This window comes from Carassius auratus, chromosome 3 (genome assembly GCF_003368295.1).
Source record: "Carassius auratus strain Wakin chromosome 3, ASM336829v1, whole genome shotgun sequence".
Lineage (NCBI taxonomy): Eukaryota > Metazoa > Chordata > Actinopteri > Cypriniformes > Cyprinidae > Carassius > Carassius auratus.
Window position 1 is genome coordinate 26,015,717 of NC_039245.1, and position 72,089 is coordinate 26,087,805.

General features: G+C 38.2%; 4 protein-coding genes across 6 annotated transcripts in view; 2 read left to right on the forward strand and 2 right to left on the reverse strand.

Moving 5' to 3' along the window:
• Nucleotides 1-9,655: 9,655 nt before the first annotated feature.
• Nucleotides 9,656-15,457, reverse strand: LOC113052636 (forkhead box protein J1-A-like). 2 transcript variants are annotated; one of them, XM_026217017.1, is made up of 3 exons: nucleotides 15,177-15,457; nucleotides 13,659-14,337; nucleotides 9,656-12,005 (listed from the first exon to the last, which is right to left on the reverse strand). In XM_026217017.1, exons 2-3 carry the CDS (start codon nucleotides 14,223-14,225, stop codon nucleotides 11,157-11,159), a joined length of 1,416 nt encoding a protein of 471 aa, XP_026072802.1. In that variant the 5' UTR covers nucleotides 14,226-14,337; nucleotides 15,177-15,457; the 3' UTR covers nucleotides 9,656-11,156. The 2 variants fall into 2 exon arrangements, with proteins under 2 accessions (XP_026072802.1, XP_026072793.1); XM_026217008.1 differs by having other exon boundaries at nucleotides 9,657-12,005; nucleotides 13,659-14,245; nucleotides 15,177-15,450.
• A 4,934-nt stretch (nucleotides 15,458-20,391) lies between these two features.
• Nucleotides 20,392-35,817, forward strand: LOC113052647 (UBA-like domain-containing protein 2). The gene is made up of 3 exons (XM_026217029.1): nucleotides 20,392-20,729; nucleotides 26,542-26,595; nucleotides 32,308-35,817. Exons 1-3 carry the CDS (start codon nucleotides 20,610-20,612, stop codon nucleotides 32,653-32,655), a joined length of 522 nt encoding a protein of 173 aa, XP_026072814.1. The 5' UTR covers nucleotides 20,392-20,609; the 3' UTR covers nucleotides 32,656-35,817.
• Nucleotides 35,818-45,843: 10,026 nt separating this feature from the next.
• On the reverse strand, nucleotides 45,844-52,588 carry LOC113052651 (UNC93-like protein MFSD11). Its single transcript, XM_026217044.1, has 14 exons — nucleotides 52,414-52,588; nucleotides 52,031-52,163; nucleotides 51,899-51,954; nucleotides 50,601-50,708; nucleotides 50,424-50,503; nucleotides 50,240-50,336; nucleotides 50,082-50,140; nucleotides 49,693-49,849; nucleotides 49,535-49,575; nucleotides 49,356-49,421; nucleotides 48,530-48,655; nucleotides 48,271-48,445; nucleotides 48,018-48,153; nucleotides 45,844-47,849 (listed from the first exon to the last, which is right to left on the reverse strand). Exons 2-14 carry the CDS (start codon nucleotides 52,124-52,126, stop codon nucleotides 47,688-47,690), a joined length of 1,359 nt encoding a protein of 452 aa, XP_026072829.1. The 5' UTR covers nucleotides 52,127-52,163; nucleotides 52,414-52,588; the 3' UTR covers nucleotides 45,844-47,687.
• Nucleotides 52,589-57,291: 4,703 nt separating this feature from the next.
• Nucleotides 57,292-72,089, forward strand: part of LOC113052659 (E3 ubiquitin-protein ligase RNF12-B) — a 15,963-nt gene continuing 1,165 nt past the window's right edge. The window contains exons 1-5 of one of the 2 annotated variants that reach the window (XM_026217055.1): nucleotides 57,292-57,692; nucleotides 59,364-59,513; nucleotides 66,204-66,588; nucleotides 68,565-68,682; nucleotides 69,925-70,127. In XM_026217055.1, coding sequence (XP_026072840.1) covers nucleotides 57,360-57,692; nucleotides 59,364-59,513; nucleotides 66,204-66,588; nucleotides 68,565-68,682; nucleotides 69,925-69,958 — 1,020 coding nt within the window. In that variant the 5' untranslated portion in view covers nucleotides 57,292-57,359 and the 3' untranslated portion in view covers nucleotides 69,959-70,127. Of the gene's footprint in view, nucleotides 57,693-59,363; nucleotides 59,514-66,203; nucleotides 66,589-68,564; nucleotides 68,683-69,924; nucleotides 70,128-72,089 lie in introns of those variants that run through there. The other variant, XM_026217063.1, reaches the window with a different exon arrangement.

Sequence of the window (72,089 nt, forward strand, 5' to 3'; positions counted from 1 at the left end):
TGTTTCAGTCCGCACAGCTTTCTTTACTTGAGTACATTCTAACATACCATTTCATGGTCTGTTGTCTCTGAACCATGGTTAAAGCGTACTGCTAAGTAAATATACTGACACACACCTATCATAAACTAATTTCTATAAATGATTGTTGCAATTTAGTATATATTTAATAAGTTGACTTTAAATGTAATATTAAATAACAGTAACAGTCAAGTACTTTACATGTGTTTTAGTCTGTTAAGTCAAAATGAGTGTACTCAAAGCACAGCATAGGGTTATTGTAATAATGTCCACTGTAGCCAAGCATACTGAACCCATCTGCAGCTTTTATTTACAAGACTTGAAGTTTACAAATCACTTGATACCAAACTATGAAATAAACTTGAACATGAACGCAGGCGAAGACTCACCAAGCAGTTGACAAGGCTAGACAAGAGACAATGGGCTATATGAGGCTATATACACACCAAACAATGGGGTCACATGACATAATCCAACCAATAAACACATGACACATAAACTAGACAACCAATGAAAACAGGACACGTTTTCATTGGTTCAAGCAAAGGAACCAATAGCAGGATCCGTGTACTTAAGTGTGATGATAATAAACATAATTTGTATTTTATTTCATTAATGTTACATTATCTGCATGTATGATTAGAGATTTATAGTACACTACAAATGCACATTCAATACATCAAAGCTCAATTCTTTTACTCAAGGTTAGAAATTATGATTGTTTTATTATCATCATTATTTTAATGCTTTTAAATGACATTTAAATTATGAATTTTATCTTCAATGTTTCATGAGTGGTACTGGTAGACAAAAAGAAAAAAAAATGGCACCGGAAATTTCATTTCTGTGCCACTGGCAGCAAACAATAAAATAATAACTCTATTCAAAACTGAATGCTAATTGTGTACATACTAAGGATTGCAGAGTTAATAATAATATTGAGCCATTAAAAAATGTGCATGTCATTTGCATGTTTAATTTATTTATTTAGCGTCCATTTATCATAAAGTCTTAGTTCACTAATCATCATGTACTCACCAAAACTACTTCTACAGAAAACAAAACAACGTTTTCTCTGTGACATTACAACACAAGATACACTAACTTTCAACATATGGACTAAAAAATAAAAACGTTTTATACATTTGTAAATACATTTCCATGCTGAACTACGTTTTTAACATTTGACAGTCATACAATGAGTCAAGAATGGATTGCAAGTGTCTAAATGCTTTTTCTTCTGGTTCAGTCATTTCACTGGACGTGCATTGCACTTGCTTTTGTTCTCACGGCGCACTCCACTTTTTGGCAAAAGTTATATGGTATTTCATGCAGAAAGAAAATACACAGTATTCTTAGGCTACTTAATGTTGCATGAATAGTAGCGTGCTATTCTAAACACGTTCAGTGTTGTTTTGTCGGACACAGTCTGGCCTCTCAAACAAACATCAAACATCACAACCCCGCTCGGTGCCACATAGTGGCAAAGAAATTACACACTTCACCTTTCAAAAACAGTATCGGTGTTGATTAGAAAGGGAAGGGCTGTGGGAAATTACTTCAGAAGTCTGTGTTTCACTTCATCCTCCATCTGTTCCAATCAAGTCATTTAATGGGAGACGCAGCCACCATTGCTGGGGGTGGAAACCGAGAGAGTGTTTAGAAATGCATCGGAGAAAGCCTTGGCCGATCTGATCTACGAGGGGGTCCCAATTTGGATCCAGCAGTGGGGTTTTTGTTTGGTTTTTGTCGCCACGACCGCTCACCTATTGAAGGCAGCGCCTCAGATATGTAAAACAGCATCATTTTAAAGTCCACTGGGAAACAAACAAAGACATAAAGAAATCAAATCAAGAGGAAAAAAAGAGTATCTTCCCTTAGTAGCGTAAAAGGCCCTGGCAGAGCCATGTGAGGGAAATAAAAAAATAAATGCAAAAACAAAAAAGAATAGGGAAAAAGAAATAAATGCAAAAACAGAGAACGGTGAAAGAGTTTGCTATGCTCTTGTTTGCTTAAAGTAGGCTTTTTTTCATTGAATGAAGCCAAGTCCTGCAGTCGGCTTGGTGCGTCTCCCACCCAGCATTCAAAGGCAGGTCTGGACTCGCCAGTTCAGGGTCGAGCCGCGTCCGCCAGCATCACGTACGGTCTTCGCCTGGCTACCGTGGGCCTGCATGGTTTATGTTTGTTTTTTCCTCTTTGCACCTCTCCGCTGTAACTCTCTCTCCCTGTGGCACCAGCTCTCTCTCGAGGCCATGTTGAGATCAGGTGTCAGGTGAGATCTTCTCTACCTGCGTTTGTCTGTGATGAACATTTTAGTGTCTTTCGTTTCATGGTCTCCACAACAGAAGCTTCATCCTCGACACCTATGAGATTGGATAACCTTGAGCCAACAAACCTGTACTTGAACGTGCCATTCACAGCACGGTTGCCATGTGTCTTTCTTTAAAATATAGGCTACACTTATGTGCGACAGGTCTGACTTGTTGCTATTGTTGAGGTAAGGCTAAGCAAGGTTAAGCTGTTATATAATGCAAAATGAATGAGATGTAGTTCTCTCGGAGAAACTGAAAACAGGGTGCCTTTGTGTCTACGGTAGAGAAAATAATAATCTATAAACTCATGTAGCTTTGCAGAGACGTAATGTAGCTAAACAATACATTTTATTGCTCTGGAATCTCTGAATTTTTCATGTAAGGTGCCCCTAGTTAAAAATTATGAGACATAGGTGGTCAATATTCCCTCATGTTACATTTATGGCATACATATTATATATAATGCCATCTGGATACCAGCCTGAGCAATCGAAAGGTTTTTGTAATATAAAGACATTACAGTACAGAGATAGTTCCAGATTCTCTGCATCTTTGGATGATATTATACACTGTAGATGATGATAGCTTCAAACTCTTTGCAATTTTTCTCTGAGAAACTCCTTTCTGATATTGCTCCACTGTTTTTCGCCGCAGCGTTTTTGGGGAATTGGTGATCCTCTGCCCATCTTGACTTCTGATAGACACTGCCACTCTGAGAGCCTCTTTTTATACCCAATCATGTAGGCAATTGACCTAATAAGTTGCAAATTGGTCCTCCAGCTGTTCCTTATATGTACATTTAACTTTTCCATATTCTTATTGCTACCTGTCCCAAATTTTTTGGATGTGTGGCTCTCATGAAATCCAAAATGAGCCAATATTCGGCATGACATTTCAAAATGCCTAACTTTCAACATTTGATATGTTATCTATATTCTATTGTTAATAAAATATACGTTTATGAGATTTGTAAATTATTCCATTCTTTTTTAACTCAATTTGTACAGTGTCCCAACTTTTTTGGAATCGGGATTCTACTTATTAATGCTTTTTTCTGCACGACCATATTTTAGATCCCTTAAACCACCCTGCACCTAAACTAACTTTTAATAAGCAGCGAATAAGGAGTTTTTTTAGGCTAAGTCATAGTTAGATAATAGTGAGAATTGGTCCACAAACTAACGTGTGACCAAAACTTCAATCACACAAGGCTGGACTCCACAAGCGGGAACAGACACAACACTGTAAATTGTTCATTTGAAGCGCACCTCGACTCATTAGCAACGTGATAAACAGCATTATTAGAGAAGATTACAATGAGCAGTGCAAACAGCAGGAAATGGCTTTGTCATGGGGATCTTTTGCAGGCTCACCACCACCCCCAAACACCTACAAAAGAGCATCACAGCCCTGCATAATGAATACAGGGCCTCCCACTGTTTCACTACGTATTGTTTTCCCTATGCTCGCTCACTGTGTGTATTGCTCCCCAAGCTGGTGATGGATGTCAGATTACTCAGCCGCTAGTGTCTCGCTAACAAAGAGACGGTGGATCTGAGAGCACACACACCAGCCACCTACAACCCAGCATGTCATGGCCCACTGCTTCGCCTGACCTCCAGGTCTCTGATATCAGCGCTCATGTGGGAATGATGCAGAGCGCAGCTTGTTGATTTTTGTCAAACAAGTACAAAATCTCCTGTCTTTGCCGTGCAGTATATATCATATAAAACCGAACATACAGTAAACTGGCCAAAACATTACTCATCAGAAACAGCCTCTCACATGCCTCTATTTCCTTGTGCTGTATATTAAATTAAAGTCAGCATAATCGTGTGCATTTCTTCTGTGAAACAGGATGTTTAGTGTTTTTCTTTATTTTATTTTTTTTATCCAATGGGTATTCATTGGACAGTAAATATTAGTCTCTTAGTGGTAAAGTAAATTAAATTGTCATGTCAGCCAAAAAAGACATTGCAATTCATATGCAAAAGCCTCTAAGTGCCATCTGAAATTTTCATCTAAAATTAGGATTTTTATCAGGCTCCTATATTTATGTCCTTTTAATAGCCTGGAAAAGGACCAGCACACTGCAATTAAAGTAAAATGACTCAACCTAATTTTAGATTAAAATTTCAGATGGCACTTAGAGGCTTTTGCATCTGAATTCTTCATATATCATCAGAAACATGTAAATAGAGAGTTAACAGGGCCAACCTATTAAAAACAAGTTTGCATAATTGTGGTAGCACTTTATTTTACAGTCCTGTTCCCCATATACATACTATGTACTTATTATAGTAATTACAATAACTATGTTATAACTATTTACTAACCCTGAGTCTACCCCTAAACCTAACCCTACCCCATGTAGTTACATTGTATTACCAGAACTTTCTTAGATAAATACACTGTAAGTACACTATAAGTACATGTACGTACACGTACTGTAAAATAAAGTGCAACCATTGTATTGAATGTTCCAGCCTGATCTCACAGCAATTCATACATATTTTACGAGGTGGCTAATTCGTATGAATTTATACGACCTCATTCATACAATTTGTACGATTTGTGTTAAATCGTACAAATTTAACGAATTGCACAATTGATTTGAAATTGTACGAATGACCTACACCTAACCCCATCCCTAAACCTACCTGTCACTGTGGTCTAGACAAATCGTATAAAATTATCATACAAATTCGCACTAATTTTTCACCCCTATCAAAATACTTACAAATTGGTCGTGAGATATCGTTGAATGTCCACTTCTAGTTTCGCTCAAATTGTAAAAGTATAAATTTTTTTTTAATTCTAATTTCAGAAAGTTTATAATCTTAATGAAATAAAAGGACACTTAAGTAAATTTAAAGAAAGACACTTTCATGAATGTTTCTAAATACACTCAAATAAACTTTTTAAAAGTGCAGTTTGCAATAATGTAAAAATTAAAAGTTTTACTTTAAAGCACATTTGAAATAATTGTAGTTTTAATAATCATTAAATAGTTCAGCTAATTGCATAATTATTTTTTTATTATAATACCTTTTTTATATATTTGCAATTAAAGGGATAGTTCACCTTTCAGACTTTCTTCTTTCAGACGAATATATATATTCGTTATATTTTCAAAATGTCCTGACTCTTCCAAGCTTTATAATGGCATTGAATGGGGGTTGAGATTTTGAAGCAAAATAAAGTTCATCCATCCATCATAAAAAGTGCTCCACGTGGCTCTGGGGGGTTAAAGGTACAGGTTGTAGGATCTGCCACTAGAGGGCGCACTACCGAAACAATAACAATCACGTGGTTTGATGACGCTAAGAAGGAGCGTGGAATGATGGTATTTGTTGTCTTCTACCCACCCGCTGATGGCCATCAATCAGACGGAAAGATAAATCATGGATATAACGCGAGTTCAACGATTTGCGCGAGTAGATTACATACAAAGTCAATACAAAGACTGTATTTGTCTGAAAGAAGAAAGTCATATACACCTAGGATGGTTTAAGTCATATACACCTTGAGGGTGAGTAAATCATGGGGTAGTTTTTATATTTGTGTAAACTATCCCTTTAAGTGTCTTAAAACATTACATTAAGTTTGCACTTATGTATGTATTCTTTCAAACTATATGAATTCCATATTCAGTACTCTCTTTTTTAAAGTATGCTAAAGTGTTTATTTTTACACAAAGGAACTTTTTGAATTAAAACTAGATATTCTTTATGGTTGTAAGTACATTGCTATATGGTTGCTAAAGGTATTCTGGTGGTTGTTAGGGTGTTGCTTTGTGGAAACCATTTGTCTGATTGATTAGAAATGTAATAGCCCACCTCTTCTCAGCATGCCACATTCATTCACTTTTCAATACCTAGAGCTTTATTTAAATTGTATAATAGTGTTCTATAGGCCCCAATGTACTTCATGCGAAAATCAAAACTGGTGTTACTTCATCCCGGAAAAAATTGGGCCAAAACAAAGTTTGTTAAGAGTTTGAAATATCTTGCTCTTCTCTTCCATGTCAGTTCGTTGCACGTTCAGGTCAGTATCACACATGCGTGGTCAGGGACTGTTTTAATGATGTCCTTACTACCTTTCTTGAACGTTTCAGTTGCATTGCTGTCTATGCAGGTTCCCTTTAACTGATGTTATCCTCCCGCCGTCATTTTTGTTGCATGTTTATTTTGTTATTGAGAAGAAAGCATGTAGCACATATTCCCATTTTCATCTAAATAACATTTTCAAGCACATACTGAACCCTTTATATGAAAAAAAATAACATGTTTCCCTTTTCAGCCCTACTCTGGAAAGTAAGTGCACTTTCACGAAGACATACGGCATCCCCTCAATAAATCTCAGTGGTCGCCAGACCCCTGCCAGCCCTCCCTAATCAAACCCCCACCCCTGGCTGCAGGGACTGTTATGGACCCTTGCCCATTTAGTGCTCGGCCCCCATGACAATAGCACCAGTAGTTGCCCAGGAGACTGGCCTTTCACAGCCCATGTGATAAAAAAGATGTATTCGCTGCTCCTCTCCCCGTCTGCTTCACGCTCCACCCCTGTCTCTTGTGTCTGGATCATCGGTTGAGCACATGAGGGCTGTCCGAGACATCAGCGGCTCTCATCTTGTGCTACACAGAAGCAGAATACCATTGGAGTTGTGCGGGAAACGGCAAAAACCCCGTCCTGAAGCCACAGCTTGCCCGGTGGCTCAGATTCACAACCTCCTCATCCCAAAGTCTGACGTCTGACAAACGGCCTCCCGCTACAGTAACCTCTTTGATATTTGCTCTCTTTTCTGAACGTTTTCTTTCATTGAATAACATTTCCCTGATGTGACGTCAAACAGACTTGAGAATAAAACATCAGAATATGAGAATTGGCTCCACTTCAGTCAGTGTGAATCTGAATCGAATTGGACAAAGAGATTGCGCTACCTATATTAAAGTCATTAAAATAGTTTTGTTGGTATTAATTGATGTTTTGAATGCGATTCAGTGAGGTTAAATTAATATTTTGGCCATTTCATAAAAATCTGAGTTTTTTCAGGTTACCATCTTTCAAAGTAAACAGGTAGGATACTTAACTTTGTTTTAATACAGTTTAACAAAACATAAAAAATTATGTCTATTTATTTAAATAAAAAATCAATAATGACCCCAACTTTGAACTGCATTTTGGATTTTTTTACATTTATATATATATACACACACACCACCATTTAAATGTTTTGGGTCAGTAAAGATTTTTACAATGTTTTTTGTGTCTTATGCTCACCAAGGCTGCATTTATTTGATTAAGAAACAACAACAAAAGAGAAAAAGAAAGGAAGAACAGTAATAATGTGAAATACTATTACAATTTAAAATAACTGTTTTCAATTTGAATATATTTTAAACTGTAATTTATTCCTGTGATCAAAGCTGTTTTTTCAGCATCATTCCTCCAGTCTTCAGTGTCACATGATCCTTCAGAAATCATTCTGATTTGCTGATTTTTAAAAGTTATATAGGATACTTAGAAAGAATAGCATTATTTGGAACAGATTTTCTGGTCAAGTTAATGAATCTGAAAAATCAAATTGTACTGAAAAAATGAAAAATGTATGAATTCTTAATTTCATTACATTTCCTTAAATCAGAATTTTGATTCTTTTAAATCGATTCTCAGCTTAGGTTTGAAATGCACAACCACTATTGCTTGGTTGTATTTTGATAACACTGGCTCTTGCTTAGAAGCCTTTTACACTTTTAGTTTTGAGCATTGTTAGAGTGAAAGACAAAAGCAACAGGTTTAGCATTTCATCAGTGTGCTCTCCTTACCTGTAGCTATCTGCAAGACTGCAGGATAATACCTGGATCTGGTTACAGGGCCTCTCATCTGACCGAGCCAACACATTATAATTACGAGGACACTTTACCCGGAAAGACTATTCCAGTTTGGATTGGTTATCCCAGACCTCTCTTGAGAGGGGTGATAACCCAAAAGATATTAGTCAGTATACAGTATACAATATCCATCCTAAAGGTATTCATTTATTACGTTTGGAACACATCCTTTCTTTCATCAGATTTTGATCCAAACCATGTTGTTGACAGATTTTGTGAGCATCTCCCAACATACAATGAACACTTTTTTCATGTGCTTCCCAGCTTCCCAATACGAATGCCAGGTCCTGTTGATCTATGTTAAAGCACAGTGATATATGAGGGCGTGGGACGTCGTCCCCATCAGACCCCATGGGGGGTACGAGAATCTCACTGAGCACAAACAAAACCCTAACCCCCCCCCCCCAACACACAGAGAGCGACACCCCCAAAATAAGACAAGCAGAGAGATGCTGGTGTAAATCACACACATGCACGTCTTGCTCCCATTGCATAATAAAAGCAAGAGCACAAATGGAGTGGAATCAAGCATGAACTGAGTAAAAGATGTCGCTCTGAGAAAACTATTCAGCTTCAAGGTCTTTTTTTCAGCCCTTTTACTCACTACACACACAACAACATGAGTTATCTGTCTTATATTTTAATCTTAAGTACAATATCTTTAAATAGGCTGAACACTTTGTAGGCATCATTGAATTTTTAACTGTGTTAATGGGGGAAGGGAGATTAGAAGTCAAAATTTTGTAAAACAAAAAAAAGTACAATAATAAAAACAATTAATAAACCTACTAGAATCTTTGGAATAAGTTTTGTTGTTATAAAATCATTTGATTCATATACACTGGCTGCATTACTAAACTTGGGTGCATCTATTCATCACAAACAGGCACACAGGAGCCCCTTTCACACTGCCATTCCGGCAAATACAGGGGTAAAGTGTTCCTGTAATTGTTTCCTGGTCGCTAGATTTGGCACTTTCACACTGCCAGTGATGACCCGGTATATGTGCGTGCTTTCACACACAACCCTTGAAGATCCCGTAACGACACGTGACATCAGCGCGTGACGTGTAATGTACGAGTCGACAAAGCTTGGCACGTTATACTTTAACTGAAGCAAGCAAACGATCTCAGTGTCAGCGCGGAAAGTGAGGAACTAACTGATCTCTGCTTCATTACAGTTTGCACATATGTTTTCGTCGCGAATGTTGATCTTCCTTCAAAACAGCCGGTAAAAGAGTCGCGCGATAACGCGCGTCATCACTTCGATACCGAATTAGATCTGGCTTTTGTTCACACAGCGCTCGTTCCGGATCGATTACCGCAATGTTACTATGTCCCCGACCCGGGTTCGATTCGGTAATCAATTCCGGGACGTGGTTGCTTTCACACAGAAGGCGACCAGGCAATGTTATGGGAATATTGCGGGTCCGACGTGCAGTGTGAAAGGGGCTAGGGAGACGTATATGTTTTCTGACATAAAAATATTTCTGTTTTGCCATTTATTTTGCTAAGCACATGCAAAGGTTAGATATTTCTAAACCCAATTGAATGATACAAGATACATTTTACTGATTAGGGTCCTTTTTTGAGCTCAAATTATGGTTGTCCATTCTGGATAAAGCACTATTATTATTTATTTTAATGACATGTCTTCCTAAGCCATTAACTCATTCTGTTTAACTTTTCTTAGTACTAACAATCTAAATTAAGAGGATGCAAGTAGTCTTGATGTGAAATATCATTTGTATGACGTCAGCATAACACTCATAACACAATATGTGAATGAAAGTGGTTAGATGTGCATGTAGAAATCTATCAGTGCTAGAATCCAGCTGCAAGACAGAAAGTTTGGCACTTTTACCTACCAAATAATCCAACATGGGCAGGAACCCTAAAAAAACAATCCATTCAATTAGTGCAGTTACACTATCAAAATACACAATTTTCATCATATCAGCCACTCGGCGCTAAAAACCTAAGCAATTCAGTTTCAGCAATTCATCCAAAAGTCCTGGTCTTGGGGAGCCAAGGAACAGCACATTATGGACGTATCTTTATCTGGCACATCCAGATCAGGTCTTAGAGCCTCCACCAATTAGCTGATGTTATAAATCAGGTGGGACATCCAAAATGTGTAGCCCTGGGGACTTCATGAGATCAACTGCAATAAGCAGCATTCAACACACTCTTAAAAATAAAGGTTCCAAAAGGGACCTTTTGCAAAGCCAGAAGAACCACTTTTGGTTCCCCAAAGACATTTCAGTGAACAGTTCTTAAAACAAACCACTATTTCTTAGTGTAAGGAATATTTAAATCAACATTTTGTACCATGGAAAGATTCTGTGGACATTAAAGGTTCTTCTATTCTAATTCTAATAAAGAACCTTTATTTTTAAGAGTGTTCACTGAAAGCACATAGTTTTGCCGTTACAAGAAAGGCAGCATGATGTACAATTTCACTTGCACAGTTTGTTTCAAATTTCTGCTTCCAGAATTTGGTTGAATATGATACAATTTGTATAACACGTTTGACTTCATCCACAAGGTGTTTGAACTGTTCATTTCTTAAATTATTCTCGTTCACTTACATTTCCTGGTATGTGATTTTGAATTGTAAACAACAAGCTTGCATCTCAGTTTTTTCTACTTCCAGTGCCATCCGTACATGTTCAGTCTCCGAATCCCAAGTTCCACGCATTTGATAGATGATTTTAAGGACTCGCTAAGGAACTTGATTAGATTAGCTTTAATGCAGGTAGATAACATGTCAAATACAAAAACATAATCATAAAAATCAGTATTAGAAATAGATACACTCTTAAAAATACATCTTCATGTGGGCTTCATGGAATCCAGCATGAAATCTTTGGGGGTAAATGGTCCAAACCCTCTTTGTTCCTAGACTTGTTTGTGTCCAGAGGCCTGAATCTTCAAAGGAGAGACTCGATCTTACTGCTTAAGTCTCCTTCGAGAGAGTCTCCCAGGTCAAAGAGTTGATCGATGCTGACCGTTGAGCTACAGAGGAAGTCGGTACGGTTGCCCTCTTCCACTTCCGACCAGGGACTCTGGAGGAATGCAGTGGCCAGGAAGGTTTCCTCATTAAAGTCTGCTTCGCTGCTCCTCTGGGTTTCCATCAACACATGGCTCTCAATGACACCTCCAGGAGGTTCGAGGGGGCTGATATGGGTGCCTCTAACCATCAAGTCCTCGTCTTGTGGTATAGAGCTCAATGGACCTCCTTCGTTCAAGCTTAACTCTCCATTCAAGGCCGAGTCTAGCAGGGCATCCCAGTCAAAGTTGCCCTTGAGGGAGCTTAAGTCCTCCTGGTCATCCATGGCCAGCAGTGGGGAGCTTGAACATCGTGGAGCTTTGCTCCCACCAGTCCTGTGTGTGTACGGCTGTTTCCTCTTGCTCCCCTTCCCTGAGACCCAACAATTCAACATGGTGGCTTCAGCCAAACGAGGGTCCCAGTTCTGATCGGCTCCCGTGACTTCCTCAAACTCTTTCAGAAGCTGCTGGGACTCGGGACTCACACAGAGGTTTCTGGCCATCCCTGCAGTGGCTGCAGCTTGTCCAGCGTGAGAGCTCATCCTGAGGTGTTTCTGAAGAGCTGGGTTGATCTGCACTGGGGGCATCCTGCGCTTCTTGTAGGCACCGCTGAGGAGGCGTTCTGCGTACTGGGGGTCGATCTTCCAGAACCCACCTTTGCCTGGTTCATCCTTTTGTCTCGGGACTTTTATAAAGCATTTGTTCAGCGACAGGTTGTGGCGGATGGAATTCTGCAATGATGAAGGAGAAAAACTATATTTGTATAACTGTGTATTGGAATTTTCCATTATCATGATGCACTTAAACGCATGGAAGTTATGCATTAAAGACACTGTGAAAAAGCTTGAGTGCAGGTTTTCTCCTTTTCTGTTTAAAACACGAATTTTGGGCAGGACATGTCTTTAGGCTTGTCTGTTTTTAGGCTTTTGATTAATTTAGGCTTTAGTTTTCACACTGTAAGACTAAACAAGAAGGTTCAACTTGTTAGCATCAGTTAATGCATTAGGTATCATAAACAAAGAACAATACTTTCACATCATTTATTATTATTCTAGGTAAACATTCATTTCTACGTATGCTAAAACATGTTTAATATTAGTGCATTAAAGGTGCAGTCACATTTACTGTTACTCATCAAAGTTTAGTCATTTTAAGAAAAATTTGTGCGACTGAGAATTTAAGATTGCGTCTTGTTCAAGTTTTTATGTGTGAATTCGTCACGTTGACTGGTTTGAAAGTGATTTCTGTGTGATCCGTGCTTCATACATTATGCAAATTAAATTTCGCTAACGTGACTGCACCACACAGTGAACAATAGTACGTTCATAAATTAACATCAATAAAATGAATTTATTCTGTTAACAAATGTGTTATTTCATAACACCTAATCCATTAACTAGTGTTAACAAATTGAACTTCACTATAAAGTGTGACCTCATTTGCTACTTGCTATTGCTAGTCAGAATGGGGAGGGGCATTCTCATTCAAAAAAAAAAAAAAAAACATTTGATTGGACAAATTGTTTCATATGCAAGTGAGTTCAAAATGAATCATCAATATTTGTGTACCAATTCCTAGGAGAGGAAGACTGGTTATTTTTAATGTCTATATCACTACTAAATGGTCATTTTGTCAACTTTCAGAAGTATGCAAGACCACAAAGCTAAAATGTCTAATTTTGATTTGATATGGTCTTTAAATGCCTCCACGGTGTATCAACACATCAGGCATGCCAGTCACCACAAGCTAATTACATTTAAATGAAGCACTGACCTCTTGACCCTGGTTAAACATTGTTTTAAGTTAAAATATCTAAATATCTCTGAGCGAATGTCTACATTTTCTTCACAGAAAAGAGGTTATGGCTAAGTGATTAATTAATAATTCACCAAACAATCTAAATCCTTTAAAAATATCCAACTTCGGAGCTCATTCTTCCTCCTTGCCTCACTTTGAAAAGCAGATTAAATTATAAACATGTTTTAAGGAAATCAATGCCCAACTTTTTTTTTACATGACACCATACGATACACTGTTGCTGTTATTCTTTCATCTGAGCACACATCGCTAGTAGAGCAGTTAAGATGGAAAAGCTCTTACTCTGTTTGGTATTCATCCAAAAGCTAAAAATATCAAGCCTCTAAACAACAGGCTTCTGAAAGGTTTCTGTTGGTCTCTCTCCAATACACAATCCACTTCAGCAGGTGCTAAGAGGGCTTTCTCTCACTCCATTCTGCTCAAACAATAGCAAAATACCCTTTGCCAGATATGCAAATGACGGGTCTCAGTGTAAGCCTTCTATTAAGTGCATCTTTAAAGTGCAAATGAATGTAAGGCATTCTGTAACACTAAAACAGTTGTAAAGTTTGACTGCTGCATCTTACCTGCCATGTGGGGTCTGCGTGGCGGAAGTAGCAGAAGTTGTCTGTGATCCATTTATAGATGCATGAGAGAGTGATTTTGGTTTTCTTACTGGCCTGCATGGCCATGCAGATGAGAGTTGCATATGAATACGGTGGCTTGATATGAGGGTTGGTCTTATAATCGACTTCATCCGGACAGTGTCCGTGAGCAACCAGGCTAGGAAGAGCCGACAAGCAAGGCGTCCTGTAGAAAGACGCCGCTGTGGGTTTGCCAGGGGTCAGCGGCATACCGATAGACGCCGGATCTCCTGCTAAAGGAGACGAGGGCGCATCCGAGCCTGCTTGGCTCCCGAAGAAGTGGCTGTGGGGATGGCTGGATTGGGAGGCGCTGGCGTTGAGAATGGAGAACTCCTGCAGCCACTGGAGGCTGGTGAGGCTGTCGTCTAAAGTGTCAGAGCTGCAGCTGCTTCTGCTGCACTCGACTGAGCTCCGGTCCAGCTGCTCGGCCTGAGCGGCAGCCGTGACCACCTCCTCCTCCAGCCCCACCGAGCCCTCCGGCCAGGGGTCCGTGTAACTCACAGACAGCATGGTCCTGTCCCAGACAAATCCTGAGGAGACAGAACGTTTGCTTTCTTTATAGAGTTCATAGAAGTTTCCAGAAGCTTCACAGGTCAGGTTTACAACAGCTCGTAACTGGTGTCTGTGAACACACAATAGAGCAGATCCCAAACCGCTGACATTCCTTAACACGGCAGGTGCATCGGGGTTCAAGGAAGCTCACAAAATACACTTTTTCCTTCAGTATTCAGATGTTTACACTGTCAACTGAGCTGATCTGCAATTATATTAATATATATACATAAAGTGGCTCAGTGGAAGAGCATTGCATTAACAGTGCAAAAGGTTGTGGGTTCGCTCCCCAGGAAACACATGTTAGGTAAAAATGTTTAGCCTTAATGCACTGTATGTTGCTTTGGATAAAATCATGTTAAGTGCATAATTTATCATTATTATTATTGAAATAACAGTCTGACTTAAATAAATCCAGTCAACTTAGATGTTATCAGATATTTTCAGTGTATAGCTTAAGAAAATCTAACTACTATTATAATTATTGTTATAATTATTACTATTATAACGTAAGATCACATGGGTTTCTCTATAGTTCTACAAATTTTTTAAATAATTGTTATTATTTCAATAATTATCAACCATCTTCGCATTACGTAATTTTATCACGTTGGTAACTAGACAAGTAAGTTATATCAGAATCAGAAAGAGCTTTATTGCCAAGTGTGATTGCGCATACAACGAATTTGTTTTAGTGACATAAGCTTCCAGTACACAGAGACAACAACACACAGACATAATAATAATAATAATAATAATAATAATAATAATAATAATAATAATAATAATAATAATATACATACATACATTTAATGTAAGCAACTGATTACTTTTTCATATAAACACATATTTTAAATGATAATAGGCTCGTCGTGTCTAGTCCAAAAAGCAACACTTGGTTCAACTCACCTGTCTTTACTGCGAGGAGGCTTGAGTGACGGGGAAATAACATCCAATAACACACAGAAAAAAACTTTCTCCGATTAAGGCGGAATAACTCCGGAGGTGGTGTCTCGGCGCGTCTCGGTTCACGGTCTCCGGGGCAGCAGGAGCTCGGGGCCGGTTTAATACCTGCTGGACGTCTGTCCGGTCACCCAGCAACGCGACGCCCCCGTGTAAACAGACCCCCGCTCTTCTATTGGTCGGGCGGTTGTTATGGTGACTTGGCTTTTAATCGCGAGCGCGCAGGTTTGTGTTTTACGCGCGTCCACTTCTTCACTGACGGACAAACAGAAAGCGCGAGAGAAACGATATTTCACAAACAAGAGACGAGGAAAAACACTGTATGCTGCTAATGAGGAAATTATATAGTTCCTTGAATAAAACAATCAAACGAAAACAATGCTGAACGCACATTCCAGCAACCTTTATAACGTCACTTTTTTTTCAGTTTGCTTTGAAAAAAAAAAGCATATTTATATAAATTAAAAGTACATTTGTTACGAACGTTACTTGGTCTGACGCATCCGGATGTTGGCATGTTTATTTATTTATGTATTTATTTTCGCTTGAATAAATCAAGGTAATCTGATGTTGTTGAATTAAATAAGGGTCAAATGACAAACATCATTAAAATGCACATTCCAGGCACCTGACTGAACTCAACAAGCAAGCTTTTTCAGGATTTCTGGTGTGATAACCATATTTTTTTGACGATCATATTTTTGTTCAAAATGAAAAATATCTATTACTACACATTAAATGAACAGTTGTTACTTTAAAGAGTTATTTCTACTTAATTGTCTACTTGATCTTGATCCCTTTAAATTATTTAGTTTCCTAATATTGTCAGCTTGATTTGCTCATATTATTATTATTATTATTTATCATATTATTATTTATTTTATTATTATTAAATAATATTTTTACTATGAAAAAGGTTTATTTGATGGTGTTGTATTGAAAGACAAACAAAAATAATAAATGCATATTCCAGTGAACTGTTTGAACTCAACAAGTAGAATTATTAATTTTTCAATGACTTTGTCATTTTTTCCACTTTCAACTGAATGCACAGTTACTTTAAATAATTATTTCTTCTTGGTCAGACCCTTAAAATTACTGAAAAGGATGATGATCTGCTTCTTTCTTTCGTTCAGAGGCTGTTGATTTTTTATTATTATTTTATACTGTTGAGCTGTGGATTGGCGGTTGCTTAAAGAAGGACAGAGCTCAAGAGTGAATGAATAAATGTAAGAGACGCAGAAGCTTTGTACTGCAACAGTTGCTTTTGTATCGTTTCTTTATCAGGAAACCTCTCAGCCACATTAACAGAGCTCTCAAGAGGACAGTCTGTCTTGTATCTCTCCATCCTCCGTATATATTACAGCGATATCATTGACTTGATTGCAAATAAAAACAGACACTATTTCAACTGAACAGAGATGACATCACTGAATTCAATGATGAACTGCCTTTAACTATCATTTTGCATTATTGAGACACTGTTTTCCAAATGAATGTTGTTCAGCTGCTTTGACGCAATGTATTTTGTTTAAAGCACTATATAAATAAAGGTGATTGATTGATTGATTGATATTACCAGCAAAAACCCTATTCCTTCAGAAAGCCCCCCTTTAATATCTGAAGTAATGTGCTTAACCTCTTAACACTTTAAATCTGTCCTGAGAGCCAGTTGTGTTGGAAGTTTATCCCCTTGACAGTTTCATTCTTTGAAACACATCAGTGACTAAAAGGGACTGTATAATGTGTCATTTGAGTGGAAACAAGTTTAGTATGTGTTACATAGTGTTGCTGAATGCAGTCTGACACCTGAACTCTTGTCAAGGAGGCTGCAGACTGTCTCAGTCCCATTAACAAGCATTGTATTGAGAGTAAAGAGAGCAAGTCTTCATTAGTGCCAGTCGTGTGTGAAATCACTCCAAACACATCCTTATTGTGTGACCACGAAATATTTGTTTTCAGTCTGATCATTGTAGACCTTCCTCTTCCAGTGAACTAAAGGTGGCTTTGATATCATTACAGAAATTGTATAAATGTGCATATTTTAACCAAATTCACGTTTTTCTTAAAAAAGGAAAGCAGAGTAACATTTGTTATTCTTTATTGAAAAATTGGTCTCAGTTTTAATAGTCTATATTAGATTAATGTTATCATTATCAATGCCAAATGCTAATATGCCAACACATACTCCTCAATATTAGTTTTATGTAAAAAGTAGACGGTTTCACCTGTAATGAGTTGTTGACCACTAGAGGACGCCATCATACAGCTGCTCACAACTCAGCATGCGCAATCGAGTTCAGTTTTATTTGATTTGATATGTTTATTTCTTCTTTTTTCCCCGTAATATCAAAACTGTTCTGTTTTTGTTTAATTATAGATGCTCTCAATAAAGGTTAAACTAAAATAATAACAAAAATTATAGACTATTGTTTAAAATACACTGGCACAATACACAGTTTCAAATAAATTTGTGAGCACTCGTGTACATGTGAAAATCTAAAACTCACTGATACACCGTCTTGGTCTAAGATGGGCATTGTGACCCGTGCATTTTTAATTGTGACTGAAGTGTTGTTATACTTTTGGGGGCACTTTTGTGGCCTCCGCTCTAAATTGCCATAAATATGAAAGTTTGAGCAAGAGAACAGTTTCACTTTGCTCAATAATTCACATAAACAATAGTAAAACAAATTAGTCAGGAGCAAGTGGGAAAGTCCAGCCTATAAGTTTATGAGCTCAGTTCATGTGTGATATTTACATAAATATACTCTGGTTCAAGTCCAAACAGCATGGTATTACACTCTGTTATGTGTGACTTGTAGTATATAATGTGTATGTTTGGAAACAGTAATAAAGATGTGTTGTGGTTATGATCTCAGGCACCCTCTGTTTCCCAGCCATGCACCATCTTTTATCCAAAATAAAAAAAAGTCGGCCAGTGAAAACATTTGAAATGTGCTTTAGTAAACTAAATAAAGGTAAAAACCTTCTTCTTTAACTGTGTATTATTTCATAATCCTGGCATATCTGCTGAAACTGTTGGATGCGGCACAGCCCTTCCTCGAAAATTTCCCAAAAGCCGCCACTTGCATCATTTCTCGTTGAAGTTTGCAGCTGAAGGTGTGGTTTGTTTCTATTGCTTGGCCATGTCCAGCATGCAGTCTCTCACCGCTAAGACTAATGTCACTGTATCTCATCTCACAACCAGATCACTGAGTTATAACTCAATACACACACAACGCAGAAGAAACACCCGGCTCCATTACATTATAGATAGCCTTCTCCATAACAGGCTTTCTCTGACAGCCGCTCTGAATTATTCAGACTCTCCACACGGAGACGGAGTTTACACCAATCCGATCTTTTTTTTCCTCATCTCCAGAAATATCCGCGTCCACACGAAACCGCATAATGATGTAGTATACATGCCAGACCAGTATGTGGCGCTGTAATTCTGCCACAGAGATACACTAAAAACAGAGAAGAAGACTTGGACTATGCTCTCATAAACCTTGCGCGTGGTACACAAACGAACGTGGGACAATACATTTATTAATCAATGTTGATGTTAGTTAATAAAATGACAATCGTTCAGTGTTTGTCATGTTTTTGTTACTGTTACGTGACATAGAAGTGTCTGACTAGGGGGGAGACGTGGGCTGATGACGTCATCGTTTCAGAAAATATACTGGATTAGCCATCCAGACGAAAACGCAAAGACGGCGTTTTCAAATTTATCCACTTTGGGACCCGGTTTCACCTGATGAAAACGCCGGATCCGTGTGGACGAAACGCCTATCCGATAAAAAATTTGTGCGCACAGACAAAAATTTGACGCACAGAAATGCGTCTCCGTGTGGATGGGGCCTCAGCTGGCTCGGCTGAAACTCCTGAATTAATTTCAAAGCTCTTGCTTGACAAAAGCCCAATTCACACCTGGCTGAAGCCTTGATGCGCCTGGGACAATAACAAAACGAATCAGTCAGTCAAATGGATACACGTGCATGTCCAAATCATTATTATTTTTATTACAGTGCTGGAGGTTTTGGTATATAAAACTGGCTTTCCTTTACTCACAGGAGTGCAGTGAACATTATCCTGTGAAAGAAACAGAAAGTTTTCATCTGGATATAGATTACAGTTGCTCTTTTTGTAATTGTGAAAGTTTGAAGGTCTGTCATGCATTTATTTTTTTTTATCTTTGTTTTGGTCTGAGATGTCACAATTTCTCAGTGTTAAAATGAGCTGCCTCCTAGTCTTAAATTTACCATCTCTTTTACTTCATTCAAACGAGTATGACGTTTCTAAAATACAAATATTATAAATTTGTTTTGTTTTTTATCAGGACAATTTTATATTCATCAAACTAAATTCAACAACAACAACAAAAATATATAAATATTTTGCTCATTTTCAAACAGCATTTAAAGTTTTTTTAGATTTTTTATTAACAATTTAATAATGTACGTTTGTGTGGCCCATTTTTTCTTTCTTTTTTAAATACGATTTTTTTAAATTGTCTTTCAGCTTGTACTTACATAATGTGTAAATGTGAGAAATATTCTAATCTTTTTGTATTCTATTTTCTTTTCATTTAATATGCAATTGTGTGTGTGTGTGTGTGTATATATATATATATATATATATATATATATATATATATATATATATGAGATCTCTAACACGAGCTTGCTCTATTCTTTTTCTATTCTATCTGTTTTCTTTTTGTTTATTATATTATTTAAAAGCCCTTTGCTACATGTACTATGTTAACCTAACTGAGACTTGTTATAGCACATACTTGCTATTTTTGTTGTTTTTGATTGCTTCCACACTGTCCTCATTTGTAAGTCGCTTCGGATAAAAGCGTCTGCTAAATGAATAAATGTAAATATGTCAAGAACTTGCAGTTGAATTTTGTAATTTTGAAAGTTCAATAATAATAAAAAAAATGTTTGTGTGTGCGCGCATCCAGTAAAAGCAATGTAAACCGATTTGTTTTACACCTGACCAATGAAAACGCGACTCTATCAAATCATTCTGACCAATCAGAGAGCTCATGCCGCTTACTTGCGTCCAACCACGCGAGACGCATTGCTTTAAATTACGACACGTGAGCCGATTGGTAATTTGTCGACGGACCAATGGGAGGCCCGTGTGTACTCGTTGTTTTGGCTCCGTCGCCAATCAGAGCGCGTTCTCGGGTTTGTTGTTGGTGATGATGATGAACTGAAAATATTTGTTGTTACTGGAAGGCGAGCGAGGAGAGAGAGCGCGTGAAGGAAGGGCCAGGCAGGGACGCTCGCTTTCGACGGACGCGCAAACATTGTACGGAGATTTCCGTTCCCGGGAGTCGCAGAGGAGCGAACGGTGGCGATGTCGGTGAATATGGAAGAGCTGAGACATCAAGTGATGATCAACCAGTTTGTTTTGACCGCGGGCTGCGCGGCGGATCAGGCGAAGCAGCTTCTGCAGGCGGCGCACTGGCAGTTCGAGGTAACGGCTGATCAATCACCCAGTAATTTAACTGTTACGCCTTTATTAGTTCACCTGTGTGTCGGATCCTGGCGATCCGGGCTTGAGACAGACGTGTGTGCTCTTTCCGTCGTATCGGATGCCTTCCTCACATCATATCATAGTCACGGCGCGTTTGTTTACATGTAAATCGCTTTTCACGTCGACCGTATCCGGTTCAGATGGGCAATGTTTTTATTCTAGCCAGCTGTTAGCCTCTCTCAGGCAGAGCAGCTTTGTGTTTGAATCCCCAGCAGCTCACAGAGAGACAAATCAACACGATGGGTTTCATTCATAGCTGCTCGGGAAGAAAATATGACTAGACATAACTCTCATAGACATTTACTTAAAATGCATGCACAAGAAATGAGATGTTTATCAAAGTCAAAATATTGCCACACAATCATTGCCGAAGAACAAAAGTGTTAACTAAAGCTCTGTATATATCTGAGGGTTTATTAATAAGTGTAAGCCTGTTTTACGGCAGCTCACATTTGAAGTTTCCTGTGGTTGTTTTGAGTGTTTCCTGTAAGGAGGAAGTGTTTGCCACAAACGGACATGCCTCGGAGTCGAAGTCACCCCTCAGCACTGTTTCAACACACTCGCACTCAGTTCTGTAATTTACTTTCCCTGGTGACAATTTCGCATGATGAACCCAAGCACACTTTAATCATTCACATCGGCTCATGTGTATTTGTTTGTGTGTGTGTGTTCTTGTTGTGGTATGTGTTTGTTGGAAACGGTCCAGTTGTTGAGTACAACACACACACACACACACACACACACACACACACACACTGGTTTGACTAGTTATTGTGTGTATTGTTTATAAAGTACACATGCGTGTAGTGTAGCAATTCCCTGTAGCTCAGCCCTAGTAAGTAGGGTAAAGTCTACTCTAGCTACAACAGGCTATGGACCGCAATACTGCCTATTTTTGAAGAGAATATCATGTGAAGTAGATTTTATTGATAAGGATTGTAACAGTAGTACGCTTTGTTGTTGTCACATGGCCTTACTACGTTCATATGTCACTAAGTAAGGGGCATCCAGCTATCTTGTGAAATCTAAATTCGATTTAAGAACCTGTTTTTGTTTGGCAGACGAATCCAATAATGAGACAAGAAAAAAGATGAGTCGAGTGCAATGCATTGTGGGACTTCCACACAGTGTGCTTTGTTGTATACTGCTGAAAATTGGAACAACACAAATTAAAAAGGTCATTTTTGGGGAGTTTATCCTGTTAAAATCTCACATTTCTGATTTTTTTTTTCTCAGAGTTGCCAATTATAAATAGATTTTTCAGATAAATAGTTATAACCCATGGCGGAAAAAAAAAATGCTTCCACAATGTACTGCATGTTTAAGAAAGGTTTTGTCTGAAATCGTGTATTCTCTGAGTAGGTTCTTTGAATGAGTTATTATTTTGTGAAACTTAAAGTATGTTTTTTTTTTTTACAGTATGAATGTGTTTAGTATGTGTAGTGTGTGTGTGTGTGTGTGTGGCATCATTGGGTTGTGGTAGAAATGAAAAAAAGGATCAAACACAAACCGAAAGTATATTCCCCGACTGTGCTACTTTCAATAAACAACAATTGCAAGTGTGATTATTTTATTGCATTGTCGCTTTCCAGGTCATGAAATAATAAAAAAAACAGGCCTATTATAAAATCAGTTATGCAAAGAGTGTTTTAAAATATTATAAAGTAATTTTCAGTTTGTTCGTTTTTTTTTTGGGCCAAGTGCATCCAGATTTTTCGGTTTCGGCCCAGTATTTTTATTTCAGTGCATCCAGCAAGAAACAGTGGTCAATGTCAGTTGCGTAGTTTCACCGCAATTCCCAAATCCTCTCCTGTGGCCTCATGGGAGTTTAAAGTGTCTAGTGGATGTACACTTCCGAAAGTATTAAGTTGAGTTTTATTTATTTAATAAAATTTGTATTTTATACTAATGCCTGAGTAAGTAAGGAAGATTCAGAGCCTAAATATGTTTCTCCTGTGCATAGTTCACATGACTTATATACTGCACTAGTTTGTCAGGACATACTGCTGTTGTCATAACTGTTGCCTCATATACGTCACGGTGGTTAGTGTTTGGTAACTAGTTTGTGTTTCGATTGTGAAAGAAAGGAAGTCAACCACACCTTCACTGGCAGATACGCTTGTTTACATTCCCAGCATTGACTTTCTCAATTCAGTAGTGCTTATCCTGAAGTAAACCTCAGCGTCCAGATGGTTTTCTCCGATGTAACTCCTTCTGAACTGATCTGCTGTGGCCGCTGTAGTTTGAACAGGTGGTCTAACAGGGTCTCTCTGTCTGGTTTTGGTAGTAGTGTGATTGATTGTACCAAGTGCATGTCAAGAACAAGTGTCCCCTTTAGATCTCTCACACAATGTGTAAGATCGATGACAGATGAAGTCCGAGAGGTTTGCTCTTAACGTTCTGATCTCATTCTGTGAAAACATCAGGACGGAGAGCAGCCAAGGACAGCGAAAGCAGGTAGACATGATTAACCGCTAGAGATTTTGGGCTACACGCTCACATGACGTTGCTGTGCTGTGTGGTCCATTTGAAAAGCACTCCACAGTGAAACCGAACTCATTTCTCTGAGAAACAGTGGTAGTAATACTAGTATTTTTTTTTTTTTTTAGGAGAATATGTACTTGAGTATTAATATTTCCGGCAGCTTACACTTTTACTCCTGTTTTAAATGTTTACTTATACATTTCCTCAAAGCATATTAGTTTAATTACTACAAAATAGTCGGAACAGACTACAAGAAAGCAGGTTTGACAAATGTATTTAGCACATGCACAAACAAGTACTCTCAAACACGCTTGATTTGTCAAGGCTGGGGTGTGATGTATATCGTCGTTTTAACGATGTATGATCTGAGGTTATCAAGTATCACAAAAACATACTCTGCGAGTGCACGCATGCACTGTGTGATTTAGTCTATTAAAATGCATTTAGAAAGCCCATGCGAGTCAAGATAAGAGGCAAAAGGCCTCTGTCTTTTTATTTATAGCATTTTAATATAGTTAATGTATACCGCGGCATATAATCTTTATCAATATCAAATATAAAAAAAGACTGTTAAAAAGCATGATTTACAGTTCAGATGCAGGTTTTCACAAAAACTGAATGTTTATAAAGCCTTTAAACTATTTTTAACAATAAGGATGCCAAAAGTATCAATTATTATTTTAATTTAACCTATTGTTAATACGGTGAGTAATAAGACTAAATTGGATCCGGGCAGCTCTTAAAGTGACAGCAGTCTAATATTCCCGCAGTCTGTCTTTCATGTTAATCAAACAACAACAGATAGAAAAATCTTTCACTTCTGTTGACTAAATCACTTTTAGCTTCAGGAAGCTAGACATTTGACTGGTCTAGTCTGGTTTTAACTTGAAAGCACTTATTCTGTAAATCTGGCAGCTTATAAACATGACTTCATTTCCATGGCCTTCGGCGAGCATCTCCCAGTCGTTGCATCTCTTGCAGTGATTGGCGGACACACGTTCCCTGCTGTAAAACAAAAGGGACCGAAACATGAATGAAACGGTGAAGCTGGTGCCATCTCCTCCCGAGCGGTTACAGCAGTAAACATCTGTTGTTAAATTCGCAGTGTTACCCAACATGCAAACCTACTGCAAGTCAGACCCAAACACTACAGTGTGGACTGAGATCTGAAGGGTGCAATCAAAGTGTGGTTCAGACGGAGCATGAAAGCGGCACCAGTGATGTCTTCCAGTGTTTGTTGCTATTCTCAGAGCTGTATCCACATGACAGCACTCCGTGGAGCAAACTGAGTTTGATTCGCTCTACCAGCTTCTCTGTAGATTCTCCGTTCGTCTCTTTCGGCGCATAACTGACCCGGTTTATTGCAAGCGTGCCGTGTGTTGGTGAGATTGCTCTCTGTGGGCATGTTCTGCACCTGCTTATTCCCACTGGAGCGGCAGAAATCATTCGCAGAGAAGCTGGATACGACACTGTACGTGTCAAAACCTAGCGGGAATCAGACAATAACCAGTTGTCCGTCGTTTCCCTTGATATTGTAATCTTAATCGTTCAGAATGCAACTGAATGCTGTATTGTTCATGTAGCCTATACATCAAAAACAAGCTAAAAATGTACTTAAACGGCTGTATTGCAGTCTTGTGTGATATTACACAGACCTCAGGGTCAAAGTAGAGTCACATTTACATCTCGTCATCAGAAAAAATGTAGAAGTTTCACAAGGGCCAGTTGAGAGAGAGCGATCCATTATAATCTTAATAAACATAATTCATGCTATCTTGGATGGGTAGCTCCCAGGATCCCAAGCTGTCCGGTGTGTGTTATTTAGCCGTGCACCTCAGGATCGACTCATTGTTAGTGTGAATCCTCCTTTAGCAGTCAGTGCCAGCGTTAATACAATACAGATGCTCTGAGGGACAAGCGAGCCTTGTTTAGAGCCGGAGTGTGTGCAGTAGGAAATGAGCAATAGTGGAGCGCTCGAATGAAGACGGGCTCTGTACACGGTGAACCAGGGAGAAGACCTGATGACGAGGAACTCTGTGGATCTGGAGCGGAGGAAACCATTGGCAGATTGGTGACTTCATCTTGACATGTGTGTCACGTCAAGCCGCACACATTCCTGTGTTCGCCGTGACTGTTGTTAAACAAAACGAGAGGGCAGGAGAACGATGGGAGAGGGGGAAGGGGCCGGACGGGGAAGAGAAGAGGGAAGTGTTACCAGACAAGGGGTTGAGCCAGAGAGGGCCAGACGCTCAAGGGTCGGACAATATTTTGACGGTTTAAAGACCATATGTTGAGTTCAGAGAAGCACTGAGCGTCAGAGTCATCGATGACACGCTACTCTTAAATGGGTCATTTATATGAAGCTATTTCTTTCACCCCAAATCGAAGCATTTGTTTGAAATTCGTAGTTAATGCGTGGACCTTTTTCAAATGCATTAAAGTGGAAGTCATCGTAGTGTAAACTTCAGTGTTAGCGAATGGTAACTACTGCAAAAGTGTGTGTATATTGCCTCGTACTCATGCAGAAGTGTTAACTAGCTTTCTGTAGTTCCCATGTAATGTAATGCAAATATAGTTATACAAAAAACATTATAAATTCAACATTAATGACTGAAAACATGTCGTCATAGTCTGAAAAAGGCTCCATTTGTTTGCATGCGGTTTAAAATTATTTGAATACACCTCTTTGAACCGATTTTAGATAAAAAAAAAAAGTAAAGTAAAAAATTATATAATGTTATAATTACAATTGCCCTGATATCATAATAAAGGAAGAAGCCTTAAAATTATATCTTGGGGGGGAAAAAAAAGCTTGGAAAGAAAACCACCCGTACTTTGGCATACACTTTTATCGTCGAACACTATGTATTTTTTAAGAAATAATATATAGATACAAATTTGATCTTCCGAATCAAATGGGGTACAAAATATCATAAAAGTTATGTCAGAGTCAAGGTCTGTAAGTGCTGTAATATGAGATGATAATAGAATATCAGTTTATTAAATCAACGTTAGTTAGGCTAAAATGTCATATGGTGCGACTCCCCCAAAAATGTTTCCGTATCTCTGAGCCCTCTTGGTGCAGAAGTTCCTAGAGTGCGTGCCTGTTTAATAGCCACATGTAGATCACTGAGGGCTTGGAGCGAGTGACCCGTGTCTGTCACAGTCAGGGAGCAGAGAGAAACCGTTTCCAAACCACAGTTGTTCTGCTCATTCATGATGTAACACCGATCCCTTCATCTCTTTCTCTCTCTCTCTCTTTCCGCAGACGGCTCTGAGCTCCTTTTTCCAAGAGGCCAACATCCCCAGTCATCACCAGATGGTAAGTGCATTTAATACGGCGAAAGAGCATCCCGTCATTGTCATCAGATATGTGCTCAGCGTTCTGGATCTGGACCTCCTGTAGGCCAGAGATATTAATAAAGAGCCCGAAATACACTTCTCATGCTAGACCGCTAGTCAGAAATGTTTTTCATGGTCAGTTTCCAGCGTACGTCGACTCTCAGATGAAATTTGACGTCATGTCCAGGGCAAACCAATGCTGTTGTTTTTGTCAGCTAAACACATTTCTCTTCATTTAAATAAAATTTAAAGACCTCAACCAAAATCAAAAAAGATGCCGTGGCAATTAACTGAAATAAAACTAAAACTGAAATTATAAATAAGTGAAACATATATATATTTTTAAATTAGTTTTTAATAAATAAAATCCAAAAACCTAAAAATGCCAAACCATAAAATTATACAAAAAAAGACTTAAATTTAAGTAAAATCAATTAAAACTGAAAATATTAATAAAAACTGTAATGGCATATAAATAATACTAAAGATAACCCTGGTTGCGAAAAGCTTTTTACTAAATACAAGGCCAACTAAGAAAGTTGATTTTATTAATGTTATTTTACAATTTTTTTTGTGGTCTCTTTTTATTCCAATATCATGGTATTAGCTTTAGCAACATGCTAACATAAAAACCCCAACTGAGTCTCATGTACTTCATGCAGTAGCACAACTCGTGTCTTGTGAAGCTGCTGCCTGTAGAGTGTGTTAAATCTGTCACTTATGAGGCTCCACTTCTTTCTTGTGTTTAAGAGAGAGATGAAAGAGATGCTTTTAACTATTTTTAACTTGCCATGCTGTCTTTATGAACCCTTATGATGCCAGGCACTGAAAACAAAGAGCTAGATGTGACACAGCGGCCTGAGAATTTCGATGACTTCAGCGTCGGTGCTTCAGAGAGGCTGAAATCAAAAATGTCAAAGCTTTAACATGCTGACAGTTTCATCCCCTTTTAAGCAGTCTAAAAAAAAATCTTTCTGAGAAGACGAGACGAGTCTGTGGACTAGACAACCGCATTAAAGAAGCAGAGGCGTTAAATGAGTATCAAAGCGTCTTCTACAGTCAGAAACGTGACTGGATATGTAGCATTATAATTCAGCGATAGAAGCAGATCTGACTCGATCATGGGGTCTGGGGCTTGATGAAGTGATTTTTGGGCCTGTACACACACACACAGCTGTTTTTGAACCTCTTCAGATGGCTGAAACACGAGCTGTTTCCTCTTAGAGAAAAAAACAGACGTGCAACCGCTGTTCTTCAGTCTGCTGAGGGTTACACAATCACTTTTTCTTCTCACAAAACCAGTCCCTGTGGACAAGCCGTGATATGATTCTAGCAGTCATGCTGCGTTTTAAAAGCTTAACGTCAGCCTCCACCCACGACATGTTCGTGCCTGTGTGTGTGTGTGTGTGTGTGTGTGTGTGTCTTTTCTCTCCTGCTGGCTGTATGTGAAGGGAGTGTTTGAGAAAGGCAGAGGCAGGAAGTCTATCTGTGTTTGTTTTTATTTTGAGAGCAGCCATTACATCATGCAGCTGGGCCCCATATATGGGCAAAGGGGCGGAGCAAATCCAAGAGAAGGATCTAATTGGATCAGAAGCATGTATCTGTGAGTGTCTGTATGATACAGATGCAGTCAACACAATGAAGACATTTATAAACACACAGCACCCGTTTCCTGAGGGCCGCAGATGTACATGCTCATAAGTCACTTCCGTTTTGTTCTCCAGACTAAATAAATAATATACATTTGTTTTATCTATTTTTTTTTTTTGTTTTTTTTTTGGTAACTTCCTTCAGAAGGTGAACATATTTTACATTTAAGCCTATAAAAATACTGCAAAATACAGTTTTCTTGAATTACAAGATATTTGTTTCTGGGTAAGTTAGGTGGATGCTATAGATAATGAAGTGTTAATCATTAAGAAGACTATTCAAAAGAACTGTTCTTGATGTAAAAATTGTAAAAGTATTCTTGTTTAACAATTCCAATAAATGACTCTTTTTTCAATGTTTTAATAGTGCTAAATTAATATGCAATACGGAATTATGTAAAAAAAAAAGGGGTTTTAATAAGGCATTCAAATAGTGTCTGAGTCTTTTTGAATTTAGTGGGTTTTTTTTTTTTTTTTTTTTTTTTTATATCTATTTATTACCCAAATGACAGACATTCATCTTGATGGTAATAGTTTTGGCTCACAATTTTATCCAGTTTGGAGGTCTGTAATCCGATCAGCTGTGGCAGTAGAGCCCAGAGTCACGAGTCTGGACCTGTCTTCCTGTCCAGGAACCTGCTGAACTGGGCCTGCTCTTTCTCTCTCTCTCTCTCTCGAGGCGGTGCAGTGCCATAGAAAGTCCCTCGGGCCTCAAACAGGTCCTCTGAGCTCCTGTCTGTGGGCCCGGCACACACTGTTATGACTGTTCTTGAAAAGAGTGTCTCAAAGCAAAACACTCCACGCTCCTCCGTCCTGAAGCCCGTAAACATACATGCTGTTCGCCAGCTCAAATCTCATTTTTACTGTACTGTGACACTTTAAACTCAAAGTTATTTTCCATTGTGGTTATTGACGGCATTTGTGACATTAGCTCTTAACTTGTATTGGATGTGGAACATTCCTTTATTATCTGTGATCTCTCTATCTTTCTCAGTGATCTTGAGATTACGACTTGTAAAAGTCTTCAGGTACAACTCGTAATTACAACATGCAAACTGAATCATCTGAGAGATACAACTTGTACCTACCACCTGATCTCTGCAGCGTCATGTGGAGACACTCAATATGGCAGTCAAATTAAAGTTTTGAATGTGAACTAGTACTGTATTGTGATTATTTCTAATTCATTATTCTGAAAAAAAAAAACTACACTACAAAAGGTAGTTAGCTACATTAAAAAGTACATTGAAGCTATGACTTAAGTATGTAAATGTTTTAATTGATTTGCAGTTCACCACATTTTGTGTTTTTGTCGAGCATGGTTAAAGGGTTACTCCACCCCAAAATGAAAATATTGTCATTAATCATTTACCCCCCATGTCGTTCCAAACCCGTTGAAACTTTGTTCGTCTTCAGAACACATTTAAGATATTTTGGAAGAAAACAGTGAGGCTTGCGACTGTCCCAAAGACTGCCAAGTAAATAACACTGTCATGGTCCAGAAAAGGTATGAAAAGCATCGTCAGAATACTCCATCTGCCATCAGTGGTTCAACCGTAACTTTATGAAGCGGGAATAATGTTTGTACACAAAGAAAACAAAAAGAAACTACTTTATTCAACAATTTCTCTCCTCTCCACATGACCACTTTGGAGAACATTCACTGAACATAGACGGTGTATGCTCTTTTGTGTCCGATGCGCTGCACTGCTTTAGTTCAAATCAAATCATTAATATACGTAGAAATCATACCTTGTCGCAGCTAACACAGAGCGTACGCAGTTTGCATTCAGCGGATGTTCTCCAAAACGCTGATGTGGAGAGACACAGAGGATACGAATTATTGAATAAAGTCATTATTTTTGCTTTATTCGCGTACAAAAAGTATTTGAGTCGCTTCATAACCTTACGGTTCAACCACTGATCACAAATGGACATTTTGATGATGCTTTTCATACTTTTCTGGACCTTGACCGTATAATCTACTTGGCAGTCTATGGGACCGTCTCAGGCCTCTCGGTTTTCATCCAAAATATCGAACAAATATTTTTAAGATGAACAAAGCTTTTATGAGTTTGGAAATGCATAGAGGTAAGTGATTCATGAAAAAAAAAATCATTTTGGGGTGGAGTTTCTCTTTAAGAAAAAATACTGTTACTTAAATATTGCCGTAACCGTGCTGAAAAACCAAAATAGTGTAACTAACTCTTAACAATTAATGAGGTGAGGTGATTTCTGAAAAGAGTGTTTTATTGCTGCATTTATATAAACACTAAGGTAGGTGTAGTTGTGACCTTTTTGAGTGTTTATATCCTCATTGAGTCTGGATGACCTACTTAATGTGTGTTCGTCTGTTTGACCGGCTTCAGAGCTGCTCTAACTAAATCAAACTCAATAAACTCTTCTGCTGATACAAAACCCTTCAGTCACCTGATCTGTGTGTGTGTGTGTGTGTGTTATCACCAGAGCAGTTATCAGCAGCTGAAACTGCTGTCAAGTATGTGGCCTGCTTTCCTTTATAACACACGGATGGCAAAGAGAGGCTGAGAGCTCCAGTGTAAACCAAACTCTCACTTTATGGGAATCATGGGACTGATGCTCAGCACATCGGTGTTCAGAAGCCCTCTTGTCTTGTCGTGCAGCAGGCACATGCTTCCATTTAAGAGTCCCATAAAGCCTCACCTATTCCTAACATATGTATCTGTGTGTGACATAATTATAAACCTCACATGGGACATAACGCTTTGAGACAACTATTATATGAATGTTGTTCTTATACTTTCCGAACTACTTGTGAAAAATGTCATTTTTATAATGAAAAGGTTATTCGATCATAAAAGGCGTTAAAGCTATAGTAGGATGCCTGATTTTGGTGCAGGTCATCTTGACTAACCGAAGAAGTATTCTGCCTTTTACGTAGGCCAATAATGTGATAAGTCTTATCTAGGGTTGGGTATCGTTTGAATTTGAACTATTCTGATTTCGATTCGTTGTTTCGATTCCGGTTCCTAACGATTCTCGATTCCGATTCTTTTAAGAGGCAGGGTCAGAAAAAGTTTAGGATATTTTAAATGATCTAGCTAACCAACGGTCTTTCTGAAGGAAATAGTCAGACCTTCGTCATCAATTTTAATTCTGTTAACTTTTCTTTTTACTTTTTTATTATTTTTTTGTTTAACTTATTCAGAGAGACGACAGACTCCGAAATCACCGCGAGCGTCACACGCGCTTCCGTGTGTGTGATGAAGACGCGCTTCTGCGCTATTCATTAACACAGACACGCAGAACATGCAGGATTCATATTTAAATAGACTTTTCCGGCTTAATATTTACAGATACTAGTCCATATCGCTATTTGATGTAAGTGCAATGACCAACTTTTGATGAATTCATTCAAAATTCGGTGACATTCCGCGTTAAACTGTAAATTCCATTTTTATGACTGGATTCCGCGATTCCCTGGATTCCGCGATTCCCTCCGCTTTTTCTGCATCGCGGAAATCATAGGGTCCTACAATAAGAAACAACTTGTAAAACCCAGTATAGATTAGCAGCAGGTACAGTATAAAATCAGAAACTGTTCTTGTTTAGGAAAATGATCATATCTGCCTTCTCAGGCAGGATGCGTGAGTGTTCTGGACCGATAACTTTATTATCTCCTGCTGTGGAGAAAACGCGTTCGCTGAGTGTAGAAGAAGCTTGAACGCATAAATAGGAGAAAGAGGCAGCGGAGGACTAGGAATCGAAACTTCCAATTGATACTCTATACCCAAGCCTAGTCTTATGTTAAACGTAATCAAAATGCATAAATGTAGTTCATACATACGATCACCTCAGATACACTTTTTCAATGATGAGCTTGTTAATTTCTCTATTAATTCATTTGGATCTTTAAGTTAAAATTGAAAATGATTCTACTTTCCAACAAAGGAAAGCCTCGTTTAAAAAACTATTTGCTTGGTACATGTTTAATAATTTACACTCCAGTATGCCATTGACCATCATAGCATTGAATAAACTGAGCTGTGTTTCCATTTGTTTAGATGTGCACTCCACGCAACACTCCTGCCACGCCGCCCAACTTCCCCGATGCCATCACGATGTTCTCCAAGCTGCGGACGTCTGAATGTAGCGGGGCGGGCGCTTCAGCCCAGATGTCTATGCCGTGTTCTCCTCCTCCACACTCCTCCGCACAGGGATTCGGCTCTTTCTGGGCCTCCTCACCCCCCAACCACCAGCCGGTCTGGCTGCCGCCGTCCTCTCCCACAGGCCACCACATGCTCCATCATCACCACCATCACATGCACCAGCCGCCCACGTGGCCACCCGTCTCCCAGCCCACCAGCGGCCAGCAGACGCCCGTCATGTCAGCCCTGCATGGCCAGAGATGAGACTCTGCGGCGGGGGGAGACACGGGGTAAACAGGGCGAGGATTCACAGTTTAACGGGGTGGGAATATACTCACTGAGACTTTGGATGGCCAATGGGGAAAGACGTGGTACCCTTTCTTTCAGTTTTCTAGTGATGAACAATCTCTCTTCTTTCAGAGATCTCGTTTTGTTCTTTTACCTGTTGTCGATTTACTTTCCATCCAAATCTGGGAAGAACCACTATGAGGAGAAAAAGATAAACAAATTATGGAAGTTGTTAAGAAGTGTAAGAGTCCCAAAGAAGCCTCTTTTTTTCACCATCCAGCAGTGAAAGAAAGAAAGCCACGGAGTTGTCAGCTGTGGACGATCAGGATGAATTTGTGCGTGTGAATGTTCGGTCATTTATTCGTCGTACTCTGACTCTCTCCTCCTTCTGTAGCGCTGTGTTGGCTTTTGCAATAAAATGCCAGACATTCAGTAAGACTGAATCACATATCACGGTGGTCGTGCTGTTCTGCATCCCGGGAAGCATCAAGAAGACGTTTCTGTATAACTAGTGTCTACGAGTTCTTAACAGAGGCTGTTATGTGATGATTAATCACCTTTTATTTGTACGAAATGCACATTTTCAAGTGCACCTGGCCGCCGATATAACTGAGATACTGAATTGAATTTATTCTGAATCGACAAGAACTGTTAGTCCAAATGTAAATTGGTGGGGGAAAAAATGGGAACCAATTGCAATAATCCCTGGTCAGAAAGTTTATTCATGTTTGATAAATTCCCAACTTTTAGCATGTGTACAGTGAAATCAGGAAAGCTTGTTGTGTTTCACCTATAATCTTCATGGAGGAATACAGTCAATCCCAAGAGCTCAAAATGCTAGCAGACTCTTTGTAAGGCTGCGAGCTGTCTGATGTTTGGAGGTCCAGCAAAGCCGGTGTAGTAAAGCTCAGCTCCACCTACCTCAGCTCCAGCCGTGGCCTGATCCTACCTCCGGCTCTCTGTGAGCTGCTGCGACCGAGGGCTCAGATACCTCAAGCTCTCTGCCGAACACGCTGTGTGAAAGCCACCAGACTTGATTGTTTCCATGGACGAGGACTGATCTAGTATCAATTATTGTCATTTGTGTTGTACTGATTGTAATGCCATCGAGTGGGAAGGTTGACCCTTAGATCAGTACAATGGTTTTCTGAGATGACGTTTCTTTTTCTCATAATGCCACCTTCCCTTCATTTGTTCATCTTAAACAATCACTTTTGCCTTCTCGCAGTTTTAATTTGTGGTTTAGTGTGGACCTCGGTCAGGCTGGACCCCATATTTAATGTGAAGCGACTGGAAACGAGGTTGTTCGGTTGCCAAAATTTAGCCAAAAACTTTGTGATGATTACTAAAGCAATATTGCAGAAATTAAATTTTTTTTATTCCGTATTTAAATCAATGGAAGAATGGATTAATGAACGATGCACGCCTAAATTAGTTTGTCATAGATTATTCGTAAAGAAGTAAAAAAAAACACACTTGCATAGTAAATAAATACACTTGTACACTCTATGTATTAATTCAGTGTCCTGTTGATTAAGAATTGATTTATAGATTATGTAGGAATTTGCTAAAATTTTCATAAAAGCAATCTTTTGTAAATTTACATTTTTAACTCCGTATGACAATTTAAACAAAAATAGATTTATTAATGGTGTACATTGCTTGTTTCATAAATGAGGCAAATTGTTCTTAATTCAATGCGACAAATTACAAAATAACTGATCTAACAATGATTGATTAGTTAAAAAACTAAATTCTAATTGAAAACAGTTTAAATTATAGATAATTTAAGTTTATAAGTACTGTTGATCTTAGACGTAAAGAAGAAAATTACTATTACTAACAAAAAAATGTAATGCAAACTTGAATTCTGCTTGCATTTACTTCTATTGCCATGATTTAACCATGACATGATTTATATACTATTTGTCCTTTCTCCGAAAAATAGTTGTTCAATTTAAGCGTACACAAAATGAATTTGCGCATGTTCATAAAATCATTCTTTGGTAAATTTTCATTAAACGTTAACACAAACAGGACAAATTTGTGTTTTGTGTGCAGAATTTGTAAATACATTGTTAAATTGCCCTGCTGAACTTAAACGCAAATAAAAAACTAATTTGGTTTTACAAACTATTCACCCAAATTCGTTCTGCCAGCGTGTGAGTTTATTTAATCGCGACCGGATTTACAGAGTCTTTGTACGTTCTCCGAGAAATCATTGCACTCAGTTTTAGCGCAAACCGAATGAATTTGCGAGTGTTCATAAAACCATGTTTTCAGATATCCACATGAAAATTTGCATTGAACAACCTCACAGCTTCCTTCAGTCAGACCAACCAACCTAAATATGGAGTGTAATTCTAACTGGTCCAATTGAAAGCATTAGCCATTTTTATTTAATCAGATGGCTATGTGATAAATCAGCTTCAGTGTTTTGGCCCAGAAAATGCATGTGAAATGTTTAAAGTACTCTTGGTTTGGGAAAGCGCCACTAGAATGATATGGCAGATAGTAATTTGGACACAGATGGTGGCTGTTGTTTGATGTGTAGAAAGAAACCTAGCATGTTGGTTTTTTTGAAGGCTGAAAGTAAGTGTTTAGTAGCCATCTGGGCAGTAGGTCATTCCTGTTAAAGCGATGCAAGAGACTCAGATCTGAAGTTAAACAGCGGTGGCTCTGATGTCAGCGTGGAGTTTGCCTGACCAGTGCCTTGAGGTTTGAAGCGTCTCCATTTTTATTCAGCTGTTGCTCGATTGGATTCCCACAGCAATGCTCTCAAATATCAGTCTCTGGAGCACTGAAAGGCACAGGCAGTGAATGTTTGAACAGTTGGGCTGCTGTAGATGTCAGACCGGCGTGATTCAGTTCTTCGGGGACGTGTTTGTTTGGACTGCGGCTGTGATGACCAACATACGCCGTGAGTCATCGAGAGCCAGGAAGACTGACCAATTCCTTCATCGAGAAAACAATTCACAAGCGATCAACCTTTTGTATCAACTTCCCTCCTGTACTGTCTGTTCTTTTCCCTTGTTGAGATTTGTATTTATATGTCAGACAAAAAAAGCTACGATCTGAAACCATTTTGGAGGTCATTTGTGTTTTTATTAAAGGTCATAATAAATGATTTAATGACTAGTGTGATTTGTTATTTGTCTTGAAAGTGTAACCAATAAGTGTGGATTTCTTGCATGCAACCGCAACCCATTTCCGATAATGATGGTTTCGTAACCATCTCGGTATGTTAACACAGTCAAGCTGTTACATGACTGAAACTAGGACATCATTAGAGAACTTCACAGGCTAGCAAGTATTGATGCATGCCATAAAGTCAGCCAAGCTGTTACAAACACTTATGACTTTCTTCTGTGGAACACAAAAGGAGACGTTTTGATGAATGTTCACACTGCTCTTTTCCAAACACTGAAAGTGAATGCGTCTGGGGCTCTGAAAAGGGAAATTAAAAATTTTTTTTTGTAAGTTTATAAAAGAATGGATTCATGAACAATTTGTCTCGTTTATGAAACGAGCAGAACACAGTCCAAACAATCATTCGTATATACATTATTTTATAATTTGTCGCATTGAATTGAATTTGTCTAAATCTGCGCACATTTGAATGGTTTACATTATTCTTGGTTAATTTTCATATGTGTAACTTCAAACACAAGCAGAACAAATTTTTGTACATGGTACGTAAATCCATTCTCTGTAAAATTGTCATCGAGTTTAAACACAAAGAACAAGTTTGGTTTGGAACAACTAATCTAAATTCATTCTGCTTTTTTGTGTCCAATGGTACAATTTAACCAAGAATGGATGTGCAAAATATTTAGATTTTAGCCTTCATGATACCTTCAGATGTGGTTTTATGACTTTTATGATGGCTTTATTTCATTTCAGCATTAAACTTTCAATTTTAGCATTTACATTTAAATGCATTAGTCTTTTACAAAATTGTACCTTAGTGCATGGTGTACATAATTTTATAATTATTTGATTTGTACCCTAAATGACTTATATATCAGAATAATACAATTTCTCATTAATTAAAAAAATATTTTTTACAAATATCTTTTCAATACTTGGTCAACCACATTTTAATATTTTTTTTCTTTTGTTTTTCTGATGAAACCCTGTGTCATATGTCACAGTCATTTGGAAATGAGGTCTACGATGCGCTACAGGAAGTGTTTGGTCTACACAAATCGTACACGGTGTACTTCTATATCTTTGACCTCGGCTTGCTCTAAAAACAAAGTCCAAACTGGAACTCGTGTGAAAATGAAGCTAATTTCACAAGGTCATGAGATGAGTCATTAATCACTCCAAACAAAACTTAAAATGTGCATTTAAATCACTTTAACGCAAGACCTCAATTATGCCTACGATGAGTGTTTACTATAAACTGACATTTTATACATGTTTAAGATTCAGTGCGATAACTCACCGTGATGATGATCACAGCGTTATCACCAGAGGTCTTAAACACCGCTACAGCAGAAAATACTTAAACTGGATTGTAAAAATGTTCACCAAAAAGTACTCAGTCAAATTCAGATCAACATTGCGAGAGTAAAAACATGAAAGTGAATTATTAAAAATTGGATGACAAGCAATATTTTACATATTTAATATGATGCTTATGCAAAACACATTTATTAATTAATGTATAGATATTCTTGATGTTACGATGGAACTTGTCACGCACTTTTATATAACTGACATAAAAAGCCACTTAAGTCTCCTTAAAGAGAGAAAAATTCATGAATGCTTTTCAACACACTTAAGTCACAATGAAGTTGACTTCTCAGTGTTAAGAGTTTGTTCAAAGCACTAACCCCAAAAAACAAGAAAGAGTTTAACAACCTTAGCAAACACCACTGATCATTTCACACATGCTAACTCAGGAGCCGCCCAGAAATACAGCACTGTCTTTGTTCACCACTGACTTCTCTATTAGCTCAGGCATGGATAACATATACACACACAGGTCATAACCTGGTGAGCCTCGGACATAGCCGGGGTATTTAAAGTTCACAGATCAAGAACAGCACCTCAGTAATAGCAGCTCTTGAACACCGTTAACCTTGTAACTAAAACAGCTTGCATTGAAAACAGCCAGTGTTTATTTACAGCCACCTTTAACAGCTTCATTCTCAACTACTGTGAGTGTTTAAGGTCAGCTCCTCATAACCCACACTGAGTCTTGGCGCTCTGTGACCGTGCCGGCCAGCATCCTCTGGGACTGTTAGTGGCTGACCTTGTCTTTGCTCTTCCAGTTGCCTGCAAAAGCATCGACAATTCACATGGCAGACGTACACAGCAATATATCCACTACATGGCACAAGCTGATTGGCCTCTGCTGATTCTGCAGCTAATGAGATTGCTTGCTTAACATTTCAATAGTCTGCTTCAGAGTTCGCTGTGAGTTCCTCCATAACCCTCCACCTCCCCCAGCACCACCTGTCTAAGATCATGCGGCGGCGTATCTTACATGCTAACAGCAGCATGTCCGTGAATCCGCAGGAGCAAGTCCATCAAGCCCAAATCAAGTCATGTGGTCTGACCAACATGCAAAAATAACCTCAAAAAGCCAACAATACCATAGAGATTCCTCAATGTGCGTGTCAAGGTCAATAATGGCTTAAAATATCGGATAATGACCATTTTATCACATGACAAGTTTATAAAATGTCATAATGGTCTAATTTCCCAAAACTGTTATTCACTAAATAAATTCAAAAGCTTTTTCAGCAAAAAAAAAAAAAAAAAAAAAACAATGGGTAGTGGATTGCTCGTCACATGAAGCACTGACAAAAATATTATTGTTTCTGAAATAATGGTATTATTGGCCACATGATAGGTTTCTACATCATTGTTCCTCTGTGGAGATATTTTCTTCAAGAACTTGACTGTTGTTCTTTGTTTGGAAACAACTTCTGACTTTAAACACTGGACTCGTTTTCTCATAAATCATCTCTTTACTGCAAGACATCAACAAGCTGCCAAACGTTTGCACGGTCAAGCATTACATGACTCTTCTGCCAGGTAAGTACCTTTCATTTGACTTTCAGCTGTCTTTCTTTGATTCAGTGATAAAACGAAGGGCAAGCTCTGAGACCCATTTTCCTACAGGTCTGTTGTCACTTCCAGATGGTTTCTCATTGCAGCTATTATATAACACTCAAATGTTTGGTTCTTTCCAGCAAGCAACATTAAACCTGGCCCCCTTCCAAGCCCTACTGCTTATTTTCTTCAGTCTTGAACTCTAAATCAGTTTCAGTAATCTTCTGTCTGTTACAGACCCAGTCCTCCGTTGCGAGATGAGCAGAAAGTGGGTCAAGCGTGTGGATGGGTATCATGTAAAGATGTGTTGTGTAACGAGTCGTGAGGGGAAGCCTGATCAGGGCCCTGTATAGACTTGACTCTGGACATTGTCCTGAACACAATGAACAGCAATCCTACCATTTCTACCATCAATGAACCGCTTCCAGCTCAAGAATCAGTCATTCATGTGCTCAACTGTTCTCATATCAATGCCGTTCTAGAAGTTCTTGAGGGAATGCAATAACATTTGCAACAAACACAAAATAAATAATGCAGCGAGAGCGTTACTTAATCCCATTAAAAACCATTTTCTAGTTTATGAATGAATCTCAGCTTTGGGAGGAATTTAAGGAAGCTTTGCAAGAAATAATGCATGACACATGCACAAAGCTTACTGAGTAATTCCTAGTAAGATCAAAAACAATGTATATATAGTAACTGATTATACTGTAGTCAGTGTGTGCTATATTTCCTGAGTAATTTGTTTTTATAAGCATAGTTAAACAAAACCCATATTTTTATGATAAGCTATAGCTGTTTTCTTCCCATTATATAACAGACTCCTCATATTTTAATGGTTTTATTTTAACTTTCATATTTTAACTTCCAATGGTCTCACTGACCAACTTATAAAGACTTATTCTGGTGATGACTTACCATTTCCTCTAAGCTATACTCCACGCTAAAACTGACTTGTTATAAACTACAATACGATAACCTTGAACATGAAAAGAAGACTTAAATATGCTTTTCTTAAGTATATCTTGATCAAAAGATTAAGAACATGAAAAGTTCAAATATAAATATCAGTGTAAGCCAACTATACTTAAGCATAATTTTAAGTACATTTCTGATACATACATAAAAAGCAGACAAAGCATGCACTCTTATTTTAAGTTTAAAAGAAGTATACTAAGAATACGCTTCTAATCCTTGAATACTCTCAGTGAAATGTTTTACTGGGAAAGTGTGCTTGTGTGATTAATCGTGTAATAAATGTTATGATATTTTATTATATCGCACAAAGACTTCATGCATTTTTAAGGTTGTCCAAATACTTTCTGTTAGTTCCACAAATTCTGTCCTAAAACAGTGAAAGCTGCTGTTCATACAGAACGAGGAGGTTCATGTCAGGGATCCTGTGTGTTATCTGCGGAGCACAGTGAAGTGAGTTTGGGTTTTGATTCCCCCTTCTGGACGAGCAGTGTTAAAGCTGGGGAGTGTGATGTGTGCACTGGAAAACCATTCAAGACTGGGAGAGACTTTACTATACTACAGTGTTTACAAGCACAGTGTAAGAACATCTAATGATTACCACAAGGAGAATCTGGAAAACACTTTACAGTGAGGGCCCATTATTAATAACCATCAGATGATGCATTGACTAACAATGAGCAAGACATTTGTTACAGTATTTGTTCATCAAAAAATATAACTATTTAGTTTTAGTTAAGGTTCATGAAATAATATTAACAGATACAGCTTTTGATTTTAAAAGTGTATTGGTAAATGCTGAAAGGAACATCAAGATGATTTAGAAGTATTTTTCATTGTTAGTTCATGTCAACAAATGAAACCTTACTGGAAAGAGTTACTGGAGAGTTGTACTTCATAATATTTAGGTACTGTCCAGGTATCATCATATCCACTGGACGGTCACAGGAGAGGCGGTGAACTTCTGATGCAAGGCTGAATTTTCAGCATCATTTCTCCAGTCTTCAGTGTCATATTACCTTCAGAAATCATTCTGATGTGATGATTTACTGCTTGAGAATTATATGTGATTTTATTATCAAAGTCAAGAACAGCTGAAATCAGGATTCTTTGATGAAATGGAAAGTCTAAAGGAACGGTATTTATATGAAATATAAATCTGTACTGTCACTTTAAATGCACACTGTCAATTGAAAGCATGTATTTGTTTAAATGAAAACAAATAACAATATTACATTTGAACAAAAGTGTATTTTTGGTCAAATATTGTAATATGAAAATATACAAGGAAGGATCATGCAGTTAATCGAAAAAGAGTCTAAGCAACCTATCCATACTCATATATATTATTATAAAATAACTGCAATCCTGCATTTGTGTGTGTGTGTGTGTGTGTGTGATTGTACAGCTTTTTCTGGTTTATTAAACACAGTGGTTTTAATAAACCAATTCTTACTACTACATGCAAATCGAAACTAAAGGCAGGTGAAGCTGTGGGAGATGTTTTGTCCCATGTCTCTAATAAGTGAGTGTTTAGCTTGAGATGATTAGCACCTGATGTGAGTCCTGCACTGTCCTCATGTTCATCAACACACTCTCCATGTCTGACACCTTCACGAATCATCTAGACTTCACATGCTGCTTCTGCTCCTGTGTGTGTGGAGCTGATGGGAAATACCAGTTGTACCTGCTCTGTCGTCTTTGAACGGGGTACCCAGGTTCAAAGGGTGAACGGGTGCAATGTTTTTTAGCGGCGGAGAGGGTGTCCTTCCACCCCTGAGAATTTAAGAAGGCGTATATTGTGTATTGCATTAAACACTGAGACGAATGTCTTTGTTTCTGGCCCCGGTTTGTGTTTGTAGATGTCGGTTTTATGCATTTACAATTAGCAGATCCTTCATTCTGGTCAGTGTTTGCCTCAGCTGCAGCTGCCGCCTGCTCTAACCAGACAATGACGGTGATAAGAACCTGTGAGATTTAGGACGACTGTGAAAGGTAATTGGCTTCTGAAAGCTGCAGGACACGCTAAACGGACTTCCTGCGGTGTATGGAGTGATTACAGCTGGACGTGCCTCCTGAAATCTTCTGCCGCTCGCTGAGGAGCGCAGCCTGCATCACAGCCAACTCTTTCCTCTTCAGCTGAAGATGACAACGATAGCAAGTCACACAACTGTTGGGTATTTATTAGAAAAAGGTGTTACCTGACCGTTCAGAGCATTAACTTCCTGTCTCAGATCGTCTCTGGACTCTTTGAGTGCCTGGATTTCTTTCAGAAGGTCTTGGATTAAGGCCATACACTGAGAAAGAAAACAGGATTTAGTGGGTTTCATTTCATACCCCTCCTACTTAGCAACAGTAACTGGGAAATCAACACGCTCTTTACAGAAAAAGCCCATAATCCCTTTTGGCTGGACTTTAAGGAGGGCTAAAACTCTGGAAGAGCACTGCTTGAATCAGTTAAGCTCGTCCTCAGTGTATTTTCCTTTGAAAGGTACCTAATATACTCTTTGTGAGAGCATAGAGAACTTCTGACCTTTAACCCCGACAGAGGTTACCATGACAGCACAAAGGTCTTGGGAATCACTCCTGAATCAAACAGGATGTGGCATCGCTGTCCACTCACTTTCTAATATGTTTGCATAACCCTTAATCTTTAAGCTCTGTTACTCTTAGAGCTGTGAAGCTCCTTTAGATGAACTCATTTATCTTGGGTTTTCAATTTGAAAAGTAGATATTTTTCAAGCTATGTACACATATATTTGTACAAGATATATATGTACAAGTAGCCTCTATGCTGAGTTCTGTTCATTTCCGTGACATGCTACAGTTCATGAAGACCAAGACGGCAAAAAGCACATCATGTTTGTTTTCTTTATTTTACAAAAGCACAACATTGTGTTGATTTTGTGAGTGCATACAAAAGTGGTTGTGTCAGTGCCTCCGTGTCATGTAGTAGTGCTCTAACAGATCCACACAAACACCTAATAGTGCACATTTATGTTAGAGAGAGCAGCCATTTATAGTAGCTACTACTTACATGTTTCACTTTTAAAGGATGAGCCATATTTGACATAGATGAATAGTAGGTGAATGTTAATATTTTGTAATTACCTCAAGGACCAGTCTAATGATCTGTCTGTCACAGACACAGACAGGTTTTTTCACCCCTGCAACTGACCAACTAATAGAATTAATTATTGGTTGCAATAATTGCATTACATTTAGTTGACTATTAGGAAGGCAGCCCTACAAAAAAGTACCTGTTTATTAACCTGTTTTGGGCAAGGTACCATAGGGGTGTGTGTGTGTATAACATTTTTATTTGGGAATTCTTTGTACATGTATTGTAGCATTATCTTGTTTTTATGTATGTGTTTGGGATATAATACCATGCAATTACTATTTCTGAATATGTAACATGGAAATATCACGTTTTTTGGATCTTGGTAATACATGATAATAAAATCATAGAAGGACACTGATTATTTGGTCATTTTTGGATATTTATTGTACGCTGTTTCATTAAACCAAGAAAATACAATGGTTTTAGAAATTCTATGGAATCTTCATTTAGTTTTTGGATGTGTTTTACACATGTTGTACAATGGTAATACCGTGTTTTTGAACATATGTGGTCCACCAAATGGTACCCTCACAGCTTTTTCTTAATGAGCATAATAGACTCCAAACTTCTGAAAACACATCAGGTATTAATAAAGGATTTTTTCATGAGGAGCCTGACGGCGCAGTTGTTTTATGATAATTAGGTATGATAAGAATCTAGTCCAGCTGCTCACAGCAAATATAAACAACACAAAATAGCTGTTTAACAAGTCAGGCATCATTTGTTCTTTAACCACATCAATCATTTCTTTTCAGATATTTGTCTTGGCACTGGTTAGAAACAAAGCTTCGGCAAGTAAGACATTGAACTAAATGTGAAAAAAGTAGAAAGACTGAAACAGTATGTTCTTGTAAAATGTACCCCAATGATCTTTGTTTTATGCACAAATCCGAAAAAGCAGTATATGTAAACATGACAACTTTAAATCTGACCTACGTTGATAACAGTGGGTAAAATATTTTTGTACACTTTTTATGTATTTAAGATTGCATGCTGAAATGTATTCGATTATAATTGTATCAATATAAAAAAATTTTTTTATTACACTCACAGTCAATTGTGGACCGTTAAGGGTACGTTTACATGACAGCTGAAAAGTGTTTCCTTCATGTTTAAAACAATGTATTATTCATGCCAGACCAGTAGATGTAAAGAAACACTACGCAAGTGCGCAAACACCTAGAATGCACACGTAATACACATGATGTCACCATTTTCACAAATATGCATTTTTGTAGTTTTACACATGAAAACTACTGTATATAGTTTTAAAAAACATGCACAAACAGTTTTCAAAAGTTTGCAGGTCCCCAAAACACCATTGTCATGTAAATGAATGGCTAAAACACATTTTCAAAAAATCTATTTTTTGTTGAAAATGCTCACGTAAATGCCCCGTTAGGAACTAATATCCACCATTGAGGCACTGATCTGTAAAAATGTTTATAAAAGGGGAAAAATATTTATGTAAAACACCAACTTTATTCACAAGGCTTAACTTTTAGCTATAATGTAAAATATTCAAATAATTTAATGTTTTATCAATGTACTTTTCTACCTTTTAAACAGTTGTTATGGTCTAGTCTCTAATCTGCTGTTCAAATCTGAGGTCATAAAGATTTTTAGTGTTTTTGAAAGAAGTATGTGTGTATATATATATATATATATATATATATATATATATATATATATATATAATGATGTCCCTGTGTGTGTGTGTGTGTGTGTGTGTGTGTGTGTGTGTGTGTGTGTGTGTATGCAATAAATTTATGCCCATTGTACAGATTATATTGAATCACTCCACTAAGTAACTACATAATATTATTACATAATTAATAGTCAAGTGTAGGCCTATCCTTCATGTCAGGGAACACTTTGGCATAATTATCCACAATTAATGTTTCATTATTCTTGTTTTGTCACAAAACTCACTCTGACATAACGAAATCTATCAGATCAGAGATCTTCTCTTCCTAACATTACAGTTCAAATGCTAAAATAACATCCTGTGGGTGTGGCCAGTCCAAATGAACCAATGTTCATTGGCTGAGTAAAGAAAGAGGATCATTTGTAGCCAACATTCACAACCTTCTGCCCATTATTTGTGTTTTCAATCAAAAAGTAGGCAAAGCCATGTTATCAGTAGAGTTACATGGCACTTATATGAGTATCAGTCACATACCCTACCATGCTTTATGTCCAAAACATAATATTTCCATTCTATATGGTCTATAAAACATGGTAAATATCACGCTAAATATCCAGAAGACGTGGTGTTAGCATGTTAACACCATCATAGGCATGGCAGTACTGTGTTCTGTGGTGTTTTGAAACACACTCTGATACGTGAGAGAGGAGAGCGATGTAACGCTGTACACATTATACACAATTACATGATATACATTTGGACTGAAAATGATACTGTGTGATTATAAAATTAACATACAAACCGTTTCCCTCCATTTTCATTCCATACTATACAATAACACTGGCCTATACAAATAGCCAGTGTACAAAACATACATTTATAAATGAATTATGACATTCACGAAAAAGCAAAACAAAATTATGCCCGTTTCTAAACATGGAACATGTCTTTATTTTGTTTGTTTCTTGGAGGAACTTTTGACCTGGAGCTTGACCATTTCTTTGTCCCAAAAAAATAAATAAATAAACTGTAAATAAATCTATATTTTGTGTGAAGCATCAAGGTTTTGTAACTATCAAAACTCAAAGAAGTGCTGAAATTATTATAATGCCATACTGTTAGGTAGTTTGTTATAATTTATACTTCAATATGTTATTCTTTCGCAATGTTTTTTTATTTAAAATAATAAAGTAACAATAAACACTTTTCTTATACCATTTATTAGCTAAAGTAGTTTTTATTATATATATATATATATATATATATATATATATATAGACATCCTTATTTGTCATTGTCCCACAAAAAACACTGGTATCATAGCTGACAGAAAGACATGGCCAAGCTCAAAGGCTCAACAAGGACTTTAATCTCATATATACACATTTATAAAAGAAAACAGAATATCCAGGTGCCGTTTCCATTTTTACATTACGATATATTTAAGTATACGACCAGATATTCATATCACATCATCCCTCAACATCCTGTAGATTGCACTAAACCGCTAGAAGACGTAATAACATAGATGTAGCTCCCACTCCCATGCACATGAGCTCCTAACATATGTATTGTGAATGTATTAAGAAAGTCTTTCAGTGACATGCTGACTTAAGCCCAGCTTGATACGATTATAGTTGCAACTGTGAAAAATGATTCCCGAAATATGCCTCCTCAGTTTTCCATTGAATATATCAGTGATTGGTATCATTGTAATATGTGCTTACTTCCCACAAATAAACAAGGACAAACCTAAAAGAAATACAGCAAATTTCTACAAAGAATGCTTCAATCTTTGGGAATTGTTGTTGTTTTTTTTTCAAATTAAAAGCCAACTGGGAAAAATAATGAAAATAAACAAGACATTCTAATTTAACTACAGTCTGTGCATCGAGTGTTTCACACTGATACTGATTTCGTAGCTGTGATCTTTAACCATATTTCTCATCTGCAGTCTCACAGCGTAGTGTACATTTAAATGGTGTTGCAAACTTGCAATGCTCAGTGATTTACTGCGTTTGCATTTAAAGGATTAGTTCACCTTAAAAACTGTCTATTTACATAACCTCATTTGTGATCCTGGACCACAAAACCAGTCTTGAGTCTCAATTTATACATCACCTGAAAGCTGAACCAATAAGATTTCCATTGATGTTTGGTTTGTTAGGATCAGACAATATTTTGGCTGAGACAACTAATTGAAAATCTGGAATCTGAGGGTGCAAAAAAACAAAAAACCAAAATATGGAGAAACTCGCCTTTGAAACTGACCAAATAAATTCTTAGCAATGCATATTACTTTGGCATAAAAGAAAAATCAATCATTTTGACCCATACAATGTTTTTTTGGCTGATGCTGAAAATACACCCCAATGACGCAAGACTGGTCTTGTGCTCCAGGGTCACAATTTTGGTTTTCGTGGAACAAAAAAAGCTGAATTTCCTCTTTGTACATCTCTTTTCCATACGTCAACATTCAAAGTGACCACATTTGTCGAGCTCCAAAAATGGACAAAAAACTCTATTCTATTCGTCTACTGCGCTATACTACAAGACTTTCAATGCCATATGATACTTTTCTGTGAGAATCAGATAGCAATTTAGGTCAATTTAGGCCGTAGCTCACAAATCTGATTCCTGTATTTAAACTGGTAAGTTTGAGTTCATTTACAACAACCACAAAACCCAACAGTGTTTGGTGGAACCGCATGCAAACAGTTCAAGCGGCATGTTTGAAGGTGGATTCAATCTTGAGGGAAGGGAAGTTTATCTGTGGTCACTATGAACTGTCTTTGTGCTCAAATGAGCTGCGTGAAGATTCTCTGGGTGAATTATTCCTACAGCATCTTGTTTAATGTTCAAGAAAATAAGCATTGTTGGAAATATAATGAGACCATAGTTACAGGTTTCTTTTTGCACAGTATAATGCTATGTGACAGGTAAAAAAAAATGTGAACAAACCTTTTATTGCATTATAGCACTTGATCCTTGATCCCATCGGAGGAGTAAACGTATGGTAAGTGCATGTAAAGAATAGAGTCTACACAGCCGATTCACTTGAAAAGGATCATGGATACATGGACTAGATGGACTCAAGAGCTAAACCAAAGAGGGAAATAGCTGTTGAAGATGGTTTGTGGATCTGCACGCTGATGCTGATGGCTGGAGAGGAGTTCTGGCACTTCAGTCCTATCAGATACTGTCATAATCAGAGTCCCGCTGTCTGCTGATAACGCCCCACTCCACCACAAAGAAAGTAATGGTGCCCATGAAGCCCATCAGCACCATGATGAGCAGCTGCCAGTGGAGGAGAAGGTAGTTGCTGTAGAAGAAGGCCACCGCAGCTGTGATGGACTGCAGAGAAAGGAGGAATAACTGTCACATCATGGGCCAAAAAATATATATATTTATATTTGGGTGAAATATATCCCAGTCATGTTTCCACAGGATTTTTATATCAAGCAAATTTAATGACTTCTGATGCTAACAATTGAAACGCTTCAACAAAAGGAAGTTTCAAACCTGTACAAATTTAAAGACGGCAAATGCTGAGGCACTGTCGTCCCGGAACAAGAAGCCCACAATGCTGATGAGCTGAGTGTTGAAACAACTATCACCCAGACCCAGCAGGAAACTGCATATCAGCGCCACAGTCACACTGACAGAACAAGCCAGAAAAGGGTTAATAAACAGCTAGAGCATCTTGATGTCTGACACTATTCTATCAATGCTTATCTTTGGTGGACAGACCAGTACTGTAACTGTTGTCTCTCACCTGGGTTGGATAAAAGCTTGCATTTGTGTGCCTTCCTCTGGAGCCACGGGAGCATCACTGGCTATGTTGAGGAAGATGAGGTAAAATGCCACAATATGGGTAAACAGCCCCAAAAACACCACTGGGTTTCTGCCAAAACGATTACACTTATCCAGGATCCCAAATACTCCTCCTCCTAGTTAAGCAGAGAGAACAGTTTTTAACATTTGCCATGTTCACAGAGAACATCAAGAACAATGATTGTAATGCACTGACTTACCAAGTATTTCACCAACACCAATCAAAATTCCAGAGAGGCCGATAAGACCCTTGGCATCATGTCCAAACTGAGTCATGGCCCCTAAACATGTCCCATACACCCCACTGTAAAAGGTGAGCTCGAGACCTGGATAGACAGGCAACCACATTGTCTCAACATTACAGTCAGACTAATTAAAATGATAATGTTCATAATATGTTCATGTCACTAAAATGCAAAAAGATACTTCTTTTTTTTTATTTCTGTGGAACTCGATGGATACAAACCAAAAGAAATGACACTTAACAATTCTTGTAAAAACACAAAAACAATGTCAAGAAAAATTACTTTAAAAACTATACTACATTTTATATAGCATACTATTATTAGTAGTAGTATTTTAAATTATTAGTATCTAAAAGAAAAGATCCCCCTGACCCCCGAAAGGGGTCCCCCAGGGTTCTGTTTTGGGCCCTCTTCTTTTCATAATCTGCTACCACACAAATTATATACTATATTACTATTATTATTGTTGTTGATATTATTACAAATACATAATCAGTATCTAAAATAACAAATCCCACTGATACTAAAGGGGTCCCCCAGGGTTCTGTTTTGGGCCCTCTTCTTTTCATAATCTGCTACCACACAAATTATATACTATATTACTATTACTATTGTTATTATTTTTGTTATTATTATAAATACATAACTATATAAAATAATAAATCTCACTGGTACTTAAGGGGTCCCACAGGGTTCTGTTTTGGGCCCTCATCTTTTTATCTACCGTTATGATGTGAATTACCACTGCTACTACATTTTTCTTTTGAGGGACTGAATTTACCTGAGTATGCAAAGGGTATGCTCAGTAGAAGCATCTCTTTGGTCACAGCTAGCTGAATGGATCTCTCTGTTAAAATGAGATAAGAGGTCTTAGTAAATGAAACAAGAAGTTAATAATATGCTTTAAAAACACAATTGTAAATCTTTTAATATATTTGTATATATTTTGTTGCCACTTACTGAATGCCTCAAATGCCTGAGAGCACAGACTCTGGGATAGACTTGAGAGTAATAAGAATAGGAAACAATGCAAAGGAAAAAAGACACAATAAAATATGATTAAACCAGTCCAGAAAAAATGTCTTGACTTGCAGAAGTGCGTAAAAATATACACTTACACCACAGAGCTACTATCTGAGATGTCTGCTGGTAGTAGTGACTCAGAGGCATCAGTAGGAGCAGGTTCTGGGTCTGGACGCTGGATAAGGAAAAAAAGGAAGTTGCCCACCAGGCTGATGACCGTTAGTGTGATGAAAACCGTCTGGCGGTCCTTATCTGACACCAAGAAACAGCAAATTTTTGTATTGTTTTGTATTGTGCAAATTATTTTGTATTGATGCTTCTTTTACAGTAGCTTTATGTTAATGCAAACAATTAATTTATTTTAACCAGTAATTACTGTTACAATAAAAAATAACTTTTTTTACACATATTATGACTATCCTACAGTTGTGGGTGGATTTCCACCAAAGTGGCCACCATAGTTTATTCTAAAAAATAAACATACCAGTTATGTGACTCTTGCCACGCCACGCAACAAATATGTAAAGATTCCCAAAGAACAAGCTGTGAATAAAATAGAATCAATGAAACATTCTTCCTTATGTTCCATTTTCCTTCTATACAGTACATTCTTGCCACACAATGACAACAAGCAAGACGAACCTAAACTGCATCAATGCCCAAAATATTCCACTGTTTCTTCCAATGGTGGAATCTTTGGAGTTGATGGTGAGCAGATTCCCTTGGGCCGTCCAGAGCACTGCAAGACACACAGTTAGCACACAGTTTTAGAGGATGTGTGGCCTCATAATATGATTTCTTAACTTAACAGATAATGATATCCCACCTGCAGCGGCGATTCCGAGCAACACAGATAAAGTGTAGAACGATGAGGTGTACGGATGAATGAAAACAGCAATATAACCACTAAAAGAGAGAAACTTTATCATAAATACTAAGAAAATTATTCATTTGTTACTAAATGCATACAACTATTACTAAATTAATTCCTTTAGGCACTTACCTATAAACAAGTCCACTAAAAAACAAAGACAACTGAGGTCCAATGACAGCTATCACTGAGGGCGCTATGAGGTTCGAGGCAGAGAACACGGCGTAGATAATCGCCATGCTAGAAGAGAAGTATGAGACGCGTGTGTTAAGGGAGCTATTTTAATTAATGATGATCACCAAAATAAACACAGCATAACCATTTCATTTGGTTTTATAGAAGCGCCAAAGTAAAATATTATTCTATGGGTTAATACTTTTTATTTACAGGCGGGGAAACAATTGTAACCATTTTTCACATAAACAAATACAAATCTAACTGTCATATTTTGGTATAAAAATGAAACATGTGACAACAGTAATAATTTCAGTCAAACATTTACATTGAGAAATACTAGATCAAAGAGTTTCATTTTATCCAAGGAGAGAGAAAGTTACAATCTGCTCACAGTACAATAGTTAGAGGCAACTGAAACACATTAAATAATAATAATAACCCAATACATCTCACTAATGCACACATCTCAAATGAATCTAATATATCTAACCAATCTAATAATATATTGTTCATTGGACAATCATTTCATAACCAGTGTTACAACTGTCTTAACATTCCTAATAAGCCACCAGATAAAATATATTTTACTTTTTCCCCCAATATTTTCTTCCATCACTGAATAAATCAATAAAATGGTACAGTTATCTATAGAGTCCATGCTGAATGAGTGTCACAGCTGTTGATAGTCACATGTCGACCGCTCACACTTCTGTTCCAAAGTTCTGCTTTTTTTGAGAACAGACAGTGCTTTTTTGTTACATAACCAGAGTCAATGTGATTACTGAGGTCAAAGAGAGATTCATAAGATCCCAGCACAACATCAGATGACCCCATTTTCATATTAAGACCTAAATCAGCCATCATAAATCTCATTCAAAAAGGGTACAGAGGCCAAAATATGTCACATGACTTGAGCAGAAATAGAACACAGCTGTTGGATTCAGATTTTATGAAAAAATCCCATTCATCGTTTTTATGTGTATGTGGATATTTTACAATACAGTTTGTTGCACTTCTATTTTTATATTTCATTTGCAATGCTCATGGAATTAACCTTACATAAGAGACGTCAAGTACACAGTCTCGCAATTTTAAACACTGAATCAGCATTTCTAAAGTTCTGCTAATGTTGTAATATTGTTTTGTAATACCCATTGAAATAGGTGAATGAGAAAGTTACTTCCAGTGCCACTGAAAGAAATATAAAGAACGTGGCTCTGATGACAGAAGGAAGAAATGGAGAGAACCAATACCTTGTGTAGCCACTTCCATGAAACTCTGTGCTGTTGAAACTCTTTATCACGGTTTGCTGAAAAAGTGAAAATCTGATGTGACACCATTCATCAGATTATGCATTTCGAAGTGTGAACCAGATCTAAACCTACTTCAATATTCCCGCAGGTGCCAAAGGCAGTAAACATAACCATGAAGCCCAAGCCCAGGACAATGATGTTGAGCAGGGTCTTTCCTTCTGGACTCATGGTGGCTTACAGTCTTTAGCTCGATGACAACCTGAGACTAGTGAACACACAAAAGCACCAGTCACTAGTTTATTTGACACAACTGCTTAAAAACATGACTATGACATTTTATTATTCATATGCTGCATATGATCACTGCTTCCTCTTGAGATCAAACAGCTCTGAAGGATGTTCATGTATACCGAGAGAGTTACTGTAATGCATGCGTGATTAAATGATGAATTATCAATAAGTGATTACTCATATCATTTAGGCTGAATGCAACCGACTGTGCTCCGTAAACTTACCGACAACTTGGGTGCGCTGATGAACACAGCTAATTCATAATGTGAACACCTGTTTCGATAAGGGGAGGGAAAAACATTGTGTAAAAGCTGGTTAACATAAAGATTTGTTCGTTTCCGTCTTCTCGGGAAAGCGCTGCCTGCTCCAAAATAAAAAATGTCGGTCATGTGACATCCATCAGCTGACGGTGACGTCAACACATGCTCCGCTAACTGAATTGTGGGTAGTGTTGTTTTTTCCGTGAGTCAGTGCTTTACGCGCTGAGGTAAACCGGGAAATTTGTGATTGATCGATATTCATTAAAATATTTATTAAAGGTATATAGCCTAGTTAGTAGTTTGTATAAACTGTTTAAGTAAGATAAAATGTAGAGTTTTTAGATATAATTATATATTTTTTTAAACAGGCTGTTTAATGCTCAGTCAGAGGTCATGAAAGCATTTACTGCTATATCAGTTATATATCAGCTATACCATAAATATTGTTACAAGACTAATTTAGTAAGTATAACGTTGTGTCTATATTCAGAATGTGTTAAAAATTGTATTTTACAAAGTGAATCTAAAGGTGTTTACACAACAATAATAGTACTAAAAACAAACGTCTTTCATTTGTGTTTTGAAAAATTTTGCTTACAAACGACAACATTGTCAAAATGGTCCCATTCACATGGATCAGTGAAAACTGCTAAAATCTAGGGCTGTCACCAACGATTATTTTGGTAATTTAATAATCGGTTGATTATTCTGACGATTAATTTGAATAATGGGATGATTATTATATTAATAAACTTTATTTCCAGACCCAGAGGGATCCATAGTACAATACAAAAAAACATACATAGAGAAAAAAAAAAAAAAAATCAAAAAAAAAAACACAATTAATAAATATACAAGAAGTAAAAATTAACCCTCCACAGTGTTCAGTGTCTAGCATACAGACATGTACACCATTGGTTCCACAGTCTGGACGAAAATCTTACAGAACTTCGTCTAGGGTTAGCCAACACAGCAATTAGATCATTTTTTGACTCAGACACCCTACCCATAAATCTAAACATTAAGTTACGCAAGACTGCAGCACAGGTAGGTACCCCAGCACTAACAAACATGGCTTGCACTGGAGTCTCTTGGGACTCTTAGCAGCAGCCTCATGCTGTCATTATAAGCCACTGTAAGCTTTCTAATGCTATCTTGCTTATAACGGCACCAAAGATAGGCAGTATACAACAGTGTACAGTATGTTCTAAAGAGTGAAATCTTCACAGGGACAGAGCACATACTAAACTTACGACACAACATGTTCGCTTGCACATACAGCTTACGACGCTGCCTATAAATATCCTTGTCATCAGACAGGTCATTTGCAATAATATGGCCAAGATATGTAATATCTGTGCATACATCAAGTACAGTACCAGATAGATAAAAATCAGGAAAATGAGAATGTTTATCATCTCTACTTCTTATAGTCATAATTTTACTCTTTTTTGGATTATACTTTATATCAAAATCTACCCCATACTGTGTGCATAGTCTCAAAAGCTGTTGTATACCAGCACTATATGGGCTAAAAATGACCAAGTCATCAGCGTACATTATAAATGTTTTGTTGTGGTAATAAAAATAGACCTAAGCAAACGTTAGCCTTTAAAATTACTTAAAATACAAATGTTATAGCAATGAGGAAATAATAATTAGTTCAAATAAAGTATCAAAAGAAAAGAATCATATGGTTTTATTGACCAAAACTGGTAAAATTAATGTATTATAAACAATAGTGCTAATGTACATTACAAATTTTAAAAAATGCATGAAGAGGATGCTAACAACCTGACGATTGTTTTTACACTTTACAGCGCACTCTAATCTTTGTTTATTATTGACTACATAAATAACATTTTACTCAAATTTATGGCGCAATCTAACTGCTAGTGTTAATAGCTCACAGCCCGCCTTGTACGGAGATTCTAAGAATCTGATTGGCTGGCTGTTTCATAGTGTACAGTCACTTTGGAAGCTCATTGGCTGTCGGGTGTACGAGTCGCTGTCCATCAAACTGAGAATCAATAGAACGTTACCAGAGAAAGAACGGTGCAGGTATTATTGGTTTAAATTATAATTTTTTTATTAATGCCAAAACACTTAATAACAAGCCTTTAACCACAACAATCTAAAAAACAATAGAGGGAAAAAAAGATAAAAGTAAAAAATAATTAAAATAAATGATTAAATCAAAGAACAACCAAATAACCAGAGGGCGGAAATTATACAAGGTTAAACATCGAAAGCATTTTTTTTTTTACTTTTGAATGACTTCTTGTTTTTTATGCCCATCAAAGATAAAACATAATAATTTTTAGCAACAGCCCAATAAACATTGTATGTGTCAAAATGATCATTTTTTCTTTTATGCCAAAAATCAGGATATTAAGTGAAGATCATGTTCCGTGAATATATTTTGTATTATTTCCTACCGTAAATATATCAAAACTTCATTTCTGATTAGTAACATGCATTGCTAAGAATTCATCTAGACAAATTTAAAAGCGATTTTCTCAAAATATATATATTTTGCAACCTCAGATTTCAGTTTTTCAAATAGTTGTGTCTCGGCCAAATATTGTCTGATCCTAATAAACCATACATCATTGGAAACCTTATTTATTCAGCTTTCAGAATAATTGTTTTGTGGTCCAGGGTCACACATATGTTTTATAATGATTTTGTAATCGTTATGTTTGTAGAAGAGTTTGGTCGATTCCTTCAGTTTTGTCCTGTTGATGTGGGTGGTTTGTGATGGGTCCGGCCCGCTCTGGGACAGGGATCCACATTGACCCTCTCGGGACGAGTGCGTGGAACGCTCTGGTGCAGGGTCACAAACGCTGGTGCCTGTTCCCCACCCACACTCCTCGAGAGCTCATCAAGGTGACCCGAGAGGACGGGGGTAACCAGCAGGACGAGGCCATCACCTGGTTCAGCCTCATCTATCCCCGAACACAACAGTCCACCTGGCCAGCCGAAACACCAACAAAATATCCAAATGTGTAATGTTGCATGAGTGTGTTTGTGGGAAGACTTCCTGTGTTGCCTTTGCTGATGTCAGGCTCTGGACAGGAAGCTTGACGTCTCCTCCTGTCCCAGTGCCAACATCATTAATCTGTGATCTGTGGTCCCTTTTCTCGCAAGATTAAGTCGCAGTATTTTAGATGGGAATTTGGATTTAAAATGTCTCTAAATGACTAAACTTTCAATTAGAAGCCCTTTACGCATGCACGATTAGCCCAATTCCTTCTGATTCTCTATTAATGAGTTTTATTAATGAGGAGTTTTTCTTTCATGACCCTTTCCACATAAGTGAAACCTATAGGAGGCGCTGTTGTTTATTTATTATTACAGTGCACAATGAGCCATGCAAAAGATGGGGGATAAGTTGGTCTGAGCGCTCATGTTTCACATTCTCATATCATTTCTCAGAGCTGTGGTTTTGAATTGCAAATACTAATGTTTAAGTGAATGGCCTGTACTCTTAGATGAAGCCTCTCATTCTCATCGCTCCAGATCTTCTGAGTTTTCTCTAGGAGATGTCCTTACTGAAGCTCCTCATGTTTCATATTCAGCACTGGCTCGGTCATGTGACCCCATGGTGTTGCTCAGATCACAACTAAATGAATACTTGTTTAATAAAGGTTTCTATGTATTTATCTTGGTGCAGTGTCTTTGTCCAGCATTTGCATGTTGTCCACTGGGCGTATTTAACTGTTCAGAGTGAGCACCCGGGCTGATTGTTATTGACCATTGCATGCCATAATTCCTCTTTTTACGTCATTCTGTTTATTTATGACAAGATCAGTTTAAAAGGGGGGATGCACAAAATACCAGTGCAATGTCTCTTATTCCAAATCGTTTGAAGAGGTAAAATATTTTTTTTTCAATACAGGATTGAAGATTAATTTCTAAATTAACATGTATTTGGGGTAACTTCCATTTAACTCAACTTTTAATATTAAATGATGCAACTTTCCCAAGGATATTTAAAACTATTATTTGCGTAATTTAAAAACGCATATGCATGAAAAAAACAAGGGTTATGTACTGCACAGTCGGATAAAATTCTACATATTTCTAAAAGATGCAGTGGTGTAAGTTTAGTAATGACATATTGTGAATTCCATCATATTTTCTCTTTTTCAAAACAGGAATAAAAGGACCATCTTTTGCACCTGTTTGGTCATTGCCTCTTTAATAAGGTGGTCTGTCCTGTAGGGAGTCTTGGTTGTGTCTCAAATCCTAATAACCTGCCTAACTACCATTCATGGGTAAAAACAAGAAGCAGCATTTGTAGAATCCTTAGTAGTACGTTTGATGCACGTTTATTTTTAGTTGTCCTCAAAATTCACATAAAAATTGACTTAAAATAAAATAATAATAATAATGAAGTCAAATATGCAAATTAAACTGACGTCAAAAACTTGACATGACTTTGATTGGATGTAAATTGAACGTCAAATATCTTGGCTTTCATATGAAACCAAATTTCAGTGTGAGATTAACATCCTATTTTACCACTGGAAGAAAATGTCGTAAACACAATTTAATATTATGTTACAGCACCTTAAGTCTATTTGACGTCCAGCTGATTTCCAGGTGCCCTCTGGGTTATTATTCATGCACTTGATTTATTCATAATTCAGATGTCTTGTTATTAAACAAATATATTATTTTAAATGTAACAAATACATAGGCTATTATTTTAATTATTGTAATGGTTCAGAACGCTGTATCGTTCGTCTTCTGGATCTCAGAGGCGCGTCATAGTACGCTCCCGGACTGCTGTATTTGTAGGCAGCTTACAAGGTTTTAACACACCCCCATCTCAGAAAGCGTCTGTGGCACGTGAGCTTGATGAGCTCTCTAACGGGACGAGCTCGAGGCGCTCTCTAATCCGCATGCCACAGCCACCATCAACCTTTCAAACTTACATTTCCATCAAACTCCGACCACTACAGCAGGCAATCATGACTATCGACGCACCCGTTATTCTGTCCGCACTTTTCTTCACGATTATTGCCATTATAGTTGCGTCGGCGTTCCTGGCGAAGAAACCTGCGCAAAAGAAAGAGCAGAAACAGAAACAACACGAGGAGAGATCCGAGCGGGTTTCTGAATATCACCAGCCCAGAGTAGAGCAACCAGCTCCAGTTCAGAAGGAGCTGATTACTGAAGAGAAAAGAGAAGAAGTCGTTCCTGAAGCCGAAGTCGTCCTCCAAACACCTGGACAGGTAGATGCGCGCGCTGCTCTTCACGCGCACCTTGCTTACAATTTCTCTCTTTATAATGGTCATTGATGATAACGAATGCAGTAATGTGTTTTCCCCCCTTATTTGTATTAAAATAAGCTCAACGCTTCACAATTCTAGTCGGTTGTAAACTATGTAGGGGAAAGTTATTTTTAAAGTAATGCATGTCAGTATTACTAATTGTTACTTTTATGGAAAGTAATGTGTTATGTTACGTTTGCACTACTTTTTCTCATCTGGGCTGGGCTTGCTTGATTGGTTTTAAATATCAAAAACTCTATTTTTGGCAAATGTAAAAGTCCTTAAATGAAATGAATTGGCTGGCTGTGGACTCTCTAGTCAAGTCATGTTTATTTATATAGCGCTTTTAACAATACAGATTGTGTTAAAGCAACTGTAAGGTATTATTAAGGAAAATAGTGTGCCAATAATGACAAAGAACTCTAGAACAGAATTCAGGAACTGCACAAAGTAATCTCTTTACTTCACATGGTATTCTTTACTTTAACATTCATTAAATGTAGAAATGGTGTCACTCCAGTGAAGAAGATCCAAACATGACTTGAATAATGTGAATTCTTGTTTGGAGCAAAAACAACTTGAAGATCTTTTCAAAACCGTAAGCAGATGGCCGTTTTGGCCTGGAGTAGCTATAGAATGTTTCTCTGCTCAGCCTCACACTAGCAAACATTATAGACTTCAGCAGAGGTTTGACCTTTCATGTGAGCACACGTCTGGTCTCGTCTCAGAATGTGCTCACCGCAGCACAACTCAAGAGTTTTGGACATGGCACACTCCAGGGCCCTTCTATATACAGCTTCGAACATATATCCACTATATTTAAGTGTATATTGTATAACATAGTGCTGTTGAGAGCTCAAGGAGCCTTGAGCACAGGTGTGTGTGACACTAGCGAGCACATGATCTTCAGTGAGCACTCTTGAGGGGCTGAACATGAGCCTCAGAGATCCAGTCTTACTAAACCGAGTGTGAGGTTCACTTTGGTGGACTACATGATTACATTCATACTTTAAAACAATAGTCCATATTCTGGTTATGGCTTTATTTTGGAAAACCAAGGTTTACATAATCCACAGCTATTGGAATATTCCTGTATTGGTGTAATAAAAATGTGTGCCCTCCTTGTACCAATAATGTATTCCAGCAATAGCTTGATTTTTTTTCACTACTTTTCTGTATGTAATATCACCTGGATTTATATATTTTTTGTAAATCTTATATCTAAAATGTTTGTTTATGGATATGGTGAATGCATTTTTTTATATGACCAAAAAACTTGCATATGCAAGATTTAAAAAAAACGAAACCATAATATTGTCTGAATGATGACATAATCAGAATATGAGCAAAATCTGATTAATATCGGAATATTCTTGTATCAGAAAATTCTGGTTTTGATTTTGGTTGGGTTCCCTTACTTTTTGGAACCAGTTCTTTTATTTTATAATGGATGGATGGATGAATAATTCTTATTTTTTGAACATGGAACTTGTTCCATTTCTCAATCCTCTAGTCATGATTTTTCAAACTCTGATAACATATTAGTATAAAGTTAGGTTTTCATATGCAACCACACTGAAAACACAGTGTATCCTTGCTTTTTTCTGAGCTTCATTCTCTTTGCTCAAAGAGGCAGAGGTAAAGGCTGAAGAGGAGATCACTGTTGAGCCGAAAAAGGAAGAGCCCGCTGCAGTCGCGCCTGTAATTGAGGAAGTTGGTGTTGTAGAAGAAAACCCTGGAGTTGAACCTGAGGTCATCCCTGTGCAAGAAACCCCTGTCCAGGTAAAGATGCGTGATCTGATGTACTTGTTCACAGCATATAGATGTGTATAACAGCTAGACGAAACAACTATCAGTTCTTTTAGTAATTTTGTGTTTGGTGTCATGATGGGGTTGTTTTAGTGGGATGATGGTGTTTTGTCTTTGTGAGAAACATTAGTCCACCTACTGCTCCAATCCTGTCCATTCAGTACTGCAGGAGACCCTCTGCTATCCATTACATAGTGTTATGTAACTTTACTTTTCTGCCTCCCCTGCAGCCAGACTAAATAACCATGAGGGCGTCAAAATTACAGGGAGAGCCAGGCCAAATTTTGTCTAGTCTCCCATAGCCAGACTTCAGACTAAATGCATGAAATCTGGTCCGCATTGCAGCTCATTCTGGCTGAGAATCACCCTCCAAAGTTGACAAGGGCCTCTTTTTTTACATTTAGGGGCAGAATAATAGACAAGCATGGGGGGGGGGGGATCGGGTCAAATAATGGTAAGTCAGTCACAGTGAATGGTTACACTTCTTCTGCAGTTAGTGTATTTATGAATTTATGAATGTCTTGATATATGTGAAAGCTCTGGATATATTTATGATATGTTACTCATTTATTGAGGCTATAAAGCATATTTACATTATCTTGATCCCAGTTCCCGCCAGGCCATATATTTTGACATGAGTTCATTTCTAGAAAGAAGGGCTCGAATTTCACCATGCTTTGCACTGAGCCTTTGGATTGACTGCAGGTTTCGTGTTCCTTCATGACTCCGTTCATTGTTTATCTGCTATTTTTGCATGACATGCTTCATTATCAGATCTTATGTTCTGCTGTTGGATAGAAAACCATTGCCACCGAGTATGCAGTGCACCCAAGCCTCATTTTTAAGCATCTGGACCAGTTAAAGGAACGTTTATCCAAATGACAATCACTTCAAGTACAACAGAACAAGTTTCCAAAGTGAAGCGTATATGACCTAAATCACACTTGCTTCAGGGGCTGATTCATTGAGTCAATTTTAGGTTTATCTTTCTTCTCATTTCTGTTTGCTCTCTTTCTCCCACAATTCCTTCTCTCAGCTCCTCAAATTTCCTGTGTTCGACGTGTTTTACCTTCCTTACATGGCAATGTGTATAAAGAGGGAAAGCCTCAAAGAGGAAAGCTGTACCAATCTGCCCTGAGGTGCCGCCAACAAGAATTCAACTCCGGATGTAGTCTGCAAAAGAATGTCCTCCAATGCTAACCCTGCTTCTGTTATTTGGGCTGGAACATGACTTGTGAACGAGTGGCTGAACTGCAAAGATGTCCGTGTTAAAGATGCAGACCATGAGCGTCTGAAACAGGGCGAGCGCTCAGGAACATTCCTCAGCACTTTGGTTCTGTCTCTTAACAGCTGCTTGGACAGGCTTTTTCCGGACTTTGCTTGGTTTGGAATTCTGTCCTGTTGCGGTTAACTTCCTTTTCCAGTGATCTGTGCAAACACTGGCTTGATTGATTTCTTCTAGGTGGGAGTTTAACTTGGGTATCCCAAGACTGTCAACAGTTGTATTGGTTAATGTTTTTATGTCCACAAATGATATATGCAGCCAAGTTTCCACATAGCCTTCCAATTGAGGGCAACTAAATCTAGATGGTCAATTCCAATGCAAAATTCTGTTTTAAATGAGCTGCCTTCTTAGACTGCATTGTAATTAATCATATTTGTGTTCCCATTGAGTTCTGGAAGATCGGCTGCTTAATAATGCTTTCCACTTCAAATGGACTTTACTTTGAAAGGCTAATCACACAACTGTGTGCTTACGCTAGTGCACACACACACAAAAAACCAAAGTATCCTTGGGCCTTAAGGAAGCTCACTGTTTTTTGGAACCCATCTAACAATCCCTGTCTTGCCCTTTCAGTCAAAAGTGGTGATGTCTCTTAACTAAACAATGACGTAGTATAGTATGCTAGTTATGCAAGTAGGCTGGCCATACATGATGACTATGGCCTTATGACACAATGGCCTTTTTGTGAGAATTCAAAGCAGAGCCAAGGGGTTTGTGGAGATTTCATTCAGTGCAAATGCTTTCCATCATTGACACAATAAGAGCTTATTCCAGTCAAGATGCTTTGGCCCACTGCATCAAATAAGATGAAAGTGAAGTGAAAGTGAAAGTGAAAGTGAAAGTGAAAGTGAAAGTGAAAAGTGAAAGTGAAGTGACATTCAGCCAAGTATGGTGACCCATACTCAGAATTTGTGCTCTGCATTTAACCCATCCGAAATGCACACACACAGAGCAGTGAACACACACACACACACTGTGAGCACACACCCGGAGCAGTGGGCAGCCATTTATGCTGCGGCGCCCGGGGAGCAGTTGGGGGTTCGATGCCTTGCTCAAGGGCACCTAAGTCGTGGTATTGAAGGTGGAGAGAGAACTGTACATGCACTACCCCCACCCACAATTCCGTCCGGCCCGAGACTAGAACCCACAACCCTTCGATTGGGAGTCCAACCCTCTAACCATTTGGCCACAACTTCCCCAGATGTTAAAGCATTCAAAATTATTAAAGTGGATCTTCATTATTTTCTTGCTGGAAATATGGAAATTAGGAAGTGAAGAGCATTTGAATAAGGTCATTGAATAAATTGCATTGCATCTCATATAGATTTGCCATCATCCACTGATAGAGGATCTGAGATGAAAGTTAAGCCTGCGATGGCGTTGTATATCCTCAATGGTTGCTCACGCTTTCTAAGAGCATCAGGGGCTAATGGACTGTTGGCAGTCATCACCGCGAGGAGGAATCCGTCTCAGGCTGCCCTAATTCACTCAGCGCCTTTGAGTTTGTCTCGGGACAGAGTGCTGCTGGACATTAGGGGACTTTTTTTGGAATAAAAAATGAGATGTTGATCTCGTAATGTAAATTTAATACTTTTAGCTCTAAATATGTGGTAAAAGGACACACTTGTGACCTCACATCAGTTAGAATTCTGTGCCATCTCAGAATTTTTGATGTGTTCTAATAAATTACAACAGAAATAATGTCCAGCCATTTGTAGAAGAAAAAAGGGCAAAGGTTAAAAAAAAAATAGTGTATTACGGTATACACTATATGGACAAAAGAATTGGTCCACACTTCTTAATTACTGAATTCAGATGTGTCAGCTATTATTGCAAAGTGGAAGCGTTTCAGGCAGAAACAACAATTTTGAACAATTCTATGCTTCGGACTTTGAGAACAGTTTGGGGAAGGCCATTCCAGAGTTAAAGCAAGGCCCATAAACACATGGTTTGGTGTGGAAGAACTCGACTGGAGCCCTGACCTCAACCCCATCAAACACCTTTTGGGTTGAACTGGAACGAAGATTGTGAGCCAGGCTTTCTGGTCCAACATCTGGATGACTTGGCAAAAATTCCCACAGAAACACTCCAAAATCCCTTGGAAAGCTCATTCTGATTGTTTGTTGAAACTGAAGTCTGAGTTAAACTTGTTTTCTGTGGTGAACAACAGCATGTTTAATGCTGACGCTAGAGCTTAACTTGAACCTGGAATGTTCCGTTTAATGTGCCAAGTTTCTACATTGCTCGTCAACCATAAACAGTGTAAAGATGGTCTAATGAACAATTTAATATTTGTACTGGTATTATTATGATAATATGTGTCTTGCCATGGTGCCTAAAAACCTTTAGCTTTTGGGGGCAACTAAAAATGTGAGTTTTTAAGTTTCACTGATGAAGTTTAATTATTGGCCTTTTTGCATTTGATTCTGCTGTACTTGGTGCGTTTGGCTCTTTTCTTAACTGTGGAATCCAGTCGCAGATTCTATTTCAGCAGTTTGTCAGTGGGATTTGAGGGTTACTTCACACTCATCAGAAATGTATCGGTGCGGTTGTGTGAGATGAAATGCACCATCTGCTGGTGGCCAGCCGATGCCAGAATTCTTGAAGTGAAAAAAGTTTGGTTTCAGAGGGTTGTTATTCTGGTAGCAGCTGTCTTGTCGTGTTTAGCCATGCATTGTTTTCATCCAGTGGATAATAAAATGCACTAAAACAATCTCTGGAGGGACCTGAGTCTTAGAAACTGCATAGCAATGATCTTGTAACCACTCGGAAAACTTGTGGTTTTCTGTTTGTATTGCTGTCATTGTTATTGTCATTCTCTTTGTTCTCTTCTCTTATTGTCATTCTCTGTTGTCAACAACACACTTGTTGTTGGCATTCTGTGTCACCTAATCTAATAATGGCACAAATCTACAGGTAATCCTAAATTGAACCCCTCTGGATAACCGTAATCCCTGCAGACTCCAATTCAATACAGTCTCCACGTTGCTTTTGTATGGTGTAAGGTGGAGCTGAAGAACGATTGAGGCCATGTCACAGAGTGTGATAGTATTAGGCATTAGTATTGGTTGCAAATTCAAATAAAACAATCTATTTTGCAGATTTTTTTTTATCCCCTAACAAGTGCTAAGGCAGCAGTCACTTGGTGATTGGAAAGCTTGCACACCAGTTTCTCACAGGCTTCTGGGAGTGTATGTAAGTGATTGAGTTAAGCGCTTTCATGGTCAGCAGAAGCAGAGAAGTGGGTTTGGATGAGGATTAGTCTGAAGTAGTAGCTTTGTCCCCTTGTCATGGACAGGTGTGTGTGGGTTAAGGCATGAGAGGAGGGACGACAGACTACAGCTGTCATGCTGACACTCTACACCAGCCACAAATTGTTTTGTTTTGGGTTGTTGGTTTTGTTCCGTTTCTGATTGCAGTAAAGTAATAAACATTGGATTAATTCAAGATCATTTCCCCCAAGCCACCTCATGTATCCCTGTTAACCTGAATTAAAACTACTTGTCTGATTGATCCTATTCTATCTCATCTTCAAGCCATTTCTCCTGCCGTTGTACCTGCACTCACTCACATCAACACATCCTTGCCACTGGTTTGCTCTGCATTTAAATAGGCACGTATAAACCCTCAACTTAAGAAACCCACCCTTAACCCACTTCTTGTAGAGAACTACAGACCAATTTCCCGTCTTCATTTAATTTGCAAAAACACTTGAACGAACTGTTAAACCAAGTCTCTGCCTTTTTCACTCAGAACAACCTCCTTGTTGACACCAACCAGTCTGGTTTCAGAAGTGGAAAATCAATCGAGACTGCCTTGCTCTCAGTTGTTAAAGCCCTAAGACTTGCAACAGAAGATTCCAAATTTTCAATACTTGCTGGATCTGTCCGCTGGCTTTGACATAGTTAACAATCAGATCCTCCTGTCAACCCTACTGTCAAAGGGCATCTCATAAACCACACTCCAGTGGTTTGAGTCTTATATCTCTGATCTCCTTAAAAGTATCTTGGAGAGCTGAGGTGTCCAAGTAACAGCATCTAGTTAGCTACTGGGGTGCCCCAGGGCTCAGTTCCTGGACCACTTCTCTTCTCTGTCTATATGGCATCATTAGGTTCTGTCATTCAGAAACATGGCTTTTCATATCGCTGATGATGCTTAACTCTACCTTTCATTCCATACTGATATTTCGACGATAGCTGCTCACATGTCAGCATGTTTAACAGTTCTTGTTGGATGACAGACCATCACCTTCAACTCAACCTTGCCAAGACAGAACTGCTTGTGGTTCCAGCAAACCCATCGTTTCATCACAATTTCACCATCAAATTAGGAGTTATGATTGATGATCAGCTGAATTTCTCAGACCACATTGCTAAAACTGTCCGGCTTCATTCAACATCAAGAAGATCAGGCCCTTTCTTTCAGAACATGCTGCACAACTCCTTGTTCAAGCTCTTGTTCTGTCCAGGCTGGACTATTGCAATGCCCTCTTGGCAGGTCTTCCAGCCAGCTCTATCAAACCTTTACAATTAATCCAGAACGCGGCAGCAAGATTAATTTTTAATGAGCCAAAAAGAAAACACGTCACACCTCTGTTTATCAATTTGCACTGGCTACCAATAGCTAATTGCATAAAATTCAAGATTTTGTTTGCCTACAAACCCACCACTGGCTCTGCACTCCTTTACCTAAATTCATTACTTCAGACTTATGTGCCCTCTAGAAACTTGCATTCTGCAAGTGAACATCACTTTATTAAGCCATCCCAAAGAAGCACAAAATCACTTTCACAGACTTTTAAATGGTATGTTCCCTCCTGGTGAAATGACCTGCCCAACTCAATCAAAGCAGCTGAGTCCTTTAGCCATCTTCAAGAATCGACTTAAAACACATCTCTTCCATCTTTATTTGACACTCTATCTCTGGCATGCACTATTCTAATGCCCTTTTTAGACTTGCACTATTCATTTACTAACTGCTTGTTTTATAAAAAAACAACTAGGTTCTTATTGTATTATGTTTTCTTTTAATTTATTTTACTGTTAATGGAAGCAAAAAAGGCCTCCAACACTAGCTCTCTCTATTCTTTTTATATTCTGTTTTGTTTTAATTTATTCTTTTATTTTTATTCTAAAAACAAGAACAAAAAAAAACCTTGCTGTGTGCACTGCGTTAAGTTGAGGCTTGCTATAGCACTTTTATATCATTGCTTTCTTGATATATTGATTGCTTCCATTGTCCTCGTTTGTGAGTCACTCTGGATAAAAGCGTCTGCTAAATGACTAAATGTAAATTTGAATTCACTACGCCTTATATTTACAGTATTATCAGCTGCATCTAAATGACTGCTATTCTTTCTCTCTATCTGATCTCTACAGGCAGCCCCAGAGCTTGAGCCCGAGCCTGTACCTGAAGAAGTCGTACCATCAGCACCTGTAGAAGAGCCCGTTCCTGTGCCAGAGCCAGTGCCTGAGCAAGTACCCACCTCGTCACCAGAACCAGTGGCTGAACCAGTGAAGGAGTCTGTCCCAGAACCAGTGCCTGAACTAGTCCCAGAGGTGCCCATTCATGAACCAGCATCTGAAACCACCCCAGAACCAGTATCAGTGCCTACCCCAGAACCACTTCCTGTTCCAAACCCTGAAACCGAGCCTGCACCCATCACAGAGCCACTGTCCTCAGCAGCTCCTGAAGAAGCGCCTGTGCCCATCCCTGAGACATCACCAGCAGCTGAATCCCTTCCAGAAGTCCTACAGAATACTGGTACGGATGCATCAGTGCTACACCGGGTGTAGTTTTTGTACTCTTTTTTGGGAACAATCCTGCCATTACAGCAGGGATGAAATTAGCACCCGCTACCAGCCAAATGCGGGTGATTTTGTGTTTTGGCGGGTAAACTTGCTTCACCTACCGGCCACCATGGCGGGTAAATAAAAGTAGCATAATGTTTCACTCGGCCGGAGGACAAAAAAGTTAAGTTCCATCCCTGGTGTGTGTACAACATGCAATAAAGTGTAATATCATCTGAAGTAGCTCCGTGGAGAAAGGCGGTGTAAACCGGGCTCGAAACGGCGCCGTTGTTTCCAGTACAGTGTTTGCAGCTGAAGTTAGTGCCGCCGGCGGAGTGATATATTTGTTTTACAATACATTTTATAGCACGCGCTTATGATATACAAGAAGAGTTGAATTTCCCAGACAGCAAGCAGTTTCGGCCCAGATCTGGCCCACATTTGGCTCGCATGGATTTCACGCAGGCCAGATGTGGGCCAAACAGCTTGCTGTCTGGGTTGCTATCGCCCACAAGTTTCCACATACTGTCGCGTCTCTGTCAAACCCCGGTAAGTTAATTTTCCTCTAGCATTCTTCAATGTTTTAGATTATATAGAGAGTTTGTGTTTATCTTATTGTTTTTAACTGCATAATTAAGCAAACTAACAAACAGTACTATCGGTCGCGTGTCTATAATTGCTGTCCGGGGATGCATTTTATTTCCAGTCTTCAAGTACTTTTTCAGAAGTTAGCTCTGTGGCTAGTAAGTTGTTACGCTGTTCATTTGTTTTTTGTAGAAACAACAGTGTATCGCTACACATGTTTGACAGCTCTGGCGTGACGAGTGGACAAAAAAGTTAATTTCCATTTCCATACAAGTGACCCTGTGAAGAATGCTGGGTAACACTGTTTTACAGTGTCCTTGTAACACATGTTAAATGTACTTACTATAGAACTAACAGTAAATTACTAAACCAGTAATTAGTAATAGTAAACCAAGCTATAATCCTAAAACTACAGTAACTATGTGCTTATGTGCACATTAATTTGAATTAAAACAAGGACACTTTAGAAATGAAATATATTCGAATACTGCATTTATATAAAGATTTTTTTATACACTTCCTCCAGGTCACTTGGTTCCATGGTTAATGTAGTTAACAAAAATATGTGTGTGTGTGTGTGTGTATTATATATTATTTATAATTAAATTATAAAATAAAATAAAACATAATGCAAAAAATCAAATAGAATCTATTGTAATTTGACATTCTGAAGGGTAAATCATTTATATTTTCACTTCTCTCTCATGCATTGAGATGGTTTCTTCAGATCCTGGCTTCTTCCTCCAGTCCTTCTTGTCATATCTGCCTGTGTCTTTCTGAGCGAGTGTTTTGAGAGCAGGGCTGTGAGTGCTCACAGAGATAAACACTCATAGGTCGACCCACTCAAACACACTGGAGCTTTGTGCCCTGCGGGTGTAAACTGACGCCAGTGTGTAACTGGGTCCCGCTCACAAACTTCCTTTGTCCTCCCAGCAGTACATTGGGCTCCAGGTTACAGATACAACCCTTGTTTCCAAAAGACCAGTGTTTCTTGGGCAAAAGCATGTCAGTTAATGAATTACATCATCAACAGAGCTAGTTTCAGCAGCACAGATCTGAGGTGTGTGAAACAGGCGTCAGCCGCCAACCACCAACCGTGCCAATGACTTGACAGGCCTGCAAGTGGATTAGACCTGGGAGGATGGTAATCTGGGTTAGGAACGGGGCGCAGCGTCACAGAAAATGTTCTGGCCTTCCTGTCGTGTTGTCTGATCCGTCACAACAATACAGACACTTGTCCTAGCCCTATTTCTAGCCCTATTCTGACAGCGATTATGTGAAGCCGAAATATTTTTCAATCAATGTAAGAGTCAACCTGATCACTAATCGTCAGGTAAATGTTAAATCCGATATGGTCTCTTTCAGATGTGGCAGCTGCTTTGGTGACAGACGAGGTCGAGACCTCTGCAGCCCTCCCCGGAAATAAGAGGACCACCAAGTTTGAGAAGAGAATGACCAAGGAGGAGACGGATGAGGAGCAGAGGTCAGTATCTTAGCTTTCTCCCGCCCAACAGCTTCTCCTAATGACACAGCAGTCAAATCAACATTTCACTGTTTTGCATTTCATATGTATATCTAAAATCAAATGTAATAAAATACCAAATGATGTGTGTTTTAGAGCTGTGTGTTTTATGGTGAGATTATACTTCTAATGGTGACAACAATAAAGCCTGTGCTGTTTGTTGTAGTTTGGAGCATGTCCAGTCGATGTGTTGTGAGGAAGGTTTTTGTTGTTGTATTTCTGGGTCATTTGTAGCGGGGGAGCACAGGGCCCACTGTGTGTGTTTGGATGAGGAGGGAGACACTGGCGGGGGCTCAAGGTCTGTCTGGAGGTTCAGGCAGTTTGTTTGCTTGATAAGACATAGATTGAGCGTCGGGGGATCTAAAATAAAAATAACACGTAGGCTACACTTTACTTGGACAGTCCACTTTAGACATTCGACTAACTATGGGGGTGTTTACATGACACAACTGAAAACGTATATGTGTTTAGGCCATTCATTTACAGGACAACAGTATTTTGAGAGTTTAAAATTGCGAACATTTGAAACCGGGTTTTAAAGCGCTAGTTTTTGAAAGCTGCATTGTTGTCATCTCCTTGTAAACTGCAACAAACGTGAATGTGTGAGAACTGTGACATTATGTGCGTGTGTGTTTAGTGTTTCTTTACAAAGCCACATCGCCATCTATTGGCCGGGCATGCATAAAACAATGCCTTTTTTTGATTTGTCTATTTTGAGGGTCCATGTGAAATGTGATCGATTTGACGACAATTGCATCACATGAATAAATGACATTATAAAATATATTACAATAGACAATAGCAATAAGATTTTAATAGCGTTTCACAACATTTCTGTTTTCACTGCATTTTTTATTAAATTGATGCAACCTTGATAAACAAGTTGTCTTTCAAAGATATTAAAACAAACTTACTGACCCCATACTTTTGAACGCTGTTGTACATTTCCTGCATATTTGTGTTAGAAAGGGAGTTTACATGTGCAACAAATAATTATACATAAATAAAAAGTGGAATTTAAGGGCACAATAGGTGGATCCTTAAAAAGAACCAAGCCACTGTCTGCTAGTGCATGTACATTCAGTCGGTGATTTGAGATGATTTCTACCGTTCCCACTGGCAGAAGTGCGTGTGTGTGTGTGTGTGTGTGTGAGATTAGCAGGAGGACGTGATGTCCTCTGCTCCTGCCCTTTATCTCCGCAGGATAGAGTTCACAAATGACTTTACAGCTCTTTAAACAACAGCAGGCAGTATGTCTGTGTCAGGCCTCTGGTAAGGTATCGTTTACTTCAGTTTGACCCCTGACACCCCCCACAGTCCCTGTGCTGACACATCTCCCCCCTTCCACTCTCTCTCCTGATTCAGTGACCGTTCATGTCCTCACATGTTCAGTTACAGTAACACTTCACCCACAAATAACATTCGGTCATGTGCTAGCCATGTTGTCTCAACCCTGTTTGAATTAGTTTGTGTGTTTGTAGATTCACTCTTTTTTTTTTTTTAAGTCTTCATTCGTTTGTTTGCTTGCTTGCTTGTAAAATCAACATTTTCACAATTTACAATTTAGAAATCTTTTCATTCCTTTCTTTCATTTATTCCTTGTTTATGTAAAGTCACAATGGATTTTATTTATAACGTGACTGTTTATTTAGTTGAAGGGTCACAATTTACTTATATATTTTTAAAGTCAGTGTATTTGTTTGAAAGTTTATTTATTTGTAAAGTCACAAATAATTAATTGTCCTTTTGGAGCTTGGAGCTGTATAAATCTATCCACATGTCTTATGCGGAAAAGAGAAGTTATATACATTGTGTGTGTGTGTGTATATATGTGTGTGTGTGTGTGTGTGTGTGTGTGTGTGTATATATATATATATATATATATATATATATATATATATATATATATATATATATATATATATATATATATATATATATATATATATATATATTAGGGGTGTAAGGGTTCACAAAATTCACGGTTCGGTTCGATACGATACACTGATGTCACGGTTCGGTTCGATACGTTTTAGATACAGCAAAATGTAAAAACATCTCAACTTTTCAGAATGCCGCAAGCGCACCGCGGGTCATGTGACAAGAACCAACCAATCAGCTTCATCCTTTCCCGTAACAACGTTGAGAGCTCAGCCAAGATGAAGGAACAGCTGATCATAGTTGTATATGGATTGCAATTTTGAAATAAATTTAGTAGCAGAGCTACTGCAAGCGATTTTTAGAGCTGCAAATCCATTTATCCTTCGCTGAAATTTCCGCGTCTCATGGAGAGAGCACGTCATTGTTGCTTAGCAAAGACAGACGCCTCATGAGCGCTTCTGCCCGAGCGCTTTGGAAAGGAGGAGAAAGACGCGCTTAGCGTTTTCCATGCGTTTTTAGGCACGATATGTGAACGGCCCCTAAGGCGCTCGCTCACTCAGCACGCGCTGAAGGCTCGTTGCAAAATGTCGAATGCATTTAACAGACCAGAAATATAAGATCCTAAAATAACCAACAGGTCTGGTGTTTGGGTTGGATTCCCTGTAAGCTATAGTGTCTAAATGCTGCAGGGATAGTTTGCTGCGTGCATGTTTCTCCTTTTTTTCGTCTTTTCCCAGATAGTACTGACGCATATATCCCAGATATTCCCGCTGGTGTTTTTTTTTTTTTTTTTGTATTCCCGCTGGTGTACCCTGTCATGTTGCAGATGCGACATACCGTTGTTTTTTTATCCACCACTCTCTTGCCATCACCATTATAGCTTAAAGGGAATCCAAAGTGCACCCAAACACCAGACCTGTTGGTTATTGGAGGATCTTCTCATTTCTAGTCTGTTAAACGCATTGGCTATTTTGCAACGAGCCTTCAGCGCGTACTGAGTGAGCGAGCGCCTGCTGAGTAGCCTAACATAAACATATAAGATGGTGTTTTTTTCTTCTTCGGGAGTGTCAGGGGCGTTGCCTGTTACGTTGTTTGGGTTATTGGGCTACCATGTTAAACACATATCATTATATTTCTCTCTCTCTTTTTTTTTTTTTTTTCAAATATTATTAATTACTCCAACGAACCGTTCGGTATACATAATGCGTACCGCGTACCGAACCGAAAGCGTCGTACCGAACGGTTCAATACGAATACGCGTATCGTTACACCCCTAATATATATATATATATATATATATATATATATATATATATATATATATATATATATATATATATATATATATATAGTATTAATAGCTAGTCAGACTTTCAATGGACAACACATGATGCTACTTTGAATATTTAGCAAAATAATAATGAAAGCAAGCAAAGTATAGCTTTAATTGTATATAACTATATAATAGTGTGTTAATAATAATGCAT

Excerpts from the sequence above, each read along its gene's own strand:
- LOC113052636 (XM_026217008.1), bottom strand. The coding sequence starts at position 15,219 with ATGTTATTTCCCCGTCACTCAAGCCTCCTCGCAGTAAAGACAG. Across the intron at positions 14,246-15,176 it reads CCTCCTCGCAGTAAAGACAG|GATTTGTCTGGGACAGGACC; the intron begins GTGAGTTGAACC and ends CTGTCTCCTCAG. Across the intron at positions 12,006-13,658 it reads ACGCAGACCCCACATGGCAG|AATTCCATCCGCCACAACCT; the intron begins GTAAGATGCAGC and ends TCATCATTGCAG.
- LOC113052647 (XM_026217029.1), top strand. The coding sequence starts at position 20,610 with ATGTCGGTGAATATGGAAGAGCTGAGACATCAAGTGATGATCAACCAG. Across the intron at positions 20,730-26,541 it reads CGGCGCACTGGCAGTTCGAG|ACGGCTCTGAGCTCCTTTTT; the intron begins GTAACGGCTGAT and ends CTCTTTCCGCAG. Across the intron at positions 26,596-32,307 it reads TCCCCAGTCATCACCAGATG|ATGTGCACTCCACGCAACAC; the intron begins GTAAGTGCATTT and ends CCATTTGTTTAG.
- LOC113052651 (XM_026217044.1), bottom strand. The coding sequence starts at position 52,126 with ATGAGTCCAGAAGGAAAGACCCTGCTCAACATCATTGTCCTGGGCTTG. Across the intron at positions 49,422-49,534 it reads TCAGGCATTTGAGGCATTCA|AGAGATCCATTCAGCTAGCT; the intron begins GTAAGTGGCAAC and ends TCATTTTAACAG. Across the intron at positions 48,154-48,270 it reads CAAGCTTTTATCCAACCCAG|TGTGACTGTGGCGCTGATAT; the intron begins GTGAGAGACAAC and ends TTGTTCTGTCAG.